General features: G+C 34.5%; 5 protein-coding genes across 6 annotated transcripts; 1 reads left to right on the plus strand and 4 right to left on the minus strand.

Moving 5' to 3' along the window:
* The first annotated feature begins 15,948 nt into the window (after positions 1 to 15,948).
* Positions 15,949 to 19,997, plus strand: LOC18612808 (vesicle-associated membrane protein 722-like). Its single transcript, XM_007049741.3, has 5 exons — positions 15,949 to 16,322; positions 18,402 to 18,543; positions 18,658 to 18,778; positions 18,949 to 19,011; positions 19,579 to 19,997. Exons 1-5 carry the CDS (start codon positions 16,133 to 16,135, stop codon positions 19,720 to 19,722), a joined length of 660 nt encoding a protein of 219 aa, XP_007049803.3. The 5' UTR covers positions 15,949 to 16,132; the 3' UTR covers positions 19,723 to 19,997.
* A 27-nt stretch (positions 19,998 to 20,024) lies between these two features.
* Positions 20,025 to 22,379, minus strand: PANC (pantoate-beta-alanine ligase). The gene is made up of 4 exons (XM_018128994.2): positions 21,593 to 22,379; positions 21,366 to 21,479; positions 20,945 to 21,076; positions 20,025 to 20,371 (listed from the first exon to the last, which is right to left on the minus strand). Exons 1-4 carry the CDS (start codon positions 22,181 to 22,183, stop codon positions 20,255 to 20,257), a joined length of 954 nt encoding a protein of 317 aa, XP_017984483.2. The 5' UTR covers positions 22,184 to 22,379; the 3' UTR covers positions 20,025 to 20,254.
* A 5,106-nt stretch (positions 22,380 to 27,485) lies between these two features.
* ATSDI1 (Tetratricopeptide repeat (TPR)-like superfamily protein) lies at positions 27,486 to 30,874 on the minus strand. Its single transcript, XM_018115655.2, has 4 exons — positions 30,508 to 30,874; positions 28,416 to 28,628; positions 28,163 to 28,318; positions 27,486 to 28,032 (listed from the first exon to the last, which is right to left on the minus strand). The coding sequence occupies exons 1-4, from the start codon at positions 30,634 to 30,636 to the stop codon at positions 27,631 to 27,633; spliced, it is 900 nt and encodes a 299-aa protein (XP_017971144.1). The 5' UTR covers positions 30,637 to 30,874; the 3' UTR covers positions 27,486 to 27,630.
* A 4,848-nt stretch (positions 30,875 to 35,722) lies between these two features.
* On the minus strand, positions 35,723 to 38,989 carry LOC18612811 (Alba DNA/RNA-binding protein). 2 transcript variants are annotated; one of them, XM_007049748.3, is made up of 9 exons: positions 38,844 to 38,989; positions 38,595 to 38,720; positions 37,747 to 37,827; positions 37,583 to 37,671; positions 37,420 to 37,494; positions 37,040 to 37,143; positions 36,873 to 36,950; positions 36,685 to 36,747; positions 35,723 to 36,125 (listed from the first exon to the last, which is right to left on the minus strand). In XM_007049748.3, exons 2-9 carry the CDS (start codon positions 38,715 to 38,717, stop codon positions 36,028 to 36,030), a joined length of 711 nt encoding a protein of 236 aa, XP_007049810.3. In that variant the 5' UTR covers positions 38,718 to 38,720; positions 38,844 to 38,989; the 3' UTR covers positions 35,723 to 36,027. The 2 variants fall into 2 exon arrangements, with proteins under 2 accessions (XP_007049810.3, XP_088659218.1); XM_088803092.1 differs by having other exon boundaries at positions 38,595 to 38,920.
* Positions 38,990 to 44,129: 5,140 nt separating this feature from the next.
* LOC18612812 (Galactose oxidase/kelch repeat superfamily protein) lies at positions 44,130 to 49,331 on the minus strand. Its single transcript, XM_007049752.3, has 2 exons — positions 47,968 to 49,331; positions 44,130 to 44,517 (listed from the first exon to the last, which is right to left on the minus strand). The coding sequence occupies exon 1, from the start codon at positions 49,157 to 49,159 to the stop codon at positions 47,999 to 48,001; it is 1,161 nt and encodes a 386-aa protein (XP_007049814.3). The 5' UTR covers positions 49,160 to 49,331; the 3' UTR covers positions 44,130 to 44,517; positions 47,968 to 47,998.
* Between the last annotated feature and the right edge of the window lie 6,619 nt (positions 49,332 to 55,950).

Genomic DNA, 55,950 nt, shown 5'->3' on the forward strand with positions numbered 1-55,950 from the left:
TCTTTAGCTCCTGAAATCGATTCTCACAAACATCATCCCACACAAACTTAACTCCCTTACGAGTTAGACGGGTCAAAGGAGCTGCTATTAAGGAAAACCCCTGAACAAACCTCCGATAATAACCGGCTAATCCGAGGAAACTACGAATCTCCGTCACTGTCTTAGGTTGCTCCCATTGTAAAATTGCCTCTACTTTCTTAGGATCAACATATATTCCAGTTCTCGATACTACGTGTCCCAAGAATACCACTTCCTGTAACCAAAACTCACACTTTGAAAACTTTGCATACAACTGTCTTTCCCTCAAAGTTTGTAATACTATACGCAAGTGGGCAGCGTGCTCATCATTATCTCTCGAGTAAACCAGTATGTCATCAATGAACACAATAACAAACTTGTCCAAGTAAGGGTGGAACACCCTATTCATGAGATCCATAAAAGCTGCCGGTGCGTTAGTTAACCCGAAAGGCATGACCAAGAACTCATAATGACCGTACCGAGTCCTGAATGTTGTCTTGGGTACATCCTGTTCTTTAATCCTCAACTGATGATACCCAGACCTTAGATCAACCTTGGAAAACACTGTAGCTCCCTGTAATTGATCGAAAAGATCATCAATCCTCGGTAACGGATACTTGTTCTTAATGGTCATTCTGTTAAGCTGTCGGTAATCGATACATAATCGAAGTGTACCGTCTTTCTTTTTCACAAATAAAATCGGTGCTCCCCATGGAGATATACTAGGGCGTATAAAACCCTTGTCCACCAACTCTTGCAATTGTACTTTCAACTCCTTCAACTCTGCCGGAGCCATTCTATATGGAGGGATAGAAATAGGTGCGGTACCCGGAAGTAAATCAATAGGGAACTCAAGCTCTCGATCAGGAGGCAGTCCCGGTAAATCATCAGGAAATACATCAGGAAACTCACTTACTATCGGGACATCCTCTAACTTAGGTTCCCCATTTGAAGTATCAATCACGTATGCCAAATAAGCCGGATACCCTTTTTGCACTAATTTCGAAGCTTTGATGGCCGAGATTACACAAGACGGTAATACTCGACGTTTCCCTACAAACACAATCTCTGCTCCCTCCGAATTTCGAAGAACAACTTCCTTTCGGAAACAATCCACGTTCGCCCGATGTGCAGTTAACCAGTCCATACCCAATATTAGATCAAAATCCAAGATCTCTAGAGGAATTAAGTCACCCCTAAATTCTTCCTCGCCTACCTTTACCCCACAGTCTCTATAACAACTGTTTCTAACTAGCTTTTCTCCTAAAGGGGTGTGAATTACAATTTCTTCCTCTAATGGTGACAAGTTTCTATCAGCAATTGATGCAAATGTGGTGCTCACATAAGACCTATCTGAGCCAGAATCTATCAAAACATAAGCATCTTTATCAAATAAAGACATAGTACCTGTCACTGCTCCAGGTCGGACCTGTGCCTCATCTTTCGTCACAGCGAAAACTCTTGTCGAGGTACGAGTCTGTGGTCTCGAAGGTGGATGTGCCGGGGTATTACTCTCCACACCGGATCGTATGGCCACTCCCTGTCTCGGTGGCAACCCAGAAGAATCTCTCCTCTGTATATCAGTGCGAGCTGGTGAAGATGATGCAACTACCGTGGCTCGTCCTAACCGTGGGCAATTACTCCTAATATGACCCGTCTGTCCACATTGGAAACATCTTGTTGGCTCTCTACATAGCCCACTATGATAATTCCCACAATTTCTGCATCTGTCAAAACCTCCGAAACTCTTCCCAGAACCAGTCATAGCAGATCTGCTAAACCTCGAAGGTCTCTGTTGTGATGGTGGAAATGAAGGTCGAGGAGATGTCACGGAAACAGAAGTAGTACTCCCTGAAATCGCTGAGTCCTTGCCTCTTTTTACTGGCTGACTAGAAGACATACCAGGATTCTTCCTTTTTGCAAACTCAGTCCGAATCCTCCTATTCTCAATCGTGAGCTTCTCAGCCCGTAAAGCCATCTGTACCACCTCCTTATGTGGCTCCCTACCAGTCACTGTCATTCGCTCTCTAATCTCATTACGGAGCCCTTCCTCGAAATAGCTGGCCTGATCCTGCTCAGATTTCACCAGCTCCGGCACATATAACATCAACTCGTTAAAACGAGTCTCGTACTCCTCTACAGTTAGATTTTCCTGTTTCAAACTCAGAAATTCTCTCTTCTTTTCTTTCTGATGGAAATAAGTGAAATACTGACCATCGAATTCCCTAAGAAAATCGGACCATGTCTGAGGAGTAGCGGAACGGGACTTCACCGAATTCCACCAAGTACGAGCCCTCTTCTCTAATAATCTTGTAGCCACCATCAGCTTCATGTCGTCGTCTAATCTCATAACAGAGAGTGTCTCTGAAACCTGATTAATCCAGTCCTTTGCCACCGTGGCATCCAACTCACCCGTGAAAGATACACAACCCAATTGCCTAGCCTTCTTCAGCTTCTTGGAAATGGATACATCCTGTACTGGTGGTGGAACTAAAGGAGTAGTTGGAGGCACTACAGGTGGAACTTGACCAGTCTGAGCTTGACCAGCCATTGCTGCAAAGAAAGCTGCCAATGCTTGTGCTGCCTCAGTAGGCATGGCGGGAATACCCGTAGGTGGCTGAGGAGATGGAGGATGTGGAGGACTATCGGCCTGCTCAGCAGCAGGTGCTGCCCGAAGGGTAGATGCAGCTGATTCCTCCTCTACTGTATTTGGCTGATGACGTTGGGAACGACCTTTTCCCCTCCCAACCGATCTAGTGAGAGGTGGACGTCCGCGTCGAGGAGGCATTGTAATCTATAAAAAATACGAGCAAGTTTAGGTAACCTTAGGCTCTATATGCAGATGCATGCATTCTATTCAACCTAACATAACTTAACTTAATCCGGGGCCACACTGATATTGTAAATTTTTAAAACAACTTTAAAACTAAAAACTTTGATCTTTAAAACCAAAAGCTCTGATACCAATCGAATTGTCACGACCCGGTACTCCCCTCGAGCCCATGACAATCGCCGCGACGTCCCGATTGACACTCATTATCCGGAATGCCAACCGGAACCCCGCAAGACTTACATATCAGTTTCTTTCCTTTCCTGTGAGCAATCATTGTTAAATATCGAGTTTTTAGAGAATATATACTATTTTAGATCAAAAACAATCAAAATAAAATTTATTTATCACATTTATTCCTAAAACATCAAAAATCCCGTTTTAATCTCGTTCTCATTTCATAAAATACATAAAGGGCATTTAAAATAAACTCTAGATAATTTACAATAATAATAAGTTTACTCACGGTTTGTACAAACTAAAAGCTTTCTAAGCGCCCCGATCACTACTTGTCGGGTACGACTTCTTTGCCTTTTCCGGAAGGCTCTCCTCCTAGACACATTACAAAAATTTACACAATTCATCACATTGATGCTAAATCACTATATAATTAACTTAAATCCTATACTAATGCATGGTATGAAATGCAATAGCCTAAAACGGCTTAAATGCGGTATTAACCTATTTTTGGCACTTTGCCCGATAAATTGCTAACGCGCTCCATTTTAACTCTAAATCATCCCATTCTCTCTCCAACATTTCTAACCATTAAATATCAGCCAATAACCTTCTAAAAACAACAAAATCAGCTCACTCCCTTCCTTGGAAAATTCGGCCAAAAATGGGACATTAACTCGGTAAATTTTCTACTTTGTTTTTCTATCACGTTTAATCGTTTTTCATCATTTCTCTTCATTTTCCTTAGAATAAAATCAATTCATCATCATTGTACAGCATTGAGCATCCAACCAAGAGTGGGTATTGTGAAAATTTACTGATTTCTTGCCCAATTTAATTTCTAAACACATTTAACTAACTAAAACTATAAATTTAACTAAAAATCAAAACCTAAAAATTTCAATTTCTCTCTCCTAGAATTTCGTCCAGCCCTTGATATCACTTTTTGATCTCTCTCCTCAAGCATGCTAAATGGAAATAAAGGCATAGGAAAGGTAGAAATCAAGCTAAAATCGAAAAATCTTACAGGTTAGACGCGTAAACGGTCGAAAATCGCGAATTTCCCTTTGAATTTTCTTGTTTCTCTTTGGTTTTTCTTTTTTTCTTCCTTTCCTCTCTTGTTCTTCCTTATGGCCGGCCAGCACTCAAAATTTGGTTTTAAATGGCTGACTTTTCATTAAAATAATATTATTTCATTAAAAAATGCCATGTGTCACTTTCCCATTGGCCCATTTTTAAAATTTCATCCATTTGTTTCCAAATTTTCACCATACACTTGTCTCATATATTCATAGCTTAGATAAAATTCTCAGACTCATCCAAAGTCTCGGTGGAGTAATTTTTGCAATTTACACTTTTACCCCCGTAAAAGTCAAAAATTACATTTTTGCCCCAAAAATTGAAAAATTGCCCATAGACATATTTTTCATCCCTTATACTCATACCATTCTCCAATTTGTCAAATTTGATCTAAATTCTCTCAAAATCTCAAATTTTGTCCGTGGGTGGCAAAATTACGATTTTGCCCCTACACTCCAAAAATCACCAGAATTAAACTTTTTCACTTCCTATCATTAAATTATACTCCAAATAGTTAATCTTGATCAAAAATTTCACTCCATGATCAAATTATTATCTTAGGTGGCAAAATGACGATTTTGCCCTTGAACATCAAAATTTCCAATTTTACCCCAAATGAACCCTCGAACTCCGAACAATCATTTTTTTCATTCCTGGACTATAAAATATTAAATTTCATCCTACAATTCCTATTTGAACTAGTTCGAGGTTAAATCAACTCAAGTGTACCGTTAGGTACGATATCGGGTTTCGTCTTTTCTTATGTGCTTTCCTAGCATAATAACATGCTACTCAGTGCATGTATGTCATGACATGTATTTATAGGGTTGGGTTTTACAATTCTACCCCCCTTAAAATGAAATTTTGACCTCAAAATTTCACTTACCAGATTCGACAAATAGATGCGGGTATTGGTTCCTCATCTGATGCTCTACTTCCCATGTCATTTCCTCCATTCGAGCATTTTTCCACAATACTTTGACCATTGAAATACTCTTGTTTCTCACTACTCGATCCTTTCGATCCAAGATACTCACAGGTTGTACCTCGAACTTCAAATCGTCATGCAACTCGATCGGAGGTGCTTCGAGGACGTGAGAGGGATCTGGTACATATTTCTTAAGCATGGAGACATGGAAAACGTTGTGGATCCGATCTAACTCTGGAGGTAATTCTAACCGATAAGCCACTGGTCAAATCCTTTCAATGATTCGGAATGGTCCAATATATCTCGGGTTGAGCTTTCCCCTCTTCGCAAATCGAATCACACCTTTCATTATCTAATAAAACACCATAATTTATCATGATAGTATAATCAATAAGATTTAATACTTCAAAGTATTCAAATTATTACCTTTCCAAGGAGAAACCTTAAGAAAAACTTTATCATCGATCTCAAACTCCAAGTCTTTTCTCCGTTTATCTGCATAGCTCTTCTGCCTATCCTGGGCTACCTTTAGCCTCTCTCGTATAACCTTGATCTTGTCATTAGTTAGCTCGATCAATTCCACACTCACTAACTTCCTTTCACCTACTTCATCCCAACAGAGCGGAGTTCGACACTTCCTTCCATACAAAGCCTCGTATGGTGCCATCCCAATACTAGACTGAAAACTGTTATTATACGCGAACTCCACCAATGGCAAATGTCTGTCCCAACTCCCAATAAAGTCAATGACACAAGCCCGTAACATATCCTCCAAGGTCTGGATACTCCTCTCTGACTGACCATCCGTCTGTGGGTGAAAAGCAGTGCTAAATTTCAATTTGGTTCCGAGAGCTTCTTGAAATTTCGGCCAGAATCGAGAAGTGAATCGAGGATCTCGGTCTGACACTATAGAAACGGGAACTCCATGTAGCCTCACAATCTCATCTATATAGAGCTGAGCCAGCTTCTCAATAGAGTATGTACTATGGACAGCTAAAAAATGAGCGGACTTAGTCAACCGATCTACGATCACCCAAATCGCATCCTTTCCCCTCTGTGTCCGCGGCAATCCCAAAACAAAATCCATAGTTACATGCTCCCATTTCCACTCGGGAACAGGTAAAGACTGAAGTGTACCTGCTGGCCTCTGATGCTCCGCCTTAACTTGCTGACATACGAGACACTTTGCTATGAATTCTGCTACGTCTCGCTTCATACCCGGCCACCAATAATTCTCCTTGATAGTCCTATACATCTTGGTGCTTCCGGGATGCAATGCATAGGCAGATGAATGGGCTTCTTCCATGATCGCTTGTCTCAACTGGTTTCCCTCAGGAACACAAACTCGATCTTTAAACATCAAGACGTTATCCTCTCCAAATCTGAACTCACTGACTCCCCCATCGGTCAGTTTTTGAATTTCTTTTCTTAACTCATCATCAGACCTCTGAATGTCCTTGATCTGATTAAGTAACAAAGGTCGCACAATGAAGTTTTCCAATAAGGATCCATCCTCACCATTTCTCAATTGGACCCCAAGAGATTTCATCTCTATTAATGCTGAAAAATAACAACTCTGAAGTGCTGCTAAAGACGATGAAGACTTACGACTTAAGGCATCAGCTACAACGTTCGCCTTCTCCGGATGATAGTCTATCACCAAGTCATAATCTTTTATCAACTCCAACCATCGCCTTTGCCTCAAATTAAGCTCCTTTTGGGTGAGCAAATATTTTAAACTCTTATGATCCGTAAATATCCGACAATGCTCACCATACAAGTAATGCCTCCAGATTTTTAAAGCAAACACCACTGCTGCTAACTCTAAATCATGGGTAGGGTAATTTGCTTCATGCCTCTTTAGCTGTCTAGAAGCATAAGCCACAACTTTTTCATCCTGCATCAATACGCACCCCAACCCTAACTTTGAAGCATCACTATATACTACAAATCCCTTACCATTAACAGGAAGTGTTAAAACGGGAGCGGAGGTTAACCGGTTCTTTAGCTCCTGAAATCGATTCTCACAAACATCATCCCACACAAACTTAACTCCCTTACGAGTTAGACGGGTCAAAGGAGCTGCTATTAAGGAAAACCCCTGAACAAACCTCCGATAATAACCGGCTAATCCGAGGAAACTACGAATCTCCGTCACTGTCTTAGGTTGCTCCCATTGTAAAATTGCCTCTACTTTCTTAGGATCAACATATATTCCAGTTCTCGATACTACGTGTCCCAAGAATACCACTTCCTGTAACCAAAACTCACACTTTGAAAACTTTGCATACAACTGTCTTTCCCTCAAAGTTTGTAATACTATACGCAAGTGGGCAGCGTGCTCATCATTATCTCTCGAGTAAACCAGTATGTCATCAATGAACACAATAACAAACTTGTCCAAGTAAGGGTGGAACACCCTATTCATGAGATCCATAAAAGCTGCCGGTGCGTTAGTTAACCCGAAAGGCATGACCAAGAACTCATAATGACCGTACCGAGTCCTGAATGTTGTCTTGGGTACATCCTGTTCTTTAATCCTCAACTGATGATACCCAGACCTTAGATCAACCTTGGAAAACACTGTAGCTCCCTGTAATTGATCGAAAAGATCATCAATCCTCGGTAACGGATACTTGTTCTTAATGGTCATTCTGTTAAGCTGTCGGTAATCGATACATAATCGAAGTGTACCGTCTTTCTTTTTCACAAATAAAACCGGTGCTTCCCATGGAGATATACTAGGGCGTATAAAACCTTTGTCCACCAACTCTTGCAATTGTACTTTCAACTCCTTCAACTCTGCCGGAGCCATTCTATATGGAGGGATAGAAATAGGTGCGGTACCCGGAAGTAAATCAATAGGGAACTCAAGCTCTCGATCAGGAGGCAGTCCCGGTAAATCATCAGGAAATACATCAGGAAACTCACTTACTATCGGGACATCCTCTAACTTAGGTTCCCCATTTGAAGTATCAATCACGTATGCCAAATAAGCCGGATACCCTTTTTGCACTAATTTCGAAGCTTTGATGGCCGAGATTACACAAGACGGTAATACTCGACGTTTCCCTACAAACACAATCTCTGCTCCCTCCGAATTTCGAAGAACAACTTCCTTTCGGAAACAATCCACGTTCGCCCGATGTGCAGTTAACCAGTCCATACCCAATATTAGATCAAAATCCAAGATCTCTAGAGGAATTAAGTCACCCCTAAATTCTTCCTCGCCTACCCTTACCCCACAGTCTCTATAACAACTGTTTCTAACTAGCTTTTCTCCTAAAGGGGTGTGAATTACAATTTCTTCCTCTAATGGTGACAAGTTTCTATCAGCAATTGATGCAAATGTGGTGCTCACATAAGACCTATCTGAGCCAGAATCTATCAAAACATAAGCATCTTTATCAAATAAAGACATAGTACCTGTCACTGCTCCAGGTCGGACCTGTGCCTCATCTTTCGTCACAGCGAAAACTCTTGTCGAGGTACGAGTCTGTGGTCTCGAAGGTGGATGTGCTGGGGTATTACTCTCCACACCGGATCGTATGGCCACTCCCTGTCTCGGTGGCAACCCAGAAGAATCTCTCCTCTGTATATCAGTGCGAGCTGGTGAAGATGATGCAACTACCGTGGCTCGTCCTAACCGTGGGCAATTACTCCTAATATGACCCGTCTGTCCACATTGGAAACATATTGTTGGCTCTCTACATAGCCCACTATGATAATTCCCACAATTTCTGCATCTGTCAAAACCTCCGAAACTCTTCCCAGAACCAGTCATAGCAGATCTGCTAAACCTCGAAGGTCTCTGTTGTGATGGTGGAAATGAAGGTCGAGGAGATGTCACGGAAACAGAAGTAGTACTCCCTGAAATCGCTGAGTCCTTGCCTCTTTTTACTGGCTGACTAGAAGACATACCAGGATTCTTCCTTTTTGCAAACTCAGTCCGAATCCTCCTATTCTCAATCGCGAGCTTCTCAGCCCGTAAAGCCATCTGTACCACCTCCTTATGTGGCTCCCTACCAGTCACTGTCATTCGCTCTCTAATCTCATTACGGAGCCCTTCCTCAAAATAGCTGGCCTGATCCTGCTCAGATTTCACCAGATCCGGCACATATAACATCAACTCGTTAAAACGAGTCTCGTACTCCTCTACAGTTAGATTTTCCTGTTTCAAACTCAGAAATTCTCTCTTCTTTTCTTTCTGATGGAAATAAGTGAAATACTGACCATCGAATTCCCTGAGAAAATCGGACCATGTCTGAGGAGTAGCGGAACGGGACTTCACCGAATTCCACCAAGTACGAGCCCTCTTCTCTAATAATCTTGTAGCCACCATCAGCTTCATGTCGTCGTCTAATCTCATAACAGAGAGTGTCTCTGAAACCTGATTAATCAAGTCCTTTGCCACCGTGGCATCCAACTCACCCGTGAAAGATACACAACCCAATTGCCTAGCCTCCTTCAGCTTCTTGGAAATGGATACATCCTGTACTGGTGGTGGAACTAAAGGAGTAGTTGGAGGCACTACAGGTGGAACTTGACCAGTCTGAGCTTGACCAGCCATTGCTGCAAAGAAAGCTGCCAATGCTTGTGCTGCCTCAGTAGGCATGGCGGGAATACCCGTAGGTGGCTGAGGAGATGGAGGATGTGGAGGACTATCGGCCTGCTCAGCAGCAGGTGCTGCCCGAAGGGTAGATGCAGCTGATTCCTCCTCTACTGTATTTGGCTGATGACGTTGGGAACGACCTTTTCCCCTCCCAACCGATCTAGTGAGAGGTGGACGTCCGCGTCGAGGAGGCATTGTAATCTATAAAAAATACGAGCAAGTTTAGGTAACCTTAGGCTCTATATGCAGACGCATGCATTCTATTCAACCTAACCTAACTTAACTTAATCCGGGGCCACACTGATATTGTAAATTTTTAAAACAACTTTAAAACTAAAAACTTTGATCTTTAAAACCAAAAGCTCTGATACCAATCGAATTGTCACGACCCGGTACTCCCCTCGAGCCCATGACAATCGCCGCGACGTCCCGATTGACACTCATTATCCGGAATGCCAACCGGAACCCCGCAAGACTTACATATCAGTTTCTTTCCTTTCCTGTGAGCAATCATTGTTAAATATCGAGTTTTTAGAGAATATATACTATTTTAGATCAAAAACAATCAAAATAAAATTTATTTATCACATTTATTCCTAAAACATCAAAAATCTCGTTTTAATCTCGTTCTCATTTCATAAAATACATAAAGGGCATTTAAAATAAACTCTAGATAATTTACAATAATAATAAGTTTACTCACGGTTTGTACAAACTAAAAGCTTTCTAAGCGCCCCGATCACTACTTGTCGGGTACGACTTCTTTGCCTTTTCCGGAAGGCTCTCCTCCTAGACACATTACAAAAATTTACACAATTCATCACATTGATGCTAAATCACTATATAATTAACTTAAATCCTATACTAATGCATGGTATGAAATGCAATAGCCTAAAACGGCTTAAATGCGGTATTAACTTATTTTTGGCACTTTGCCCGATAAATTGCTAACGCGCTCCATTTTAACTCTAAATCATCCCATTCTCTCTCCAACATTTCTAACCATTAAATATCAGCCAATAACCTTCTAAAAACAACAAAATCAGCTCACTCCCTTCCTTGGAAAATTCGGCCAAAAATGGGACATTAACTCGGTAAATTTTCTACTTTGTTTTTCTATCACGTTTAATCGTTTTTCATCATTTCTCTTCATTTTCCTTAGAATAAAATCAATTCATCATCATTGTACAGCATTGAGCATCCAACCAAGAGTGGGTATTGTGAAAATTTACTGATTTCTTGCCCAATTTAATTTCTAAACATATTTAACTAACTAAAACTATCAATTTAACTAAAAATCAAAACCTAAAAATTTTAATTTCTCTCTCCTAGAATTTCGTCCAGCCCTTGATATCACTTTTTGATCTCTCTCCTCAAGCATGCTAAATGGAAATAAAGGCATAGGAAAGGTAGAAATCAAGCTAAAATCGAAAAATCTTACATGTTAGACGCGTAAACGGTCGAAAATCGCGAATTTCCCTTTGAATTTTCTTGTTTCTCTTTGGTTTTTCTTTTTTTCTTCCTTTCCTCTCTTGTTCTTCCTTATGGCCAGCCAGCACTCAAAATTTGGTTTTAAATGGCTGACTTTTCATTAAAATAATATTATTTCATTAAAAAATGCCATGTGTCACTTTCCCATTGGCCCATTTTTAAAATTTCATCCATTTGTTTCCAAATTTTCACCATACACTTGTCTCATATATTCATAGCTTAGATAAAATTCTCAGACTCATCCAAAGTCTCGGTGGAGTAATTTTTGCAATTTACACTTTTACCCCCGTAAAAGTCAAAAATTACATTTTTGCCCCAAAAATTGAAAAATTGCCCATAGACATATTTTTCATCCCTTATACTCATACCATTCTCCAATTTGTCAAATTTGATCTAAATTCTCTCAAAATCTCAAATTTTGTCCGTGGGTGGCAAAATTACGATTTTGCCCTTACACTCCAAAAATCACCAGAATTAAACTTTTTCACTTCCTATCATTAAATTATACTCCAAATAGTTAATCTTGATCAAAAATTTCACTCCATGATCAAATTATTATCTTAGGTGGCAAAATGACGATTTTGCCCTTGAACATCAAAATTTCCAATTTTACCCCAAATGAACCCTCGAACTCCGAACAATCATTTTTTTCATTCCTGGACTATAAAATATTAAATTTCATCCTACAATTCCTATTTGAACTAGTTCGAGGTTAAATCAACTCAAGTGTACCGTTAGGTACGATATCGGGTTTCGTCTTTTCTTATGTGCTTTCCTAGCATAATAACATGCTACTCAGTGCATGTATGTCATGACATGTATTTATAGGGTTGGGTTTTACAATTTTAATGAAAAATCAGCCCATTTAAACCCAAATTTTAAGTGCTGGCCGGCCATAAGGAAGAACAAGAGAGGAAATAGAGAGGAAAGGAAGAAAAAAAAGAAAAACCAAAGAGAAACAAGAAAATTCAAAGGGGAATTCGCGGTTTTCGACCGTTTACGCGTCTAACGGTAAGATTTTTCGATTTTAGCTTGATTTCTACCTTTCCTATGCCTTTATTTCCATTTAGCATGCTTGAGGAGAGAGATCAAAAAGTGATATCAAGGTCTGGACGAAATTCTAGGGGAGAGAAATTGAAATTTTTAGGTTTTGATTTTAAGTTAAATTGATAGTTTTAGTTAGTTAAATGTGTTTAGAAATTAAATTGGGCAAGAAATCATTAAATTTTCACAATACCCACTCTTGGCTGGATGCTCAATGCTGTACAATGATGATGAATTGATTTTATTCTAAGGAAAATGAAGAGAAAATGATGAAAAACGATTAAACGTGATAGAAAAACAAAATAGAAAATTAACCGAGTTAATGTCCCATTTTTGGCCGAATTTTCCAAGGAAGGGAGTGAGCTGATTTTGTTGTTTTTAGAAGGTTATTGGCTGATATTTAATGGTTAGAAATGTTGGAGAGAGAGTGGGATGATTTAGAGCTAAAATGGAGCGCGTTAGCAATTTATCGGGCAAAGTGTCAAAAATAGGTTAATACCGCGTTTAAGCCGGTTTAGGCTATTGCATTCCATACCATGCATTAGTATAGGATTTAAGTTAATTATATAGTGATTTAGCATCAATGTGATGAATTGTGTAAATTTTTGTAATGTGTCTAGGATGAGAGCCTTCCGGAAAAGGCAAAGAAGTCGTACCCGACGAGTAGTGATCCGGGCGCTTAGAAAGCTTTTAGTTTGTACAAACGGTGAGTAAACTTATTATTATTGTAAATTATCTAGAGTTTATTTTTAAATGCCCTTTATGTATTTTATGAAATGAAAACGAGATTTTTGATGTTTTAGGAATAAATGTGATAAATAAAAATATATTGTATTGATTATGAAATTGAGTAATTGGAGGTTGCAAACTGACTTGAAAAATATATATTTTCCTAGGAATGGCTTATGAGAAATGAGTATATGTGGCTATATTTTGTGAGTGCATTTGAAAAATTTATGTAAGTTGATTTTACTATGCAGGCTGGATAAATAAATAAAAGCCACGTTATACTGTCGAAATTTTATTAAAATTGGTGGGTTAGTCACTGCAGTGACGGGTTTTCGTGGACTGCCTATTAGAGGGGCACGGTAAACTCAGTTATATAGTTACTCCGGTTGTAGAGGCGAGAAGGGTAACTCCCGGGGTAGTATTAGAGCTCACTTCACGTCGAACCCCCACGTGAATGTGTAACTCGACCAACGCCAAGGAACGACTGGTTTTAAAAATAAAAATGTGTTTCACGTGTGAATATTTTAACACCCTTGGCGGACTCGGTTAGATGCCTCGACCAAGGTATCCCCGAGGATTAGTTTTGGCTTGAGCCTTGTTTTAATAAAAGACATAAGCCTTAACAACTGTTTTGGTAAATTACAAATATTTTATGGTTTAAGAAATAAATTGAAAACATTATGACATGGGTTAAAATTTGTTGTTTAAACTTGCCTCCATTTTACTCGCCTTTAGATATTTATGATAATGTCTGTTTACTCATTGGGATTTTATAATCTCACCACCCTCATTTTCACCCATTTCAGGTTCAGTATAGACTGTAGATAGCTGATCTCATCGAGGACTACCATTGGATCTGCATTTTCCAAACCGTAGGTTCACAGTCCTCTTTACTTTTGTTTATTCGGGGGCCCTCTTGTTATTGTAAATTAAATTAAATATTTTGGCTTACTGTATTTCAGTATGTATAAATTTATTTAGCTTTTACGCTATAAAAATTATTCACGTATAACTCTATAAATATTGTTTTATAAGAAAATAGAATATTTTTCTTAATATTTCTTTTATTTTCTTATTATATTCAAATAATCGTAATTTCGTTTTAAATGAAGATTTTAGACTTTTAAACTCATTTTGAATATGAATTATGTGTTTTGTACTTGTATATTACGTTTTAGCCAATTTCGAAATTTTTGAGAAAAAAATGACCAAAATACCCCTATGTGGCAAAAATTTTATTTTGATTGTTTTTGATCTAAAATAGTGTATATTCTTTAAAAACTAGATATTTAACAATGATTGCTCACAGGAAAGGAAAGAAACTGATATGTAAGCCTTGCGGGGTTCCGGTTGGCATTCCGGATAATGAGTGTCAATCAGGGACGTTGCGGCGATTGTCATGGGCCTGAGGGAGGTTTCGGGTCGTGACATTTTCTCTAGCTCTTCTTTTACTTTTAATATATTTTACAACTTTTCTTGCATGGGGTAAATAACACATATGGTAGAAGATAATTTTTTAATTTATAAATATTTCACTTTTTGTTATTTTATAGGTTTTCCAAATTTTGGCAGCTTTCATATCAATAAACAAATTAATTATTAAAACTTATTTTTATTTATATTTACATATTATACCTTATTATTTTGGAAAATAAGTCATTTTTATTATAATTATATCTTTGTTTTTTTTTCTAATATTTATAATGTTGTGATATATATTTTTTTCTCTATCAATTTCGATAAAAAATATAAAAAAAGTTAAAATTTTAATTAATTTTTTTATATAACTAAAGAAACATTAAGATATGATTGGAAAGGTGATATTATTTTTTGACGTCACATTCTCAAAAATGTAATCATACTAAATATGGTAATATTACTTACCCATTTACATTTCTCATACCAAAAGAGACCTTAGTGGAGCAATTGCCCTGGTTGCTTCCACCCTAAACCCTTCCTTGAGCTAAAGATGATTAAGATTTACAAGAAATTAATAATATAGCACTAATTACATATTAGTGGTCTGAGATTGCACCTCATCTCTCCAATTATTCAAATGTGGAGAAGGGTCTATTTTTGGTTTGAGGGGTTATTGTGTTGTATAATCACCTCCCCTTTGTTAATCTTTAGCAAAATGGATTGAGAAAACTTTAACTAAAGTAAAATCAAGATGCCATCAATTGCTTCTTTTCACCTCGATGAACAATATGCCATAATTAATCTCCTACTTAGATTGAACCAAATTTATTCATCAAAACCTTTCCTATTGCAATATTTGAAAAGTTGGTACAAAAAATTGAAATGCATTGTTTTAAAAATTTTAAATAATGCAGTCATCAGAGGAGTAAAATATACACAGATTTTTCCCATCGAGTCTTTCTTGATAATATTTTTAATGAGGCAGTATTTCAAAAACGTATTCTTGAAAAAATTTCTGTACTCTTTTTCATTCACTCAAATTTTGTCCTATGAGGGTTTTTTCTTAATAAAGTTTTAACGAGACATAATATTAATACAACAGATATTCAAAAAAAGTGTTATGAATATATGTATGAATATTCATTTTGTTATGTATATATAGATTTGGATGTAAATTAGATTGAATTAAGATTATGATTTAATCCATCTATCTAATATCTTAAAATTATTTTTATTTTGTAAATTCTATTTAAATAGAGTTATTAGTACCTTACTCACACTTGAATATAATCTTTTTATTTATTTTTAAATATTTTTGATAATTATTTTTTCAGTTTATATTTCAAAAAAATTGATATCTCAAAAAATGAAAAAGAGAAGCAAAAGCATAAATGAAGCACATGGTAGAGGAAAAGAGAGGTGAGAATATTATTTGTTCTAGAAACACACACAGCCAGGATTACAAAGCCAAAGCCAAAGCAAAATTGCAAACTTTGATTCAAATCCCCGAATATTCAATTTTCAAAGCTCAGACTCCGTGGCATCCCCGTTATTTTGCATAGAATTGAAGCCCACTCCAAAATATTGAAAATTACGAAAAGAACAAAGTCAGGCTGCCTTTGCCTAGCTTCTTTTTTAAGCGAAAAAGAAAAAGGAAACTCTCCTCTTTCTCTTCCCATTTCTTTCCTTCTCTCTGTCCTCTTTCCCCCTCCGTAGCAAACACCTCCTTTCCTCTCTCTCCCCCTTTCTTTCTTTCTGCTAGGTTTAGGGAGTTAAGGGGGGCTTTGAGTGGGACTCTTGTTTGATGGGGCAACAATCGCTGATCTACGCCTTTGTGGCGCGAGGCACCGTCGTGTTAGCCGACTACACCGAATTCACCGGCAACTTCACCAGCATAGCTTCTCAGTGTCTCCAGAAACTTCCCGCTTCCAACAACAAGTTCACGTACAACTGCGATGGCCACACCTTTAACTATCTCGTCGATAACGGCTTCTGTAATCTCCTCGCCTTTCCTCTTCTGGCGCTTTTCTTTCATTTTATCTCTCTCTGATCTGCCTTTCTATTGCTTCTTTGAGAATGATTAAATTATGTGATTAGCATATCTTAATCTTTCAGTTGCTATTCAGTAAGGAAGCGTGGGAGAGGGAAAAGAGAGAGAATCAGTTGGGCTCCATCTGTTTTTAGAATAGAGTTGGTTAAGATGTGCAATAAATGAAGTATGCAACTATTGTAGTAGCTATAAGTAAACCTTTCACTTAATTTGGGGTAATTAATGCAATATAAAGTGATGTTGTAACTTAACTTGTAATTGAAACTTTCCAAAACTGATTATTAGGAGCAAAAACTAGAAGATTAAACAGTAATTCAAATGACTTAAATCTGCTTAGAGATCTTGTGACAAAGGCTCCCTTAGCCACATCTTGAAGCAAAAAGCAATATTTGCATTTGAATACAGAAGGAAATAATCTTTGGAATAATTAAGGATTAAAAACTTACATAAACTTTTATAATTACCAAATGCATGATTGGACTTTTATTTGAACAATTATGTATGAATGTGTGCTATAGTTTAATCATCTGCTCATTCGTAGCAAAATTTGACTTCAAATTTGCTGTTTGCCTATATCCAAGAATATAAATATGTATTTATGGTTTACTTTTTCATTTTAGTAACTTTCGAGGAAGCAAAGAGTCAATGGTAATAAAGCAAATAGCAAAAACAGCATTCGGATTGAGCCTATATAAGTTCTTTGCTATTGTTTTCACTTTAAAAGTTATCTTATCCTTGAATAGTTTTGTGTTCTTCTGTATGCCTATGCACTATGATACATAAACTCTAAAGTACCTGTATGACCTGGGGGTAGACTAGACTGATCAGATCAGAACCTTGCTCAGTTCTGATTCATCCTTTTACGTCCACACTTTTTTTTTTTCTGGTATTTTCTGCTGGACATATGTTAAAAAGACAGCAGTCATAAAGCTATTTAACTTTACATATTGTCAATTCTGAAACATCCATTTTCTTCGTTAAACTCAGGTCAGCTGTTGTGGAAATCTAGTGGTCAGAAAAGTATGATTTAAATGTTTGGCATTTTCATTTGCATCAAGTGTATGATTGTGTGCTTTCCAAATTTTAATTTGATGACATTTGTTTACTTATAAATTTTAAGGGAATAATTTTTTATGAAAAACTAACATATGGTGAATTAATCAGTTTCACTCAAAGGGAAAGATTAAAAATTTTTCAACATCTTGCACTTCAGAAGCAATTAAAGAAAGAAAGATACCAGACTAGGAAAGAACTGGAATTATTCTGCCAACAATTTGACATAAAATATGATCCTTCTTCTTCTTCAAAACAAATTGTTTCAAAGTAAAAACAAATCTAAGCGAAACTTATTGAAAATTATTATTAAAAACCAAGATACAAAAGATAAAGGAAAGAAAAGGAAAACAAAAATAAAACTGAGAAGAACAATGATAGAACAATAAAATGTTATAGGTCTAACAAGTATAGTTAACCCGGATAGCTAGCTTGATTGGATGAGGCCCTTATACCCTTTGACCTCGAGGTGTGTCTCCAATCCCCATCACGCTCTCGAAGGACACCTATGCCTTCAAAGATGTGCATTACCAGTGGACCCTGCCACACTTGTTGGCATTGCAGTCTTCACATAGCCTCCCACCATTGAGGATCCAAGGATTTTTGCCAAGGATCGAACTTGTGACCTCCTGGATACAAGGTTGGCTCTGATACCATTTCAACCAGAAAAGCTATATATATAGCATGATCTTTGACTAAGGGTTGTTAACTTGTGAAGAGTTTTATTACTTTAGCAAATGATCCTTTGTTCACATCCCTTACATATAGTTGTAGAAGAATAAGCATGTTTGGTCCTTTAATGTTTGCCGATGCACTGAGATACTGGAAGCTTAGGTGTTCATTTCAAAGGGTACCTCTGGTGCTTGCAAGATGTTTTCCTGTTGCTTCACAGCTTGTGTTGCACCCTGTATTATGAGATAAGGCTACTTCTTTCCTTGCTTGAATTGGCCCCCTTCCTTCCTCTTTGCAGCTTATTGCGTGGTTGCTATCGAATCTGTTGGCCGACAGGTTCCAATTGCCTTTCTTGAGAGAATTAAGGAGGATTTTACCAAGATATATGGTGGAGGTAAAGCTGCAACTGCTCCTGCAAACAGCCTGAGCAGGGAATTTGGGTATTTTCTTTTTCTTGACCATTAAATAGAATGTCTTCTTTGTTATCAAGTATATTGATGCTATATATTCTTTTTGGTCATATTGATGTTATATTTTTATTATTGCTGATGTAGGCCAAAATTGAAGGAACATATGCAGTACTGCATTGATCATCCAGAGGAGATTAGCAAGATTGCCAAAGTGAAAGCCCAAGTTTCAGAAGTGAAAGGAGTTATGATGGAAAACATTGAGAAGGTAACTCATTGTTAGTATCTTTTATAGTTGCCTTACACATTATAAAATGGAGTGCCATTTGAGGGTTTGAAGTGGGGAAAGAGTTCATAAATTTCTGTATCATGGATAATGAGTGCTCTGCATGTCAGGATCCTTCTTTTTGTTTTTTCATTAACAAATCTATTTTGCAGGTTCTGGACCGTGGTGAGAAAATTGAGCTTCTGGTGGATAAAACAGAAAACCTTCGCTCTCAGGTCAGTAAATGTATATCATATTGTTCTACTTTGAAGAATACGGGCAAAGTTTTCTAAAACTATGCTGGGGATTGATCATAATGAGGCAATTATTTGGGCTTGATAGGTGACTGACCGGCAAAACCATGCTAACCTGACATAAAAATAAATTACTTGCATATATAAACTGCACTTAGGATAGATCATGAAGGGGTGCATATTTGGGCATCTTTTGTGACTAAATTGGTAAAACCATGCTAACCTCTGACATCAAAATAAAGTAGCAGCATATATTCTAAAGCTTTATGTAAAACATTGTATGTTAACTTGACGACAAAATAAAGTATAACAGACGTTAGACGCACAATGAACTGTTTCTTTCACCTAACTGTGCATCTCTGTCATTTTAAGCATTGATTGGTACAAGTAGTCAAAATTTTGAGGGCTAGCTGAAATTGTTGGTTAAAAACTAAATATCCTTACAGGCTTCTCATCCTGATGCTTTAAAATAAAAGGTTATGAATTCTGGATTGTTTTATCTTAGTTTACTGATCTTATAATGCGGTGTTTGTTTTTTGGGCACCGTAGGCTCAAGATTTCAGGCAGCAGGGAACCCAGATGAGGAGAAAGATGTGGTTGCAGAACATGAAGATAAAGCTCATAGTTCTTGGGATCCTGATCGCCTTGATTCTGATCATCATACTGTCTGTTTGCGGTGGCTTTAAATGTTGATGAATTGCTTGTCTGCTAAATTCCATTGCCACCCATGGATTGGTGTTGCTGCGGTGACAAGTAATATTTAGTTTTTTTTTTTTTATTATTATAACACGTACTCTTCTGCTGTAGCATATATCTGAAGGCTGTGTGCATGTATAGTTTGTATTTTTGGATTCTTTTGATAGCAGTAAGTTTGTTGATGTGTGGAAATTCGATACGTGTCGATTGGAAATTGAATTTTGATACAAAAAATAATGAAGGTACTTTAAGATGATGGTGTTGAAAGGAAATGAAGGAAGCATTTTTGTGCACATAAATTACAAGGAGTAAAACAAGGAAATATTCTTTAATCTTGCACTGTATCGGAATTATACAAACTCAAAATTTAACACCCGGTGTAACTAGAAGAAAGAATCAAAACCCGATAGTCAAAACATGTCATGTAAATTAGAAGCCTTGGCAGAAAATAGCGAAATTGGGGACCAAACAATGCTTGTTCGGTTCTAAAAACAGATTGTAAGTGCATTAGACTCAAGATGTACTTTCTTCAGATGTTGATTTCCATGTTATCTATGAGCCTAACTTTGCCAAACCAGGCGGCTATGCAGAACACAACAGGACTCTTGATCTCTTCCACTGCCTCCAAGCTCTCCTGCTCTACGATCTGCAAACAGAATCAATCGTAATTACGACACTTTACGTTATAGGTTATACCATCCGAGTAATATGGTTTTTGGCACCTATTGCTGATAGGCCATTTTAACCGCTCACTAAACATCATGGGTGGTGGTATTAAACAGTTTCATGTAGCATTGCCACCGTCAAGATTTTGAAATTTTAGTGGAAATCAATGGATTTATAATCACTGTGGTCTTACAGAGGTTTCACATGGGATAGGAACCTGTCTGTTTGCAATTGGTAGCAAATGAAGTATTCAAGTAGAGAATTGGCCCCGTTAGAACCGTTGGTTTCACCCCCAACACGAGACTGAGCCTGTTTGAAACTGAGCTTTGACCTTGATTCATTAATGTTCATATAAATGAGGGTGACAATGAATACCACCAAATACAAGGAACAGAAAGGTAGGAAATGAACAGGACCAGAGGTTTCAGAGGATGGGATCAACTTGGAGCGGTATTGGCCAAATGTACTAATTGAACTGGGGCATAGTCCATCAGCCAAGCCAATATTGCAAATTATTTACAAGGTCAAGGAAGAAAGATAGATTGCACCCTACCTCAGCGTAATCAATTCTCCCCCCAGCTTGAGTGATCGTTTTGACAGCCAAATCCTTTAGTTCTCCACATTTAACCTGACCTTCTTCTGCAGCAGATTTAGCACTTAACAATGATCTGCTAATGGACAATGCCTGCAAGTAAACGAACTAATTCAGTTACATGTACATGGGATTATATCTGCAGCCTGAAAGAGCATGCTTTGAATCGATGAGTATATGAATTCAATGCAAGTGAAGTGAACCACTTCAAAAAACACTGAGAGTCAAGTATGTAGATAAAGAGCACTTCCATCAAACAGATTATCGACAATGGACTTGGGGATAAATACGTCATTTCAATGACACAGCTTGGAAACCTCTATGTACGAGTTACCAGTAACAGGGCTCAAAATGCAAAAGGAAATGGAAACAGTCAAGGAACCTTTTCCCTTTCTTCAGGGGAGAGATGCACATTTCGCGAACTCAATGCAAGGCCATCACTATCACGTATTACTTCAGACCCCACAATTTCAATGGCAAAATCAAGATCTCGAACCTGTAGCAAAAATAAGTCAGAACACTTCAAACGGAAGAGTAAACCTCCCTTTTGAATACACCATTTCAGAAAACTAATAACAAGGTGAAGAAGAGAGAGTTGAACAGTCTCACCATTCGCTGAATAATCCTCCATTGCTGATAATCCTTCTTACCAAAGACAGCAACATCAGGTTCCACAATGTTAAACAACTTGGTCACAATAGTAGCGACCCCTCTAAAGAAGACAGGCCTACTTTTCCCGCACAAACCTTTCTCCAATCTCTCAATTCTCACCCATGTTTCATGCCCACTCCCCTTTTCCTCCACACAGGAAACCACCCAGCCACCACCATCACTAGCACAATTCTCATTTTCATTCTTATTTTTTTGCTTGCTGTTATTACTATAGTCATACAGATTCTTGGGACAAAAAACGGCATCAACTCCACCAAGAACAGACTTAAGCTTAAGAATATCACCATGGAAATCAGATGGGTAGGTGGAAAGGTCCTCAGATGGAGAAAATTGACCCGGGTTTACATAGATAGACACAACTATTAGCTGGCTATGCTTGTGTGCTTCTTGGATGAGCGATAGGTGACCTTGGTGAAGGTAACCCATGGTGGGAACTAACCCAACTGTTTTGCCTTGGGATCTTATCTTTCTTGACCAATTTCTCATCTCGCCCTTCTCTGTTATAATCACAGGGTCTTTAGCTGCCATATGATTGACGCTGCAAAAAGTCTGGAGAGTTGTAAGTGAATAGATCAACTTTTGAGAGTGGAAGGATTGAGGGAATTTTTATGTTTGGGTCGGCTTCTGTTTTTTTTTTCTCAGGGAAAAGAAGTGGAAATGCGGAATGGAAGCTAACTGAAGGTGGCGGGTTGGTTGGAACTTGGGAGTAACGCGCCCACTTAGGTTGACCCAACAAAGGATTAACGATAATTTTTTATTCATATATGTAGATTAAAATAGCATTTCTTTTTTTTTTTTCTTCGTTGTGTTTAATACATTTATCGTGTCATTCAATATCATTATTTATTTATTTTTAAATGACAATTATATATAAATCATAAATGATTTTAAAGTATAAAGTTAATAAATCATAATTAAATATTCAATTATTATATATAATTAAACTTTTGTAATATAAATGTACAAATTATTTAGCCCTATCAAAATTTAAAAAAAAATTAAAGAAAGTCATTCAATATAATTAAAATTTTTAATTATAAAATGGATGCATCTTTTTACTATTTATCATAAAAATATTAGTAATAAATGACACATCTTATTAATATTTATAATAAAAAATATTATTAATAAATGTCATTCCATACAATTAGATTTCTTATATATATAAATTACATAAATCTTATTAAAATTAATAACAAAAAATATTTAAAAATAACAATATAAAAATATAATAAACAAATAGGACCATTTTTGTTAATAAAAAAAGCTTTTCTAACTATCTCTACTCTTGTATATTAATGCTTTGTTTAATGGTTTGTAATTTATTACTAATCTTGGTGTTCTTCTTTCGAGTTGTGCATTTTTTATGACATAGAAAGTAAAACAGTTATGGGGTGAATATATATATATAGATAGACTAGTTGTATTTGTTATCAAGTGCATTGCATGAGAAATTTTTTTATATATTGTTAAATAATAGTTATATAAATATAAATATTTTTAAAACATATAATTTAAAATAAAAATAATTGAAATTTTATAATATTAATATATAAATTATTCAACCCTATTAAAAATTGTAATGAAACTCATTCAATACAATTAATATTCTTATTTAAAAAATGGATTTATTTTATTAATATTTATAATAAAAAATCTAAAATGACAATTTAGACCTATAATAAAAAATATGTTTGTTTTTGTCAATTAAAAATTATCAACATTTATACTTTTATATATATATAAATATATTATAAAATATAGATAGATATATAGTAAAACATCGAGAAATTAATACTCAATAAATTAAGAACCTCGATTAAATAATATTTTTGGTTAGTCTCAACTTGAGACTAATGTGGTAAATTAATAATTCGCTAAATTTATAAGATAACACATTTTATAGAAAACACATAGGTTCCACTTGATATATAAATTAATAATCTTGTTATACATCAAAATTATAAATATACATGACTCAATTAAAAAGCCCTTGTAAAATATGATTCTAATGTTACACGTTTCTTCTTAAAATTGATGTCTCTTTAAACTTTTCTTAGTACATTAAGTAGCTCTAGTGTAGTGTTTTCATATTGCAAAAAAAAATTATGCAATGTAATTGTTGTGCTTTGAATGCATCTTTGCACGAGCCAAGCTCTAGTTCAGAACTATCGTCTTCAACTTTATTTTCTTTGTCATTTCCCATGATGTTCTCAGTAACTTACTTGTCACTCAACGACTCTAAAGTTTCCTCGTTTTCTCCTGGGTAGTTCAAAAGGTATTCAACATTCATTGTATCATAATACTTTAACTCTTTGATTAGAACATGCAATTGTTGAATGACTCTATCATCTGAGTGTTGATCCAAATTCTCTAAAGCCACGTTATTCATAGACTTAATTTTACAATGTCAAAAACAATTTGCAATTGTACTTGCTTGAACATCTGTTATCCAAGCCAAGATTGCTAGATTCATTGCATCTAAAATATTTATCTTCTTTAGATTTGGGATCTCAAGTTCATAACTGTCCAAAAGATTTCGATAAAATCGACAACAATAATGCATCTTGAAAGCTTGTATGATCCTCGCATCACAAGGCTGAATCTTTAATGTTTGTGTTGGGTGGCAAGAAAAACAATTCAATATTTTTCAAACTTTTAATAGTTTTTGGAGGATCGGGACAATTATCAACAAGCAAGAGAACTTTTCTACTATTCATTTTTCTATCAAGTTGTTGAACATATTCTTGGAATAAAATCCCAATCTTCCATGTTAATTTGTTGGCATGGTACTTGCAGTTCATACTGTTGAAGTTCACATTCTTGAAACACTGTGGTTTAGCATATTTGACAATGAACCATAAAGGAATTTTCTCAAAACCATCCTCATTACAGCAAATAACAATTGTAAATAAATCCTTGTCTTTTTTTTTTTTTTACCTTTAAGTTGCTTTTTTGCAAGAGAATAACCTGGTTGTAGCCTATAAAACAATCTTGTGTCATCCATATTAAAAACATGTTTCATGGGAAATTGATCTAATTTCTCTTTTATGGATTACAAATTTTTCTACATGAGTTCCATATCAACTAACACACTTTCTTCAAAGTGACGATATGTTTTGATGCTATGTCTTGATTTAAAGCGCTCGAGTTAACCTTGAGAAAAATGAAATTCTAGCATATTTATAGGGTACATCTTTTTCATAAACTCTGATAACTCTGTTGTATAGAGTTATCTTACACATAATTGGAACTAAAATAGAGCTAAGTTTTTTAGTTTTTAAATAATTTATAGGTAGTTTTATGCTTTCTTAGTAATAGTTTCAATTATGTTATACTTTTTCATTTTAAGCAATTTTAGTTTAATTTCTTGTTAAAAAGTTCTAATTTCAGCCTCCACTGATTTAGTCTCTTATTGATAAATGTATGCGAGGAGATGGAGTGTAAATGGCAATGGATGAATGCAATTTGGTTTGAAGTGGTTACTAAACATTTAACAGTGTTTAGAGTGTAACTTGAGCTAAAGAAGTCTGATTGAGGTGATTTTTAGACCATTAGAAAGCTAAGAGGAGAAGCTACAACTTCCATGTTCATCACTCCATCTAGTGCTGATGAGATTAGGGTTGAAAATCGCTTCAGAAGAAGCAGAATTGTCGTAAACTCAAGACAAAAGGTTTGGTGCCACAACCTCAAGTCTTTTGTTGCAGCACCAAACAAGTCAGCAAAATAAGCATACAAGACAAAAGGTTTGGTGCTGCAGTGACAACCTTTTGGCATTGCAATGCCAAACGAGCCTCAACACTAAGGTAAACAATGTGTTCGGCACTGCAGCGTTAACACGGACCTAATTACATCTTAACCTTCGATTTTTTTATCAAATTGCTATGCTATGGAGTATAAAAGGTAGCTTTTTGGTTTGGAGAAAAGGGGTTCGAGGCAAAAGACTTTTTGGAGAAAAAAAGGAAGCTTTCTACAAAAAAGGAAATGAGAGAAATCAAGGAATATTGGGTCCAAAAAGTTACAGCAACTCATTTCTCTCACTAGTTTTCTTTTTCTCTTTCTACCTTTTATTGTAGAAATGATTTATTTTATGAGAATATTGAACTTTGTTGTAAATATGATGAGCTAAATATCTTTTTCTAGGATTGTGGTTGATCTCTTCATGTAGTTTGAATATTTTAACTCTCTATTACTTGTTATTAATGGGTGTTATGTTGTTTATTTCAAATATATCCTTATTTCTTGTAATTGCTTGATCAATAATTAGATTAAGTTAGGTTTCTAAATGCAATTTGACAAAGGAAGCGTAGAATAAACCAAGGGTTTGAATAACATGTGCTTATTTCACTTAGAGATTAGGTGATTTGATTAGTATTGAGGATAGAAATATACCTAAAGCCGAATTTAGAGCATAAGCTTAGTGAACCTACCTTAATTAACCTATATAGACATATGAAAAATTGATTATGATAGGTATGTTTACAACATCTTGATAAAGACTTGTAGATAAATTTGGACTTTAGGAAAGTAACCAACCCATTGATATAAGTATAAAGAGAGAGATTAAATTCAAATGAAAGGTAAAATAATTTTATAATCCTAGGCTTTAATTCATTGATTCTCTAGCAATTTTTAGCATTAATTCCTTAGTTTAGTCTTGTTACATTAATTTCATTTTTAATTAATTTTCAACTTAGATTTACTTGAATAAGATTAGGGTGTACAATTTTAATATTTAGCAAGAAATTAGACACAATTTTTTGTGGAGACAATACCTTACTTACTACTATATTACTTGTGTGACACGTGCGCTTGCGTGTGTATAAAACCAGCAACAAACTCCTTTGCCTTCTCTGTGATTAGATCTCTGGTCATATTCTCACGTTCTTGCTATTGAACAAACCACTCATAAAGAACCTTCTCTAACTCAGAGAATTTTGCATTTTTGTATTGTTTGGCATCACATTTTTCAATGTTGGCTGATAAATACTTTAATGACCTCTTGATCGTATTTGATATTGTTGCTTGACTTACTTGCAAGTTAAACCTTTTTGACACCTACTTTTGCAATTGCTTTTGGGTGCAATTAGATTTTTTATATTGTACTCGCATAATACTTTAGACATTTCATCCCACCCAATCATTGTTGATTTCTTTACACTTTTGAGATTAAAAACCATTGTGTTTAGTTTTTCCGTTTGTGATACTTTATATTCTTTTTATAAATGTTTTTGCTTGACCTAATGTACCTTAAATCCTAAACCTTGATAAATTAATTTTTTATTAATTAATGTATAAACTAATAAATTATTAATTTATCGATTAAATAATATCTCGATTAATTAATAAATTTTCATAGTCCTCAGAGTGTTAATTTATAGAGGTTTTATTGTAGAAAAAAAAAAGATTTAACCCCTTCTTCAAGCAAGAGCATGTGTCATGAGTTTACTTTTTCAACTCAAAAGACATGCTTAATAAAGTTTCTAATCAAAAGACATGCTTGAAATAAAGATGTGAGATCTATGATATTCTATCTCACCCACGCCATCGATAGAGGAAAGGGATCTAGCCACACCCTTGTTGCATTAACTCTTTACCCACCCACGTCAAAGGGACCATTGCACTAGTCCTAATCTATCTTAACTTTTTTATCTCTCATGAAGCCCCACACATCAATAAAGATTCAAATATACTCTGATAACATTTGTCACGAACCCACGTTTCCAATTTAAAAGACATACTTGATAAATAAAAAACGATTCATATTTATATACTCAAAACTCATTTTATTTGTTACTAATGTAAGATCTATACGTACGTAGATATAGAATAAAAAGAAAAACTAGTCTTATTAAAAAGGCAAATATGTTTTGAATATGAAGTTGTACACTATTTACATCATACCTTATTCCTACATATCTAACACAAGTAATCCCACCCCAATCATATAGCACAAACACCCTTTTGAACAAATATTAACAAGCCAATTGATCTCTAAATGAAGAGATCTCTTCAAAAATGGGGAGTCTCTTGGATCTAACAGGGGCCCATTCATTCATCAACATATCAAGCCCGTTGACAAATTCGTCCTCAAGGCCCAGAATATCCGACAATTCCAACGGTGGCTGCACGGCTTTCAGCTCCATTAACAATTCCTCAGCTCTTCTCCTGGCTCTAATGTCTTCTGAGCCTGGAATTTGACCTCGCAATATCTCTCCAAGGACTGAACGTGCATCATCATATCTGCCCTGTTTGATAAGGCAAAGGCCCAAGTTGCAGGCCTTGTTGGCATCCGGGTCAATCATCTGTGCTTTTCGATACACCACCTCTGCTGTCAGGTAGTTCGATTTTTGCATGTAAGCCCACCCCAAATTTCCCTGTCACATTTATCAATGCAGCAGTCCTATTGTAGTAAATATCTACAAATAAATACTCCTTGCATGTAGTAGCAGCGGCTTGTACCAGAGTAAATTAAGAAGCTAGTTAGTATTAAGCAAAATCAAATACCAGTAATCTTGAAGTTTCTTGCTTAACGGAAACTTGAAACTTCTTTCCATGGCAGCGGGCAGTCTTGGTCGGTTTTCCATTGAAGATCTCTCCCTGGTATATTAATCTTAGTTTTCGTTTTATTAAGTCAATCTGCTCGTCTACTTTCCCACATTTCTGCCAGATTGATTATTGATCAGACAAACCAAAATTATATAGTTGCGGTCGGGGGATAGAAAATGCGTGCATGGAATATTCAACCATCCATCCATACCTTGTATAAGTCAATAAGAACATTGTCGAGTGATTCTTGTGCTTGTTTTGAGCAACGGCCCCTGAAAGACTTGATAGCTTCAATGGCTTCTTCGGTTCTATTTAGTTGCTTCATCACCACTGCCATGTCCTTTAGTGCACTGTCGACTCTATCCCCGGCATTTATTGCTTTCCAGAACAAAACTAATGCTGCTTCTGGGTCCTTTTGTACCAGCTGGATTAATTCAAAGCAAAATCACAGTGGATGCATGTTATGTTAATTTCCTACTTCCATTAATTAGTAATTTATGCTTTTAACTAGTAGAGCACAATAGCTTCTCAAGAAAATAAAAAAACTAGTAGATCACAATAAAAACTTCTTTCAACTTGCACTACATGTATATGCATTGCATGGTAAAGTCTTTCATTTTTGAAGTGGTTTTCCCTGTCACAAAGGGGCATCGGGTTTAATTAGGCCTGTTCATAAATCTTAGGCAATTGTGAAACTGTTTGATGCTTGATGCTTGTGAGGTTAGGCTTGAAATTTACTTCAAATCTCTTAAGATAGTGTCGCTTGCGACACCTTTGCAAATTAAGCCAATGGTTGTCCAAACGCTAAGCGAGACTAAACTTAGACAATTAATTAGCTCAAGCCTACCATATATAGTACTACTACTCTTAGAGAGAGCCTAAGCCCTCAAGGAGAGGTTCAGTATCTTGTGAGGCTTATTAAGGGCTTTCTATTCATATGTTAATTGCCTGTGATCGAGGCTTTGACAGATTGATTGATGCGATATAAAGTGGCAAACAACAAGGAGGAGATGGTGACTTCTTAATTTCCTTACCTTTGATCTATCCCCCACAAGGAAATGTATCGATCCCACCTCTATTTCAATGCTAAAGCACGATATATTCATGCTAATTGGTAGTATGCAGTTGCTGTCAATCTCAAATCAGTTGCTAACAAATACTAGTACTGATTACTGATGTTTGATTTGATAATGGTTTCAATACATATTGTACTCGATCCATCTAAGCAAATTCTCTTGGACTATATACAGCAAAGTTCAAAATTTTGGATCAAACGCAAAAAAGATGAAGTTATAAGACTCGTCTTCAATATCAATATCCTTATAAACTTTATCAACTTCATTTCAATAACTTGCTAAATTAGTTTCCTGTTTAACATCTCACAATTCTAAAATCTAATGACAAGTATAAAGTATTTTAATGAAATATTTGGAAAGAGAAGGGAGATCTATAACTGTATATCGACATAAAAGAATTTATAATGTGTTCCTGAAACTAGGTTTATGAGCAGAAGAGTGAAATTTGACCCCCAAAAAAAATTGCTTAAATTAGCTTTTCTTGAGTTGGGATTAATGTTCTAAAAATGAATGATCACAAGCATAAAGTAGTTTCATGAAGAGAGAAAAGAGATTTATAATTGCAGTCCTTAATCATCATTAACAACAAAATATAGTTTAATTAGGTCTTAAAAAGATATTAAACTGAGAGAAGCAAATGATGAATGAATACTATGAAGTTCAACATTAATGGAAGAACTTCTGGATCTCCACAGTACAAAAAGATAATTAAGGAGAGACGAAGATAAATGGTAAGTCCAGTACTCATTGGTACCATGCTGTTGACTTGTTAGTCGAGGAAACCCATGGTTAAACAACTCATCGATAACTATAATCAGCATGCACACGACCCAGATCTTCCTTCAATTTTCTGTTAGTTTTCATGAGATAGCTTTTCCATCTTCTTGTCTCTTCCTAGGAATTATTTTTTCTAACTTTGTTTTTGCAAGAAAAGAAAGAAAAAGGATCCTAGCCAGCTAGGTTTGATAATTATCTCTAAACTGTTTGTTTGCCCAGAAAAGCCGCAAAAGTTCCAGAACAAGAAACTATCTAAGCATCTCACAAGAAATCATCATCAAATATAAAGCAAGAGCAAACCTAAATTTACTTAACCTTGTTAAACTTAAGAAAAAAAAAGTAAGAAAAACACTTATGTTTTGGGTGCACGAGCTTTGGGTGTATTAATTATATGCAGAAGCTCTAACATATGGTAGAGAGTAGAGTCTCAGCATTCCTGAAATGACACACCTGAGCATGTTTGGCTTTGACATATGGAGTATCGCCCTGAGGCACTTTATGAATAACGTGATAAAGCTGTTCTTTGCTTGAGCCCATCATCTTATTCTTGGAGCTCACCATCACCGTGCTGCCTTCCATCCTTTCTCTCTCTCTTTCTGTCCCCCTTGCTTGTGCACAGTGAGGAATTTGGAAGGGAAGGACAGATGAGGGGGTGTGTTTCCGTTGTATGCACAATCTTAAGCTGGGCTGGGTCTTTACCACCAAATAGCTAGCTTGCAATAATGGGGTTGGAGAAACCCCATGAACCTGGTCGACTCTGCGTCCAAGTGCTTAAGTTGAACATAGGTCTCAAACAGTGCTGCCACCACAGGTTGGACTTTTCTTTACTGCACCCAAAGAAGAATGCTTTGTACCATTTCTTATTACTAACTTGAAACTTTATTAAATATATATTTCTATACATATATATATATATATAGGTTTAACTTAATCAAATTTAATTAAAGAAATGAGGAGCAGCTATATATACCCAAAATATAAATCCACACACACACTCACATTTGGTTTACATAAAAATCAAGTAAATTTCTTTTGGCTGAAATGAAGAAAACATATGTATATGTATATATGCCTAATTAGCATTCAAATAATATCATTCACAATATTTATTGAAAATTTATTTCTTTTTCTCTTTCACGAGTGCATGTTATGACATTTTAATGATTAAAGAGGCCCACGTAGCAATATGTTCAAAATCCTTACAAAGAAAAAGGTCCATCATGTGAATGTGGCTGCTTTAATGGCAAGGTTCAAACCACTAACTTCCATGAAATTTCCATTTCATTTTTTAAAAATAATAAAAAAATCCCAATTTGTTAATATTCACAATTCAGATCACAAGATTGACAAGCAATACAATAGATATGTAGCTTCAATCTTCTAATGTTAGGTTCAAGGTGAGAATAAAATGACAAAATGATGCAATGGACTCTGAATATTTAAAGTTTGCTCCAATGCCCAAGAATATTTACGGAAAAGGAAATGATAATATATTTAATGGTTAAGAAGGAATATATATAATTACAACTTTACCTTAATGTGTATATGTATTTAATTCTTCATTTTCGCTTCTACTCCCTTTCCTGTGGCGACCCTTTCAACCAGGTCCGAGGTTGCCAGATCTAGGCATATTCAACAGGCCGAGACCATTTTCTAATCTTAAAAGGTCAATTCCTTGTTGGTGGCCTTAGATTGAAGTTAACAATTTTGATCAATGACAAAGTTCAACCAGATGAGGTTGAATATAGCCTTTTTCTGCTCATATTTGATTTTCTATTTGTGTAAATGAGGTTGAGATGGAATTTAAGAAATTGACAAAATTGATTTCAAGACGAATCTTTCAATAGACATTATCTTTAAAACTTATTTCGCTCCCATCACTCGGTATGTAAATATGCAAAAGAAGAATTATGCGAATAGTCTTAGGATACAATGAAGCCAACGTTTAACTTCGTCTTTATACTCTACGAGAGTATACCACTAGATACATTTGAGAGATTGTAAAGTTATTCGAACTTAAAGCCTACTCTCTACAGCAAGTAGATTATAAGAAATTTGGATTCCTTTGATAGATAATGGAACTCAAGTATTTATGTTTATTTTCAAACCATAATACTACTCTTGCTCTTGATTTTTCTACTCGTCTTATTTATTTTTTGTGTGTCAAAATGATTGACAACAAGTCTTTTGTAAAGGCTTGCAAGCATTTCTTCTCAAAGACACGATCCTTTCATTAAGGTAACTCTTTGTTTTAAAGATACTTTGACATTTTACAAAACAGAATCTTTAGATAAATGTATTGTTTCAATAATCTCCTTATAAAAAAACAACCAATTATTCCATGAGATATTATCTTTGAACTATAACATGAAAAGATAGCTTTTCATATCTAAATTGTCTCTTAATTTTTAGATTTAGAGGTGTTTTACCAATATGTCACTTTAGCAAGAGAGATGACTATTCTTATGAAAACTCACCTATAATCTAATAATCACATTATGTCAATTTATGTAACATAACTTTTGAAGTAAGATAACTTTCGTTATGTGATATAACTTTCGAGTTAAGATAGCTTTTCATATGAAGAGACAATCATTTATTTTGAAAATACACCAACATTTTCTATCATCGAAAAAGCCTTCTCAAGTCATCTAGTGAGGAAGCCAATCATTATTTACACCAATTCTAGAAAGAAAACATGGAATCTGAAATAAAAGATCGGATTTAGCTTAATTAGGTTTTTTCCCAACTATTTGGTTGTTGAATTTGACCTTAAAAGGCCAAATTCGATCATACAACGATCGAATTTGGTCTAAAATCGACCCTTTTTGATTTAGAAGCAACCATGAAAAACTGTCGACAAACTTCTTTTAAATTGTTCTCTCTTCCCTTCCTCTCTCTTGAAGCTAAAACCAAAGTAAAATTAAAGTTGTCAATTCCATTTCCTTCTTAATAATTTAAAATATTACCAATTCCTGTTTTGTGAATATTAAATTAGATGATGGCAAACACCAATTATTCTTGTTCCATAGACTCAATTTGTAATTTCTCAAATATATATGTATATATATATATATATATGGAGTGACGTAAGCAAAAAAGTGTTTAAACTACCAATATGATCAATTCGTTTCTTTAGGAGATTGACTATTGTTGCACTCTAAAACCGAAAAAGGGTTAATCCTCTCTTTTCCTTTATTTAAAAGGAAATCTATCAAAACAAAAAAAAAGCAAAATAAATGTGGACTTAGCAACAGCATAGATGCATGAAGAGTGATGAATCATGACAAACTTTGTGGCATTGTTCATTGTTGTATTGTTTTTGTTGAAAGGAGCAACATTTTTTGCTTGTCAAACACTTGTCACTATTCATATCCAAGAATCTTTTTGAAATATAAACAAACCCATAAGATAACACTGTAGAATGATGATTAATATATATTACAACCATAACACTACAAAAGGACTATCTCTTTCTGTATTTTTAGTTTTTTTTTTAAATATAATTAATACTTCAAAAAGTTTTCAAAATATTTAAAAAATTTAAAATTTTTTTTATTCTTTTACTATGTTCAATCAAGTCATATACTTTTATTTTTAGATCAAATAAATCTTTATGATTACGGTTAATTAAATATCATTAGTCAAAACACCGCTATCATTTTATATTCTTGACATAATCCTGATGTAGATGGTAAAAATACCATATGGTTATTTAATGTCATACCATATCACCATCTATTATTACATGTCAATACCATGTGACATAAATATTAAGTGATGTTTCGATAGTTAATCAATCGTTAATTGTAAGAACGCATTTAATTTAAATAAAAAATATAAAAACTTTAATTGAACGTAATAAAAAAATAAAAATTTATTTAAATTTTCATAAATAATTTAATTTTTTATTTAAATATTATAGCAATAAGATATGTTACTTATCTTTATATCATATTCTCTTGGACAAAAACGAGAGAAGAGAATTTCTCACTATGAAAAACACAAACTCAATTTCCTTTCTTTACGTACCTTTCTCGGAAGGATTTATTTCAAGTGTCATTTTGCTTGTTGAACATTTATTTGGGCAAGTGATGGAGACCCGACCAAGCTGCCAACACAACTTTCTTGGCAACAACTCGTGAAAAGTTAAACGTATAAAGTGAAAAGTTGCATATCACTCACCGGACAAGTCTCAACATCAATTATTACCCCTAGTATATATATATATATATTGTTCTTTTATTTCTTTTTATCAGTTGAGACATCTTAGATTATAGAGATAAATTTTAAAGTAAAATATCTTTATTTTTTAAAGTTTTAATCATAATTTTGCTTAGATTCATTAATATTCAAAATGGATAATCTGTTTTAAAAAAATATCTTTCGTTGGATACATAATTTCTGTCACTATTTTATTAGTTTATTGACATGATAATATATTTAATACAATTTTACCTTCCATTAATTTTGAAAATTAACACTATATAAAATATAGTATCTTCATTTTTACAATTTCTTTTTCTCCCTACCCAAGAATTCTCTCTCCTCTTACTAAATTTTCTCTACTGCAAATGGCGGTAGCAAACAGTAACGACGACGACGACGGATGACATGGCAAGTGTCAATCGAACATTCTTCGACTAGATCTAGCCACAAGAACATCGATCGGCATAAGGGATCATCGTCGACTGACTTGAGAGAAAGGAAAAGAGTGGAGAAAGAAGAAAGTTATTTTAGATATTTTACATTTATCTGTTAACATCGTTTACACATTTAAGACAAATTGTTTATTTCAAATACCAATGCACCCGCATAGAATTATAGTCAAAATTTAAGGAAGTAAAGTATTTTATCCTAAATTTTATTATTGTACTAAAGGTGGTAGATTGAATTTAGAACCCATTTTTTGAATAAGTACAATTTTATCGTTGTACCTTCTAATTTAATTAAAAATGATCAAAAGTTAATGGAATATTTCATAAAGAAATAAAAGGACATTCTACAAAATTTTTAATTTTTAACAATTGTTAACTAAATCTAAAAGTGTAGTAGTAAATATTGCACCCGATAAAAAATATATAGTAAATTTGATCCTTCATTCTAAGTTGAGTGATAATTTGAACCTTATCCCTTTGATTTTAAGTAGATAAAACCTAAATTTTGGAACCAATTTCAAGTCGTGGCATATATTTGAATGTTGAGCTGTATTGGGGAAAAAAAAAAAAAAATTCTTGTATGGTACTTTTAACCAAAATAACTGTTGTCCTCTTCATCATCGTTAGCATCTACAAACTTTAATATGAAACCTACGTAATACATATTAATAATGCTTAATGTACACTATTACTAAACTAATAAGCAGAGGAGGGAGGGCCTACCCAGGTAAGCATGGTAATACGATGGGCTTGGCGAATATAGACCATCAAATCTTTTGATTTCTGCAACCCTTCTTACTACCATGTTCTTTCCACTTTTCCACTCTACCAAGCAAAGCCTTAATATTTTATGCTTGAGTTTCATACTGACCTTGTTAATTCCATGGAGTATAGTAGGAAGGGGAATTTGTGCTACTTTCTTTTGGTTCCATTGCCTTACTGGGCCATGGCTTTGAATTGCTCTCTGGGCAAATATTTTCAATTCAATACAGGCAAAGAGAAAAGCCTTCCAAGGAATGAAGAAATATTTATGAACATGATATAGGGTATTGTCAACCATAAGGGTAACTTGAATTACAGCACAATCATAACCCACCCACTTGCCCTTGGCTAAATGCAAAAAATACCAACAAAACAACCTTGCCCATATCCATATAATGCAGAAAGAAACACAAAACCACTGCTTAACAATGCTGGAGATTTTAAGCCACATTTCACGCTATTAGAAACAGTACTGCCATAATTTTTCCCACAGGCCAAGGCAAGCATTTAGCTAAAGGAAAAAACAAGAGCTTCAGTCCTTGATTATGCTTTAGTAGCCACCACCCCTTGAGCGACCACCACCCATCCTTCCACGGCCGCGGCTATAGCCTCTGCCCCCTCCACCTCTACCTCTTTCATAACCACTACCTGTCAAAACAGGAGCCAAACAAATTTTGACAAGTAATAGTTAGCAAATTGAGATTCATTTTTCAACAGATGCTTTTCTTCTATTTGAACTAATTTCAGAAATTTTTTAGCTACTTTGATGGGTGTAACTAACTTATAACTAGCAAAAGCAGCCAATCCAAATTAAAAGATTCTTTGAATGATTGACGCATAAGTTTCCTTTGGATTCTACTAGATTACTGCTAACAATTAAAGTAGAAATTCTTCTATTTGATCTATTTCAAATTTTTGTTTGTTCAACACTCCTTATATTGTAGTCAATCAGATCAAACTGAATTGTTATTTACATAAAAAGGGGACAAAATTGACAAAGAACTAGTCAATGATGGCAAGTACTCAATGAAGCTACAGAGCCATGTTTGCAATTTTAAGAGAAAGAACCTCACTTGTAAACTCTTTTTATATAGCTTATAAGAAGTAAGATATCAATGACGGTTACTAGCATAGACACACCAAAAGAAAACTTCATAAAAGTAATAAAATACTCAGCTTGTATTTGCTATGAATAAAGCATACTTACCACGATAGCCCCAACCTCTTCCTCGCCCACCACCTCTGCCCCAGTTTGAGTATCCACCATTATCTTTAAGAAATGAGCGAAGTATGAGGTACGGTCTAACTAAAAGGCAAATTTATACTCCACAAATGTAAAACTTAAAGAGAAAAATCATCAATCCCATAACACAATTCAAAATCTATATATTATACCTTGATAGTTTCCATATCCACCCCTGGCCCAATTCCGCCCTCTCCCTCTGCCACGACCCCTTCCTTGGCCATATGAATCTAAAAATGAAATGCACTAAACGAGTTGAGATTAAAAAAGGACAAAGCTCTTCAAAAACAGTTGCTGAACTACTTGTTCCAGACATCACCTTCATTAACAGCATTATACGGAATGCGAGCTTGCTTTGGTGGCTGCTGCTGCTGATAATGATATTGTGGCTTTGGTTGTTCAACATAATGCGGAGCTTGATACCTGGGGTCACACATTGCAAGTCATACCAGCAAATATAGAATCTCAATTAAAAAAGCAATATAATAATATTTTCCGTATAATGGGCTATTAAAACATTTAAGCACTGGCATCTAGGGTATTAATTATCCCATCTAAGCATTAAATGAAAATTTTTTCTATAGTTTCATTTTTTTGAAAGCAATAGTTTAGCTACCAACTGAATCAACATCTTATCAATTTACTTTCTCATTCTCCGAAACGGACAAACCCAACAACAAAAAAGATAAATAATCTTACCCAGCAGAGTTTTTATTTAGCTCTCTAGCAGACAAGGTGATAGAAATCATTGAGACATGGCGAGTCATCTCCACACTGAAAAGGACAAGAAATTAAATGCTAACCTGCATAAGTACCAAAATGTTATGTGCGTAAATGGGGATAGAGAAGTATAGAGACTTACGGAACAAGCCCCTCTTCAATAGGTTCCCACACATCAGTTATGCTCACTGAGCTAATGGCAGTATCTTGATGCAAGCGGGGAATCCTTTTCTGTTTTACAAGACAGATCACTAATCCAGGAAAGTGGGAAAACAGTATGCAGGGATGATAAAAAAGAAAACCAACCTTTATAATCTCTGCGATTGCTACTGTCTTACTGATTGCCTGTCCCATTGCTTTCAAGACAATCTCCTTCACACGTTTGTCCTAATAAAACATCATCAAAACACCTTCAACAAGAAAAGCTAAAGTTTTCTGATGCCATTAGGAAAACGAAAACCAAGAACGTGCACCATTACATCATTGCCAGTAGGGGAAACAAAAACTGTAATTCATAATGAAGCAACACAAAATAGAATAAGCAAAATAAAGAGAAGCCAGCTCCAAGGAAAAGAAGGGAACATGAGCAAAATCGCATTAAAAGCAAATTCATCAATGGGATTCGATTTCATCCATATTTAGGTAAGTACATGACAACTAACACTAACTCATCAACAATTATGAACTAATAGGAGATATAAACAATCTAAACATTAACACAAATAAATTACAGGAAAAGAGTTAAGAAAATCCCAAATGTTTCGTAACTGAAGACCATACAGGAATAGAGCAGCTACTAGCTAAAAATTGCATCCAAAAACCTTAGTCACAATAACCGGAGAAACCCCTCGAACACAAGGGAAAATGTAAATAAACAACCCAAGAAATGGAAGAGACCCAACAGCATCATTTTCTCAAATCAAACGAGAAGAACTACTCAAGAAACCATCAAGCAACTAACACCAAAAAACCCTATAACCTGCACAAATCGAGAAACTCATGAAAAATCCGAAGCAAATAAACCCAACGTTAAACACCCAAAACAAACCGAGAAACTCACAAGCACAACATACTCAAGTAACAAAAATGGATACAGAGATATTTTGAAAAGAAATGAGAGGTAAAGGAAAAGATAAAGGAAGGGGGGAGGGCACCTGAAGAAGAGCAATGGCATAGTTGATGTAGTTCCGAATAGCGCCTTGAGAAGTGATTCGGATCTCATTCTCATTAATGGGTGACTCTGGCTTTGGCTTCTCTACTTTCTGGTATCTATCCATTGGCTGTTTGTTGGTGGAGATAGAAGGGAAGGGGAGAAGAAGAAAACCCTGATTAAACCCTAGCAGAAGAACGAAACAGCAAAGGGAAAGAGGGAGGGTAAAGGCTTTAAAACAAAACAAACAGACCAAAAACAGAAACCGTAGGCTGTTGGCGAGCCCTTTGCTCCTGGCCTGGACGCCTGGCCAATTCTTTCCAACTCGGATTCTTATTGGGGTTTGGGTTTGCTCTGGTTTTCGGGACAGAACATCTTTTGCCCTCACTCGCTACAAAAGAGCGAGTGCTGTACACGAACGGTTTAGATTGGATGATGATCGGAGGCCCCACGCCCTTAGTTTTTGATTTTATTTTCATTTTTTTAGTACGAGTGTTTTTCTTGGTAGTCGAGAAAAGAAGAGCGAAATTGCAATTCTTCTTGTAATTCTTTTCCTTGCAAATGGAAAAAAGGTTGACGTCTCTTCCCTTTTTGTTTCAATAGTAATTTTTTTCCCTTTTAGACTTGCTCGTTACTTAATATCTATAACTTTCTATAGAAGTAAGCCTCAACGGAGCTCCCACAAGTTGACAAGTGGTTGCTTAATTTTGTGATACGTGGGCTGCTCGAAAGGAGGCTTTCTACGGGGTTTGGAAATGAGTTGAGTGTCGGTTAAGTGAAAAGAAAACAAGGGGAAAGAAAGATGAATTTTTTTTCCTCTTAAAAAGTGGGATGCAAATATATTTTTACATATGGGCTTCTCAGAATGAGGCTCGCTGTTGGGTTTGGGAATGGGTTGAGTGTAGTTTGGGTGAAAAGAAAGCCCTAATGGAACTTTACAAATAAATAAATTATTTATTTATAATTTTATTCTTTTTTTTATCTAGTGCTCTTTCTATGCTCGCCATATTCATCATTTTTTTTTTTTGCCTGTGTGTTTCCTCTATTTGTAGAGTCATGGGAGACTCTTTGGGTTCATCGGGATGCGGACCCAACCATTTCATTTTATACTGTTGAGAGTGTGTGTGGTCTGAAACAGATATCGTGTTTAGGTTTTTCGGTATTGTCTTCTTCATGTCCATCATCAATTTCCTATCATCCTTGATGGGCGTCTTTTTAATTTTTAGAAGCTTCTTTTGCTGTTTTTCACCCATACTTTTTCTTTTCAATTTTGGTTACATTTCTTTTTCCTCAGCTTTTCGTGCTTCTCTGCATCTTGAGTTGTTTGTGATTTGTGTGTTTAGGTCAGTAGCTTGCGTTTTTTAGCATGGAAACAATTTCCAACTTTCGGGTCCTTGAGTTCTTTTTTGCACGATTTCATCTGTTGCTATGCGTTTCCTTTGTTAGTCATGTTCCTCATATTGTTAGTTTCATTATTTTCTTTACTATTATTTGTATGTTGTATTTTTTAATTTTTGTTTCCCTATTGGTATCTGGGGAAAGTCGATCAGCCAAACGTTCAAAGAGTCTGCATTCAAGATTTTGTTTATTTGTTATATTTGTTGTATTATTTTAATATTCTACCTTCTTATTCTTGATGCGTTTTCTTATTCATTTTTTTGATATTTTTCTTTTGTAGGAAACTTGGATCGAAAGGTTCAAAGAAAAACTTAATTCACGGATATCAGGCATATTAAAAAGGAGGTTAATCAAAGAGCAGATGATCTTGCAAAGGGAGGAATCCAGTTACAAAGTGAGGTCGTTATAATGGTTTAGTTAGTTTCCTTTGTTTTGCCTTCTACTTTTGGTGCTTGTCTTGATTAGTTTTGATGGTGGCGTGGATAAGTACGTGGTGTTTGTTCTTGCTAGGGAATACGCAGTTTGTATTGATGTTTAATCTTGCATTGAGTAAGAATTTTGTTGATGCTTTGGTGTACAGCTCTATTCATGTTCTTTTTTTTTTTTTAAATCCCTAGGATTCTGGTTTTTGCAGGGGTTTTTGTTTTTGGATCCATGGTTTCTTTGTTGGGAGCTGGCTTTGTCTTTTTTGGGGATGTTGGGGGTGATATATTTTGTTTTATAAAGTGGATGGATAGACCATCATTATGGTGGTTGGGTCTGGATGGGAAGGTTCTCCTTGATGAAAAAAATCATTTCATTCTTTCCTTTTTAATGAAAACAGGTTAATAATTTTCAAAAAAAAGTAACGGGTGATTCAGGTCAACTTAAGTTTGACATCATATTGTGCCTAAAGGCTGAGTAAAATTTTTAAATATAATTTTTTTCCCTTTTTTAGATATTTGTGTTTCATGCTTTGTTTTATTGTTATGTTATATTTGCTATATTTGTAAACCATTATTATGCATTTGTTCAAATTTATTGGGAAACATAATTTTATTTTTGTTAAATCTATATCTTTGCATTACCTTTTCTAACTGTGAATTCTTTTATTTTTTGTAATTCAAATAGATGCCATTTTGGAGAATGTTCCAACTGTAGCATTATCTAATGTTATATCACATTTCTCAAAATTTTGGGTCTGACGTTTTTTGAGTTCTGTTGCTTATTAGATTGTGTGAAGGTGGAGAGTTATTAGGCAAAATTTTGACAACATAAGTTGTTTTTTGTAATGTCTATGTTTCTAGCTTTACTTTATTTGCGAATATTTGAATACTATCATCATTATCTTTATAGAAATAAATTAAAATGAGAATTTGACTTTTCCAGAAGAGAAAAGTACATCGAGGAGGATGCACAAACTATAGTTGTACAAATTTTTAAGTGTGGTTTCATTTTATCATCTTCGGGGTGTTTTGCACCATGATTTAAACCCAAAGTTTTTTTGCTTTTGACTTTCATTCAAATAAATTGTGAAACTGAAAAATGTGCATTTGGGTATATTATCACATCTTTGATACTAATCGTTATTGCTTGCTCTTCTGAATTTCCTTTTCACTTCTGGAGGTGAAGATGCTAACATGAAGCTAATTGATTTCGATCTTTCTAACTTTATTATACCACATAATAAATGATCATCACCCATCAACTTTTGCTTTGGTTCACCAATGAACATGCCTCCCTTCATAGGTTTTTTGAAACTATCAAATAAAAAACCTTAGTTTCGTCATGATGTAATCTAAAATCTATTTTTTGTTTGGTTCTTTGCTAGACAAGTAATGGTCTTAGGTTTTTATTTAATAATTGAGTATAAAGATGCCAATTTGCAAGAATATTTTGGCACCTCTACTATGTTTATACATGTGCAAGTAATTGGTTATAATATGCGATGATTCTCTATCATTTTATATCTTTAAATTTTTTATTGAGTTCAATAAGTATGTCTTACTTTAATTGAAGCAGTTGCTATTGATTGAAAGAATTACATGTTAAGAGAATATGTATTCTATCTTTATATGTACTTAGGTTTACTCTATATATCTATTAGAGTTGAGCTATATCTTTATTCCTTTTGAAGTTACTTTTTGAAGTTGGATTATCTGGTGCTATTTTGACTGATGTGTTTATCATTGATTGATGTTTGTTTTGTTTTGACAACAGTTCTACGTTTCTTCTCCATCTCCGATTACAAGAATTAAACATTACGAGTTATAACGTAATTTCTTATAATTTGTTCAAACTTTCTTGTTGATTTTATGTATTTTGTTTTGCATTTGTTGTGTTTACATCATGTATTAATTTTGTTTCCCTTTTATGCTATGGTTATCTATTTTTGTACTGGTTTTCAATTAAAGGTAAGACTGATCTTATATAATAACAATATTTATCATTTAAAGACGAATCGTATGATATTATATTATTTGTGTCTGGTTTCCCATTCGTTCATCATTTGGTTTTATTTTTTATTTCTTTCTTTTATTATGGAATCCTACACAAGAAACAAATTACATATCTGGTGTCTACTGTGATTTTATGTTTAAAAAGTTGCAAAGTTAATATTCTGAAAAGATTTCTTTTTTATTGAGGTTCAATAAGTCTGTCATGCTTTGATTGAACTGATTACTATTGATTCAGAGGATTACATGTTAGCAAAATATGTATTTTATCTCCATATTTGCTTATTTTTACTTTATATGTATAATCGATCGGTGTTTATTTTATTTCGACAACGGTGTTGCTTTTTCTATTTTTTATCTAATATTATTGTCTCATTCACCTTAATACCTTAGCTGATCAACTCATTACCAAACCTTGCTTTTTATTTCTTATTTCACCTTGTAGAGGATCCTCTAAAATAACCCAATCATCAAAGAATAGCCTCACTACCTTATATTTTTTGTTTACAAATTACATTATGAATTGAATACTATGATGTTAACTTTTGTATATAAATAAAGATATGCAAAAACAAAGCATTAGATCGTGATTTTGATTTTGTTCATGAGTACTAACTTATTGTTAAATGGATGGTAGTGAATGTATAAGATTATAAACACTGCCTTATATTTTTTATTTATAGACAACATGATAAATTCAACATTATAATGTTAACTTTTGTATACACACAAAGATTTGCAAAAACACGACAGCAGATCATGATCTTAACTTTGTTCGTGAGCATTGATTTTTTGTTAAATGGGTAGGAATGAATACATAAAATTATAAACACTATCTTATATTTTTTGTTTGCAACATACATGATATATTGAACAACAAATCATAATTTTAATTTTGTTCGTGGGTATTCAACTTTTCCTAAATATGTGAAAATGAATGTATACAATCATAAACAATTATAATATACTCTTTCACTTTGTAATAAAAACTTTATCAACTTTTTTGCATATATTCTTTGTGATAAACACTTTCTTCAAGATTTTTTATTTGACCTGAATGCAGCATGTGGGCCAATTCTAGTAGTTATATATGCAGGGTATTCATTATTCTTCATTAATAGCCTTACATGGCTATTATTGATACATAGTATCACCATATATGCAGATTACACTCCACCCCTTTGGGAGGAAGTTGAAAATCTATAATTCAAGGAATATGATTTTTTGGTGTTTGGACCCCCTAATGGTTCATAATTCTTCATAAACTACCGTATCGGCATGATCCAAGAAACTAATTCGTATGAGTGTTGGCTACCACAAAATGCTAGTTAGAATGATAGCTAGCAACAATATCACTTGCAAAGTTACTCTTAGCTATATACTATGTGTCACGGTTTACATTAATTTGTAAAATATTATCTGTTTTGATTTATTAATATTTATAATTTTATTTTATAAAAAGCGCTTGATAGATTGAAGATTGTATGAATATTTAAATATCAAATCAATATGAAATTTACGGTTATTTTTTTGATGAGACGTGAGCATAGATACAAGAAAAATTAACTTATTATATATATGTAGAATGTAATTGTTAAGATTGTTCATCGAAGTCTATACAAATGTGTTTATGCTACTTATATATTTAGGTAACCTCTCTAAAACCACTCATCACACCACCTTAGTTGAATCAAAGGGGCTTGAGCTGGAGCATTACTTGATAAAATTCATTGATCAGTTAATACGAATTCACATTTGAAGTTCTGAAAAGAAAAGAAAAAGAAACTCTTTCAGAACAACAACTTCAATATACAGACACCAACACAATCAACTGAAGAGAGAGAGAGGATCAATCAAAGGAAAAAAAAATTAAGCAACCATGGAAACTTGTGACATTGTCTCCTTGTGAGACTTTGAAAATATAGCTCATAAAATAAGACATACATACATAAATGCAAGGGCTGACAGATGAAGAATCGTACAATACAGTAGTAGCATCTATGTACTCATCTTTGTATAAATGTATGATGTAATTCGCCAGCCACCATTTATTGGATTACTGCAAATCTGTTATCAGCGATGCTGTCAAGCAAGCTGTGAAAAGATGGAAACGTCAGTAACATCCAAATAACCACTACACCAGCATAACGCAACACAAATTTCATTCTTCAGGTCACGAATCAGTTATTAACCAATGTTATACTTATATGCTAGGATTCAACTTCATGCTCAAATATGAAAATAATCAATAAATTAAAATTATAACGCAATGAAATAATTAACTAGTATTAAATCAGAGAAATAGTCAAATCCTACAAGATCAATGTTTGTGTTTTTCATGTAACTTTCAAATTAATTATGAATACTCATAAGTTTAAGAGTTATATGCCTTACTCTAGATATTGTAATTAAGAGCCAATTAAATCAAAATCTTTGCTTCTTCACCTTTAGGATTTGTCAAATCTTCAGCCATCCAAGTGTTTGACCTCTAACAATAATCCATGCAGTGACTGAATAAAGCATTCTCAAAGGTAAGATTTTACTTATGTTAGCAAGTTTTATTTCTAAAACAAAAGGATAAAAAATTCTTACCGAATCTTACTTTTGTCAGACAAAGAAAACTATATTCCTTTTCTTATTTTATGAAACATCTGAGAAGTAGTTGAAGGCTTAGAGTTATTAATTTGCTAACATAACATATTTATATAGCCAAACTAAGTTGTAACTCTAAATACAATAGTTATATTTTAATTTAATTAAGTTTAATTAAGTCTTTGTGAACGTAATTAATTTCTCACTTTATTTTGATCCCTTTCAATTAAATCCAACTTAATTAATTATCTTTATTTAATCCTAATCATGTCCCATCAAGCTTCTGACATGTTCGCAATAAATATAAATTCTAATCAAATATCAATTTAATAATTGATTTATATTTATAGATCATGAGCGGCATCTAACAATATATCATGACCACTCAAATGTTAGAGAGTCAATTAAAGAATTTGACAAAACCCTTCAGTGATAAGTCTCCCAATGCAATACGATCCTTTTATTAAATATCCCGGATATGTCATTAAGCATGGCTCGGTGTTTTCTTATGACATTTCATATTAGTTCTCATAATTCATGACTAACCTTATGAATTTAGAAAACTAACTTTCTCAAATTCATCACGCTTTGGCCAAAGAGTTTATACAAGTTAATCAAAAACTGAGAACAAGTGAGATACATCCTTTCATATCACTTGGGGTGATGAATCCTCTTTTGACCACTCATTCACCTTCGCATACTTCATGGCATACTCAAAAACACTATGTTTAGGTGTCTGGTCGTCTCTAGACCCGTAAGGGTGAAATCAAAGTATGTTATTCCCCATACAAGATGACCTAGTGTCTCAAGTCCAAGGACTAGTTGCATGACTATCACATGAGAACATTTTCCATAAACACTTGAGTGAAATACCAAATGGAGTTCTCATAGCGAGTCATGTTCAGTGAACTTGTTCTTTAATAAGCACCTACATATTATCCTCAAGTATCTTATATACTTCAATCTATGAGATCATTTGCTTACTTTCCAAGTAAGGAGGCTTAACATGTATCAATCGTTGAGCATTGTCAATGCCCTGTCTTGACAATACAATGACCAAGAACAATTTTAGGAACATGGCTTTGATGCATAGTGATCTCATAATTGTAGCAACTTTATAATTCTTTTGCAACGCCTTTATGTTCCATAGGCTTCATCCAATTAATACTTAACAACTCCTTATTATTGCACTAACATGAAAGAAAACCCTATCACATATAATTATACGATTATGTATGCATTATATGATAATATATATATGTATTTCTTGATCAATCCAATTGGCTCAAGAGCATATACCAACACTATATATTTCTGCATTATCTTTGCTCTTTAGCGCATCTGCAGGTCATTTCTAGAAGTAGAGTACTGTATTTGCCTAAGGCATCCTTGGCTGTAGCTCTAGCAATCAAATACAAGGTGGCGTAGGTTCAATAGGTAACTTAAAGTTGCAACTACCACGGCAACATGGGCAATGAAAGATGAGAATTGATAAATGAGAGTATGACTCAAACATTACACCTCAACTGAAAACATTGAAATTTTTTATATATACTGGTGTTGTTTTACATTGGTTAAATTTTGAGATTTGGTGGTTTTATATTGAACTTAACTTTTTTTAATTATTGTTAATTAATTTTAAATTGAATACTTAGCACAGTATCAAAACTTGATTTGTTATATTCTTATTGCTAAGGAGTTGGTTCACGTGGTAGCTCCATTTCCATTTTGTGTTAGATGCTTTACATGGTATCAAAACTCAGGGTGGTTGTGTTATTGTTGCTTGTTCTCTTTTATGAATTTGTTCAACAAGCCACCAACCAATTCCATGTGCATTAATTACAATTTACCAAAATTGCATCTTTCTTCAACAAAAATAAGATGGAACCCTTTTCGTCATTTTTCATTAAATATTTTTTAATACACTTTTAATCATCATTTAAAACGTAAAATTAATTCATAAATTATGAAAATTATACATACATGGTAATTGAAGATATACAGGTGCCCCATTGTGAGACCATAGGACATGCAGGACATAGTGACTGGTATATAAACAACAAAGGGGACACCATAGGACTGAAAATGACAACCAAAAATGATGTTTAAAACCCAAAAAGAAAGGAAAAAATAAAAGGGTTTTGCTGCAGCCTGTATGAAGTAAAAAACTTCCAGCAACCATTCTGAAAATGCAAACTCAAGTTACCAGACAGGAATAGCTAGTAAAACAGAGGTGTTAGGAATGAATTGGTGAATGATTAAAGATTATAAAGGGTTAGTTATGAGTTTCAATTCAAGCCACCAAAACAAGGCTTTAGACATTTATTGCCCCACTCAGCTCCAGTTTGTTAGCAGTTTCTACTGGTGTGACAAATTGGCGTGAGGATATATGCAACAATACCTTTTAAAGTAAGTTTAGTAGGAATAGCACTTTCCTAAAACGAAAAAATCAAGACATTCAGTGAGGAAGGAGCTCCTGTTTTTTGCACATATGGAGATAAAAGGATAAGAGACAATCTGGAAACACCAAGTGTTGGCAAAAAAAAAAAAACACTCTTGATCATATTTCATTTTGGTGCTGTGTCCTAAACCATACCAAACAGCCAGAGCTGGATTTAGTTGCTACATGTTATATTCCTATCCAGTAGATCAATTGAATTTCCCTTTTTCTTTTTCTTTTTTAAATTTGGGTAAGAGGCTCCACCTACTGATTGCCAGAGCTGGATCCCATTCATCCATCCATGAGTAACTACTAAAGCTGATGGATTCGTTGATTCGAGATCACAATTACAAAAATCTTTCAATTCAAAACCATTCCCAAAGAAAAAAAATAATTAAAAGCTTGTAATAATCATCATGATCACCCAAATAAGAATGGTAATACAAATATACAATCCCACAGAGCATAAAAGAAAGATAAAGGAAATGAAGTTCAAGGTTCGAATTACATACCGAATTAAGTCCAAGTGATTGGGCAAATGAGTCAGTGATACATAGCTTGTGGCCGTCCAACGTCCTCTTGTTGGCGAAAAATATGATTCAGAGAAACTGTTGAACAGAAGCTAATGACTTTGTGGAACTTGTTAACAGGTGAGGGCAACTGAGGTACTCTCCTCCAACTGCACTTTCCATTTTCAGCACTGATTTCACAGAGACAAGCTGGGTACTTTTGGTGATACTCTTCATTGAAAACATAAATGAGATTACCCATTCCCACGCATTTCAAGCTTGCAAATTTTTCATCTTCCTCGCTATCCACTAAACTATACAACAAGCTCTGCGGCATGATCGCAATCTCACTGAATTCCATTGTCCTCTCATCGATTTTCCAGAGATTAAACGACGGCCCGCGTGGCGCATTGCACATCCCAGCCAAAACAAGCATCTCGTTGCATGAAATCAAGAAAGAAAAGATGACCCCAGGTGGCCTGAGAGTTTGAACCTCGCTCCACACGTGGTCTTGTAAATCGAAAGAAGAGACGAAGCAGGAGTAGATTCCAAAGACATAGAATTTGCCTTTGAATAAGGCTGATGACAGAGATTGGCTGGAGTTTCCAGTCCTGAAATCAGCTGGCAAAGCAGGGCAGAGTTCCCAAGAATCGTGATTTGGATCGTATATTTCAACTGCCAACCTGTCTTCGATATCGACCAGGCCACCGATGAACCTGACCCCACCAACAACGATGAATTTGAAGCCGTACCCACCGGAGGAACCATCAAGGAAGACACCTACAAGAGGGTTGATCCTGGAGTACTTCAACGGAGAGGTCAAACGCCAGGTCGTTTTGAGGACTGGGGTGTAGCTGAATTTCGGAGTTGTGGTGAAAAAGAAGCCATTGGAGCCGAGAAGAGACGACGAAGAGGAGTCGTCGAGGTGAGGGAGACGAAACCAGGTGTTGGATAAAGGATCAAAAGCAAAGGATTGATTGTTTTTGGAAGAAGTGTTGTGGAGACCGAAGAGAAAGAACCAAGGATGGGAAAGGGAAGGGGAGGTAAAAGAAGGGGAGGAAATGAGAGAGTGCCAAAGTTTGCAAACAGAGGAAGCGCGGAGGAGGGAAGGGATGGGAAGGGAAGAGAGGATGAGTTCGGTGAGGTCGATGCTAAGGGTGTTAATGTTAGGTTCTTTAGGGTTGTGGTCTGACATCGAAGGGATTTGGAGAGCAAAGTGACAGGAAACAGGAGAGAGGGTGACAGCGGGAGGATGGCGAGAGAGGGAGAGAGGCAGGTGGGGGAATGGAGAGGTAGTTGGAAAGGTGGAGGGAGAGAGAGGGTGGGGAGGGTGAGAGAGGAAGGTAAATTCAGAGGGCAACGCCAACGTGGAGAAAAGAATTATGCTTGTAAAATGCCACTTTAGGAGTATTATTATTAATTAGTAAGCAAGAAGTAACTAAATTATAACTGCTATTAATTGATAGTACTAATTCTACTTAATATTTTAAAATAAAGTAAATTTTTTTTCGATAATCATGTGATTAATGATTTTGCAGAGGTTGATGATGATACAAATATGTTGATGCATTTATCTATGATTTGATTTGTGTGTGTTGTAATTAAATGTTTTAATACCATTAATCTTTGGATACTATCATTGTTTTTATCCAAAATGGCTTTCACATACTTAGCTATGGGAGTTTACTTAATTTATTGATCAATTCAACAAGTAAAGAAATTTTGAATTCTTTTAACATTGTAATTGCCATCAAACTATATATAGCTTTATATGACTTAACTATCTAATTGAGTAGTGAGTGAGCCCTAATTTTTTTCCAAATCTTCCGGCAGAAGGAAAAATGGAAAACCCCATTTTCTTCTCCAATTTCATGGTGAAAAAGACTAGAAGGGGAGGGGGGGGGGGTGGGGCTCATAAGAATTGTCGTTAAGAATGGTAGTTGAGCCCCAATGGAATATTAAGCTTTATAACGTACTGAGTGCATCAGTTCGGGCATTGTTTGGTCCACCGACGGATTTTCTACTGCCAACCTGCACTCCTCCCTTTTTTACATTGTCAACCTTCCAACAATAAACAATAATCTTCGCACCCTGAACATTTGGTTCATTAATTAATATATTATTTTTTACTTAAAAAATAAGATTCGAATTCTCTTTTTTTTAATTATAAAAAAAAATAATAAACAATAATCTTATCAAAAAACAATCGATAAAAACAAAAGGGCAAAAGAAAAGCAGGCCAATGTCATTTACTCAATCACTAATCCCATTTCTTTTTTGTTCACTGTAATAACAAAGTATTTTCCTGTGAGGATTATATGTATATACCATTTGGATGTCTTTGGATTAGAAAATTTAGAATTGAATGCATCATGTACAACAACCCACAACCCACCATGTTAGGAATTTATCACATTTAATGAGGATTAATGATTAATCTTCTCAATAATAATAAATTAATTAGAGTTTTGGCATGTTCTTGCCACACTTGCTTTAAGCTTTATTTAATCATAATGATGAAGCAGGTACGACTTTACAAGCTTCATAAAAAGATTAAGTAAATGGTAGGGGGGGTAAATGATATACATGACTCAACAAGATAAAGTTAACCTTCAACTTTAAGCTCAACCTAAATCAGAGTCCAAGAAATAGATATCCTACGTTAATAAATAAACCCTTAATTTACCCTATAGGATAGCTAATTTTTTTTTAAGAATAGTGCTTCTAACTCGTGCTTTTGGCTTTGATGATATCCTTACAATAAAATGTATATTGAGACATAAGTCATTGTAATTTTTTGTTAAGGTATTTGTTTGAGGATATATTCATTTGTCAGAAATTTTATATCAATAAAAATTTATATAAAATTTATATTTTTAAATAAGAGTATTTTTTAATTAATAATCATAACTTTTGAATTAAAAATATAAGCTCATGACACTATGACTTCTATAGATAATTATGCAAGATCTAAGATTCGTAGCCAGGTCTTGTTGTCTAGAAAATGTTCATTCGCTCTTCCACCATAGTGGCCACATGACGAACATATAGGCCGAACCTCATGCATCGTCCAAAATTTATCATAATCAAATTAACTAATTGTATTAATTAAATTTTAACGATATTATTAATAGTAATCTTAAGGAAATTACAAGAAAAATACCATGTAGATGGCAAATGGCCAGGCTAGCAACCTACAAGCATAGGTTCAGAGGAGTTAGAGAAATAGAGGATAGGGGGTGGGCCGCAATATTAGTGGCCAAAAATTAGGAAAAATTGTACCACCCACCGTGTGGAAAATTGGTGTTTTTCAATAGCTAAAGTCTCCGTGACGGGGACAATTAAAATTTTCATTTAATAATCATATCTCCTTCACTACTAAGGTAAATATATGTGAAATGCTTTTAAATTTTTACTAGTGTTATAAAATGCCTATAATATATATATATATATATATAAAGTTTCTCTTAATGTCAAGTCCTACTCTATTATATACTTGTCATGTCATTCATGTACTTGATAGCATATTTACATACTGGGATGCCTTGGAGAATCGTTAAAAGTCGGTATCGTACATAGTAGTACAATTAAGTCGATTAAAATCTCGAACTAGTTTGAATAGAGATTTTAGGATATATTTGAAAGTTATTGAACCTTAGAATGTCTTAATATGGTGATTCAGAATTCGATGATTAATTTGGAGTCAAATTAGAAATTTTTATAACGTAGGGGCAAAATGATTATTTTACCATCCGAGGGCAAAATGAGAATGTTGGACGAAATTTTTGATCAAGTTTGACTAATTGGAGTGTGATTTAAATTTGAGAAATGAAAAATTTTAATTCTGACATTTTTTCGAACATAAAGGCAAAACAGTCATTTTACGTATCCACGAGAACGTAATTGGAATTTTTAGAATTTTACACCACCATAACATTTGTCAGCCCATGAATTTCACCTATTATTATTTTATATTTTAGATAATTAAGAGATTACATGTGATGGTGAGAAAATGCTTAATTGTTAAGTTTTAACCATGGACCAATCACATGGTGACATATGTGAAACTTTAATATTTTTATAATTTCCTTTATAAACTCAACATAAACTCTCCCACTTCACTCTTCATGGCCGGCCAAAGTAAAGAACAAAGAGAAAAGAATAAAAACAAACCCTAGAGAGGAAAATTCAAGAGAAATTTGTTGAATTTCAAAGAACAAAGCAATCAAAGGTAAGATTTTTCAATTTTAGCTTAAAATCTACCTTTCTCATGCTTTCTTTTTCATTTTCTATGGTTGAAACATAAGTTTTCATGAGGGAATACTTGCTGGCCGAACATAGGGAGAGAGGTTTTGATGATGGATTTTGCTAGATTTCATGATATCTTAGTGTTTTTAGTTATTTGATGATGTTTGGCATGAAAAACAAGTAAAAAAATCACATGCCCTTCAACAACCCTCTTTGGTCGAATGTTATAGGTGACATGTCGATGATGGATTTTGTTGTATTTCATGTTATTTAGCTCATAATTGATGATTTATGGTATCAGATATCGAAAACGGTTATCGAAAAGTATAATTCCTTTAGTAAATGACTTGAACAATAATGAGAAAATCATAGTGAATGGACTTGGATTTGATTCTTAATGATATAGATGGATTTATTGGACTGTCTTAACACTGATTAGTACATTAATTCGAAATCGGAATGAATTTCGATTACGATGAATTAAGTCACAATCAAGCTCATTGAGGTACTTTGGTGTATTTGCAATATTTGAACTGTAATGAATATATTTGAAGTTGAATCGGATGTTTTGGTTAATTCAACAATGTATAGTTCGAGTTAGGTCGAATACAAATTCAGTCTGATCATAATTGAACCCATGTAGAACACCGTCTTTAAGTGATTATTCAAACAATTCTCATTCAATTTCATGCATTCATATAGAGCCTGAAATAGTTTTATAATAGTTTGGCACAAATATATTAAATTACGTGTCGTGTATTATGTATAGATGGTGAACCTTCTGATAAGGGTAAAGATATCGTACCCGAGGATCAAGAATAGGAGTACTCCAAACTTCCGTTATTGTGAGTAATCAGACGATCATCTTAACTATCTAAAGTAGTTTATACTCGTTTTTATGATTTTAAAGAATAATAAATTTAAATTATAAACTATTATGTTTTATAACTGAAGTGTTGGTTAAACGAAATGAGATTCATAACTTGTTTTGAAATCGAATACTGGTTTTGAAAATTGAGTAAGTGGAGACTATATACTTGTGTTATCTATATATATATATATATGGTTTAAATTGATGGCTTATGACAATGTGATGGCATGAATGGCTGGATTTGTGGTTTGTGGATTATATAAACTATTTTGTTTTACCTTGACAGGCTGGGTAATATTATATTAGCCATGTCATGCTGTCGAAATTTTTATTGATTTGGTGGGTTATTTGATTAGCTTTACTGTAGTGGGTGGGTTTCCGTGGACCAACCTATTAGAGAGGCACGGTAAATCCCGTTATATTTTACCTTAGTATGAGAGACGCGAAAGGTATCTCCTAAGGTAAATTTAGAGTTCACTTCACGTTGAACCACCACGTGAGGATGAAACTCAACCAACGCCAAGGAATGACTATATTTTAAAAGTAAAAACATGTTTTATGGGTATGTTGTTTTAACATCCTTGGTCGACTCGGTTGGATGCTCGGGCCAAGGTGTCACCGAGTATGAGTTTTCTTTCCATTAAGGTAAGTTTGCTACCAATTTTGACAAAGTTGAAAACCCCACTAAAGTGAAAAATAGCCAAAATCTCACTTTGCTTGGTTAAAAAAATATTATTTATTAACTCTCAACTTGAATATCCCGTAACTAAGCCTAAATGTTCTATTTATAGTATTATAGGCCCACGTCTTAATAAAACTCTACTTTTAGTTACTTAATACAATTAGAATAATTAACAAGGGATTTTAATAAAATATGTGTTCTATTCCTAAATAGAACATGACTAGCTTAAAGTTCTAATACAAGTAAAAGAAGAATTCTATTATATTTATAATTCATAAATAATAATAATAATATACTCCTAAATTAACCAAAATTAGTAAAAACTAAATTAAATAAAATACAATCTCATATGCTCCTGCGTCACTTTGCCTCATTGATATAAGGATTGAATTTTGGGTTGTTTGGCGCCTATCATTAACATGCAACAAACAATCAATAGTGACATTCCTTTTCAAGTTTTAAAATTCATTTTTGCCTTTCTTTTATTTTATTTCAATTTATTTTGAGAATTTTTAAATTGTTCAAATTAATTTTTAAAGTTTTTTTTATATGTATTTGACAACTCTAACAATAGTAATTTTGATTAACAATCTTAGATTTTATTTTGATGAACCATTTCAAAAATGTTAAAACCAATAATTAATTTTGAAAAATCCAAAAATTAAATTTTTGAAGAATATTCTTAACAACCCTGGGATTTATTTTAGAAATTCTAAAGAATATTTTCTTAATTCAAAAATATCGGATATTCTTAACAAACTCAAGATTTATTTCGACAATCTTGAATTTCTCTAGCCATCTCAGACCTTTTTGACAATTCTAGAATTTGTCATGTGGCAAACTGAAAATTGAAACAAGTGTATTATCAAAATATCGAGGAGGATGTTTTGAACTAGGTTCAAGTTTGATCTCTTTGGAGAATGTAGGCAACTTGAACATAGATGTGACCGGGGCTTTTATTTTCTATGCTTATCACATTGCAAAACTTACTTTCTAAATTTCTAATTTTCCCATGTTTCCAACTTCAAAGTGTTGATCGATCCAAGGATGAATCTAGCTCAAAATCTTGAAATTGAATGACTTTGAACTAATTTTGAGTAATTTTATTTTGATTTATTTTTAATTATCTGGTGCTTTATCTTTAAAATGATAATAAATTTAGAATTTTTCATCAAATCCGAGTCGTTCGTTGCCTTTAATCCATTTCATTTCATTTCCAACTATAAATAGTCATTTACATTTCACACTTCTCCACACCTTAGAATTCAAGAGCCTCTTTCCCCTCTCTTCTCTTCTAGTGCTTTACTCCAAACAGGCCTGGATGTGTCCAGACCAGCCACAAGAGCCCACTCTAATCTACATAGCCCAGGTTAGATTTCTAGCAATCCAATCTTTGACTAATCCAATCATAGCCCACGCCAACCTAAACCTTTGAATGTAGCTCCAAGCGGATAATGTAGACACACACATGTTCACATGACTATTCATGTAGACACATTAATATGCATGATAATGTGCAAAGGTTAGGACCATCATAATACTAATTTGTCACATAGATGTATGCTAATAAGATAGCATATAGGTTGTATGTCACCATGGTTATTTTAATGTTGGAATCAAAGTTTGCTATGCCATGACATGAGGTATGCCGTAATGTGGTGTGTCATTTAATCTTAGGATTATTACTCTGAAGTGCCATGTGGTTTGTGAAATGCTTGTGCTTTGCCATGGATTCTAGGAACGCTATGCCATATAGTCTTGAGGATGATTTTGGCATGCCATGTAGTATTAAGGGTGCTAAGGGCTTTTCATCATTTGTTATACCACGTAGTTTTATGACATTTCGTAATTTTACATGCTATGTACAATTTTTATCTCAAGATTTTTCATCTTTCTTTTTTCATAGCTGTTTCATTATTGTTTATATATAACATGTATGACTTTATTTACTTTAGAAGAATTTGTTTGCATCATGTGACTGGTCAATAACAACCTAAGGCTACCAACTTATTTGTATCTCTTTAGATGCATGTGTGACAGTATAAGACATCAATAGTTAATAATTGCATGACATATGAATTAGTAAAGGTGTGATGTACTTTTTGATTTTTATCCCTTATCGAGTCGATTCAAAATAAAATAATAGAGTTTGAGTTTAAGGCGAGGTTGGAAGCTTGATTTCTGT

Source organism: Theobroma cacao, chromosome 1, assembly GCF_053813885.1.
Source record: "Theobroma cacao isolate CCN51 chromosome 1, ASM5381388v1, whole genome shotgun sequence".
Classification (NCBI taxonomy): domain Eukaryota; kingdom Viridiplantae; phylum Streptophyta; class Magnoliopsida; order Malvales; family Malvaceae; genus Theobroma; species Theobroma cacao.

Coding starts and splice junctions, on each gene's coding strand:
- LOC18612812 (XM_007049752.3), bottom strand. CDS start 49,159: ATGTCAGACCACAACCCTAAAGAACCTAACATTAACACCCTTAGCATC.
- LOC18612811 (XM_007049748.3), bottom strand. CDS start 38,717: ATGGATAGATACCAGAAAGTAGAGAAGCCAAAGCCAGAGTCACCCATT. Junction 37,672..37,746: donor CAATCGCAGAGATTATAAAG/GTTGGTTTTCTT, acceptor CTTGTAAAACAG/AAAAGGATTCCCCGCTTGCA. Junction 37,144..37,419: donor CTAAATAAAAACTCTGCTGG/GTAAGATTATTT, acceptor GTGTGACCCCAG/GTATCAAGCTCCGCATTATG.
- ATSDI1 (XM_018115655.2), bottom strand. CDS start 30,636: ATGGAAGGCAGCACGGTGATGGTGAGCTCCAAGAATAAGATGATGGGC. Junction 28,319..28,415: donor TTCTTATTGACTTATACAAG/GTATGGATGGAT, acceptor TCAATCTGGCAG/AAATGTGGGAAAGTAGACGA. Junction 28,033..28,162: donor AAGAAACTTCAAGATTACTG/GTATTTGATTTT, acceptor TAAATGTGACAG/GGAAATTTGGGGTGGGCTTA.
- PANC (XM_018128994.2), bottom strand. CDS start 22,183: ATGGCAGCTAAAGACCCTGTGATTATAACAGAGAAGGGCGAGATGAGA. Junction 21,480..21,592: donor GGAGGATTATTCAGCGAATG/GTGAGACTGTTC, acceptor TTTTTGCTACAG/GTTCGAGATCTTGATTTTGC. Junction 20,372..20,944: donor GGAGAATTGATTACGCTGAG/GTAGGGTGCAAT, acceptor TTCTGTTTGCAG/ATCGTAGAGCAGGAGAGCTT.
- LOC18612808 (XM_007049741.3), top strand. CDS start 16,133: ATGGGGCAACAATCGCTGATCTACGCCTTTGTGGCGCGAGGCACCGTC. Junction 18,544..18,657: donor AGCCTGAGCAGGGAATTTGG/GTATTTTCTTTT, acceptor TTGCTGATGTAG/GCCAAAATTGAAGGAACATA. Junction 18,779..18,948: donor TGATGGAAAACATTGAGAAG/GTAACTCATTGT, acceptor TCTATTTTGCAG/GTTCTGGACCGTGGTGAGAA.